The sequence below is a fragment of the Benincasa hispida genome, chromosome 8 (genome assembly GCF_027475165.1).
Source record: "Benincasa hispida cultivar pf3 chromosome 8, pf3_genome.v1.1, whole genome shotgun sequence".
NCBI lineage: Eukaryota > Viridiplantae > Streptophyta > Magnoliopsida > Cucurbitales > Cucurbitaceae > Benincasa > Benincasa hispida.
This window is the reverse complement of record NC_143485.1, coordinates 43855564-43927652: the sequence shown is the minus strand read 5'-3', so window position 1 is coordinate 43927652 and position 72089 is coordinate 43855564. Positions and strand designations below refer to the sequence as shown.

The 72089-nt window shown below is 34.0% G+C and overlaps 3 protein-coding genes across 7 annotated transcripts; 2 read left to right on the top strand and 1 right to left on the bottom strand.

The window, feature by feature from the left end:
- The first annotated feature begins 18968 nt into the window (after nucleotides 1-18968).
- On the top strand, nucleotides 18969-22915 carry LOC120083827 (argininosuccinate synthase, chloroplastic-like). The gene is made up of 10 exons (XM_039039713.2): nucleotides 18969-19288; nucleotides 19551-19609; nucleotides 19717-19798; nucleotides 19986-20127; nucleotides 20415-20463; nucleotides 20614-20796; nucleotides 21003-21077; nucleotides 21167-21352; nucleotides 21613-21701; nucleotides 22027-22915. Exons 1-10 carry the CDS (start codon nucleotides 19222-19224, stop codon nucleotides 22577-22579), a joined length of 1485 nt encoding a protein of 494 aa, XP_038895641.1. The 5' UTR covers nucleotides 18969-19221; the 3' UTR covers nucleotides 22580-22915.
- A 1539-nt stretch (nucleotides 22916-24454) lies between these two features.
- LOC120082827 (protein ROOT INITIATION DEFECTIVE 3-like) lies at nucleotides 24455-27865 on the top strand. 4 transcript variants are annotated; one of them, XM_090316191.1, is made up of 8 exons: nucleotides 24455-24915; nucleotides 25253-25366; nucleotides 25561-25694; nucleotides 25797-25941; nucleotides 26030-26229; nucleotides 26540-26661; nucleotides 26973-27181; nucleotides 27328-27865. In XM_090316191.1, the coding sequence occupies exons 1-8, from the start codon at nucleotides 24685-24687 to the stop codon at nucleotides 27568-27570; spliced, it is 1398 nt and encodes a 465-aa protein (XP_090172317.1). In that variant the 5' UTR covers nucleotides 24455-24684; the 3' UTR covers nucleotides 27571-27865. The 4 variants fall into 4 exon arrangements, with proteins under 4 accessions (XP_090172317.1, XP_038894087.1, XP_038894086.1 ...); XM_039038159.2 differs by having other exon boundaries at nucleotides 26949-27181; nucleotides 27332-27505; XM_039038157.2 differs by having other exon boundaries at nucleotides 24456-24915; nucleotides 26949-27181.
- A 25122-nt stretch (nucleotides 27866-52987) lies between these two features.
- LOC120083150 (Leucine-rich repeat protein kinase family protein) lies at nucleotides 52988-57641 on the bottom strand. Of its 2 annotated transcripts, XM_039038750.2 has the most exons (8): nucleotides 57306-57641; nucleotides 55660-57071; nucleotides 55395-55528; nucleotides 54499-54739; nucleotides 54206-54405; nucleotides 54106-54131; nucleotides 53917-54028; nucleotides 52988-53445 (listed from the first exon to the last, which is right to left on the bottom strand). In XM_039038750.2, the coding sequence occupies exons 2-8, from the start codon at nucleotides 57020-57022 to the stop codon at nucleotides 53218-53220; spliced, it is 2304 nt and encodes a 767-aa protein (XP_038894678.1). In that variant the 5' UTR covers nucleotides 57023-57071; nucleotides 57306-57641; the 3' UTR covers nucleotides 52988-53217. The 2 variants fall into 2 exon arrangements, 1 of the variants encoding a protein (XP_038894678.1); XR_005483373.2 differs by lacking the exon at nucleotides 54106-54131.
- Nucleotides 57642-72089: the final 14448 nt, after the last annotated feature.

The following is a 72089-nucleotide window of genomic DNA, read 5'->3' as shown; positions in this document are numbered from 1 at the left end:
TCATAGTACTCTATAGTCGTTCTTTGTAGTAATTTAACATTAAAATCACTTTTATTATAGGGTTGTTATCAAATATAGACAAATGAATCAAAATTTTACAAAATGTCTATCAGTGTCTATCAATGTCTATCATTGATAGTTCTAAAATTTTGTTATATCTTGTAAATATTTTCAACAGTTTACCATTTGAAATAGTTTCCCTTTATTATATCATGTAAGAAATCAAACAAACTTGTATGTAAAAACATTTTTGTAAAAAGATTGTCAAACACATCAATGTTTTTTTTTAAAAAAAGTTTTTATCAAAAGTGTAAAAGTAAAAATGACTTAACTAGAAACCTTACATGATCAAATTTGTAGAACAATTGTTTAAATTAAAAATAAAATAAAATAAAATACATGATCCAAGAGTAAACCCTAAACCTGATTTCTCATAACTTCAACAATACATGTGTGCTTAAGAAACAATAAAGTAAAGTACAATTCATGCTTTATTAAAAAATATATGTAGGATTGTTGAATAAAAAAGCTTCTAAACAAAAATAATTATCATAAAAGTAAATTATTTAGGTAAAAAAATACACCAAATACTCATAACATATGAACTTAACACCCCAAACATCCAAAATACAGACATATCAACTCCACATACATATAAACTCCACAGACCTATGAAATCCAAACATACTAACTCAATTCAGCGCGCAAAATAACCCCTTAGTTTTTTTTTAATTTTGTTATCCATACGCGTACAAATACTAGTCCATGACACCTGTGGTATACATGAAATTATAGTTTATTTTAGTACATAGAGAAAAAAGGTTTTAAAAGATTGTAACTGATTTATCAAATAGTTTTTACATTGTTTGAACATAAATAGTTGTAACTATTTGTAGACAAACGACAAAATAGGAATTTATGAAATTTCAAAAGAAAAAAAAAATTGTTTGTTTAAACATATACCCACCACTAGATATTGATGTCTCATATCTATTATCTAAAACTCACTCATACATGAGATATACTACTTTGACCTTATTGAATGAGAAATTTTGACGAATCACAAATTGCCAAATCATCAACGAAAGCCCGAGCCTAATTGAAAAATTATAGGTTGGATCGGACTGAGTAATTAAAGTCGCTCGGGTCCAACCCAATTCAAGTCCAGGGTGAAATTTTGAGCCAAATTAAAGATTAAGCTCAAGCCCCATACTTTGGTCCAACAACAAATGGGCTTAAGTCCGTTTTGGGCCCAATAAAGCAATTGGGTCCAAGCCCATGTAAGGCCCATGAGAAACCTCTATAAATAGAGGCCTTACCTCTTCATTTGAGGGGTTGGAGGAGGTTGGAATAATTGAAGGCAAAAGCTCTCTGAAGATCTAAAGTCTCAAGCTTCAAGGATCTAAAGAACATAACTCCTCCAAAGCTTTGAAGATCAGAAATCACTAAAGCTCTGAAGATCAGAAGACATATCAAAGCTCTGAATGTCAGAAGATACAAGTATTCTGAAGGCTGAAGTCCTTTGAAGATACAAGCATTCTGAACACGCTTGAAGACTGAAGTCCTTTGAAGATAAAAACATTCTTCCAAGACTCAAAGCTCAAGAAATCCATACATCCCCCTTCTATACATCAAGCATATGCATTCAATCGAGAGAGAATCAGAGGATCAAGCACTAGAGATCGAACCACATCGCATCAAATAACATCAACATCAACACCAACTCAAGTTCAACTCCACGAAACAAGTTTCTCCAGAAGCCTCTGCGAACACTAATCCTTTAAGAAGATCAACGAGCCTGAAGGTTGATCATCTAAGAAGATCAACAAGTCCAAAGGTCGATCGTCCAAGAAGATCAACAAGCCCAAAGGCCAACCATCCAAGAAGATCAAAAGTCAATTATCCAAGAGATCAATAAGCCCAAAGATCGATCATCCAAGAAGATCAACAAGTCCAAAGGTCGATCGTTCAAGAAGATCAACCAGCTTAAAGATTATAGTTTATTTTGAAAGTATCAAAATACTAAGTATTAGATATTGTATTCACTTTCCACAAAATTAATATAAATACAAAGTTCAAGTTCCACGAAATAAATTTCTATTGAAATCTCGTGCGAACAGACCTAAATAGTTGTAACGTAACAAAAGACATGACTATTTGTTCAAACATTTCTCCATCGCTAGATATACTACTTTGATTCAAATAGTTGTAACAGGAAATGATTGACTGTCCATACAAATATGTCTCTTCCATTAGATCGTAATGTTTTATGATCTAGTTCATACCTACACATAAAAGAATACAACATTGTGTGCATAACCACCTCTACCTGAATAGTTGAGATAAGGACAAAATAGGAATTATAAAAGTTGTAAGGGCAAAATGGGGAATGTAAAAGTTCTCTCCTTATGGCCCATTTTTATATTTATAGTAGATTATAATCTAGTTTTTGTTGGAAAAAAATTGAATGTTCATAAATATTATCAAATAAGTTATCTACGATTTCCCTATTCTAAAAAAAAAAGTTTATCTACGATTTTTTTTTTAGAAAAACTAAAATAGTTTTTCAAAATATATTTATTTGTGTTTTCAAATAAGTAATTAGTAGGGGTGTAAAGAGGTCGGATTGGGTCGAATTTCTTTAAAACTAACCCAACCCGAGTTCAGTTGTGTACGGACAAGACCCAATCCGACTCAATTAGAATCGGGTCGGGTCGGGTTAAACCCAAAATGTGTGGTATATAATATTTTAAAAAAAAAGAATAACGCATCAACTGAGAGGAAGAGTTTCTTCTGCAGGGAGGGATGTTAAAAGAAGAGGATTTTTCAACTTCTTCAAACTGGTAAATAATGTTATTCAATATCAATCAACTTCTTTCTCCTTCTTCAACTTCTTCTTCTTCTCCTTCCTCTTCTTCTTCTTGGCACTTCTTCTTTTTGCTAAACTTCTCTTCTTCTTTGTGTAAAAAAGAGAGAGGATGTGAAAGAAAGAGAGAAATTGAGAGGGGGAATGAAAGAAAGAAAGAAACGGGGGGGAGGTGAGAGAAAGAGAAATAGAGAGATGTAAGAGAGATAGAAAGAGAGAAGGGGTTTGTGAGCACATTCAGCAGCAAGAATGAAGAATTAATGAAACCCTAATTTCTAATTTCTTTGGTTCGATTCTAAATTTTTTAAAAAAAAATGGTCTAAACCGAACTAAACCAGTCAGTTCAGTTTCTTACACCCCTAGTAATTAGTAAATAATTATATCTTCTAAAAATTAAAAGTCAAGATAAAAAGGAATTAGTTATATACATAATCTTAGTTGTCTGGAAAACATTTTGAACATCCATAAAACTAACATTTTGTATGATTGAAATTATTATTATATGAGAAAAACAATTAGTAATAAACTATCTACTAACCTCTGACTTGGGAGGAAAAACTTTAAGAGGGTGTTTGACAATCCAAGAAGAGTTTAGTTGAGTTGGTATTTTTTATCAACTCAATGTTTGACAACCAACTTTCAATATTGGTAGGGTTAAGTTGGTTATTTTACTAACCCACCCCAAACTCACCCTAACTCTCCCCAATTCTCCCTTCTTCTAATGTTTTTAATGGTTTCACCCATCGTCTCCATTGGTGATTACCATTGCCACACTTCGGTGACATACTCCGATGGCCAACTCCGAGCTCTAACAACTACCTCCAACGACACTCCGACAACCATCTTAGTACAAAACAACTCTGACTTTCACATTCACAAGACCAACTTTGACGAAGAACTCTGGGCTCCACCAACCACCTCCAATGACAACTCTAGCAACTACCTTTGATCAAGCTACTTCGGTGACATAATCCGATTACCACCTTCGTGTGCCCAACTTCGACGATCACTGTTAAAAATAAAACGGTGGGTTTAATTAACCACCATTTTATTACACTCATTCTCACTCGTTTTCCCACGCGTTTTTACTCTCCCAACTCCCTCAATTACTTTGTCATTTCTCGCTCTAATGCGTCTCTTCACATTTACTCCCCTTCTCTCATCTTCTCTCTTCTTTCACCTTATGGTTCATCTTTTTCATTTTCTCTCTTCTTTTTCTGTCTAACTTGTATGAGTTTTATTTTCCCTTTTCTTTCTCAACTCCTCCTTTCTCTGTTTTTTATTTTCTTTCTATGGTTGTTCATTTAGATCTAATTATTCTTCTTCGATTTATTTTTTTTATTAGATCTAAAAATTATTACATACGACGTCCTATTATTGTTTCACTAAATGAAAGATGAACAATATGTTTTAAACAACCTATCCCTTAATGTTTTCAATTATAACAAAATTCTAATGAAATAGTGGTATTTAAAATTATGGCTCAAGTTTTTTTTTTTTTACACTGATGCAACATAATAGTAGAAAAAATAGACATCAATATTTCTAAAATCGTTTCACCGATTTTAGAAAAAGGTAAATCCATATTTCACAAATTGGTGAAAAAAGTCTATCTAATAGTTTTCATTTAAATTGTAAAGATTTTGGTTTTCTTAAGATTAACATTTAAGTGTCACCCCTTCTATCTAAAACAATGTCAATAATTTCATTGGATGACACTAATCCTTTCAGTTCTTTTTAACTTTTAAGATAATTAATGATTACGTCGGGTTTTTTAATGGAATAATTATTGAATGAGAAATTTTAGACCAATCAAAGTTGCCACATCATTTACTAAATTAATGACGAAATTCCAAATCATTAAATTTGGGCTCAATCATGACCGTTGAATCAGATAAGATTAATTTGGCCCAATATGATATTATTATTTGGGTCAAAGTCTAACTAAGCCCAAAAATAGGTTGAATTTAACCCAAACGTCAAATTAGACCTAAATCCGATTAATTGGGCCCAAAGGCCAGACCCATGGACCAATTAAGCCAAAGTCCATTTAATTGGGCCCAAAGGCCAGGCCCATGGATAAACTAAGCCCAAGCTCATATGTGAACTCTATAAATAGAGAAGCTCTCCTCATTTGGAAAGGTCAGCAATTCTACACTCTAGAGAGCTCAAAGGGAATTCTCTACAATCAGAAAACTCCTTGACTCCTGAAGATGACCACGCTTGAAGACTGAAATCCTTTGAAGACACAAGCATTCTGAAAGCTGAAAAAAATACAAGCATTCTGAAACGCTTGAAGACTGAAGTCCTTTGAAGATACAAGCATTCTAACTACGCTTGAAGACTGAAGTCCTTTGAAGATACAAACATTCTTCCAAGACTCAAAGCTTAAGAACATCCACACGCCCCGCTTCTAGACATCAAGCATACACATTCAATCGAGAGAGAATCAAAGGATCAAGTACTAGAGATCGAACCACATCGCATCAAATCAACCTCAACATCAACACCAACTCAAGTTCAACTCCACAAAACAAGTTTCTTCTGAAGCCTCGTGCGAACACTAGTCCTCCAAGAAGATCAACAGGTTCAAAGGCTGATCATTCAAGAAGATCAACAAGTCCAAAGGTCAATCGTTTAAGAAGATCAACAAGCCCAAAGGCCGATCATCCAAGAAGATCAACAAGCTCAAAGGCCGATCCTCTAAGAAGATCAACAAGTCCAAGAACGTTCATCCAAGAAGATCATCAAGCCCAAAGGCCGATCGTTCAAGAAGATCAACCGACTTAAAGATTATAGTTTATTTTAAAAGCATTAAAATACTATGTATTAGAGATTGTACTCACTTTTCACAAAATTAATACAAATACAAAGTTCAAGTTCCACGAAATAAATTTCTCTTGAAATCTCGTGCAAAAAAATTGGCACGCCCAGTGGAACCTCTCTACCTCTCATCTCTCTCGTCATCCAAGTCAACAAATCTACAAATGGCACCAAAGAAAGTTGCATCCAAAGCTACTGTCACAAGCAATACTTACATAAGCTCTGTCATCACGGAAGAAATTTGGGACCAGCTGATGGAACTTTCTAAAGGTGGGATCGTCATCAGAGAAAATCCCTTGTTTGAAAACTATGTTTCTACTACTGATCTATCAGAGAAAGAATCACATTTTGATATAGTGTCTATCATGATGACTGACATAACGACTGAGTCGACCATGGTAGAGATAGAGGTAAAGATAAATCTCCTAATAAAGGTTGTAGAGGAACGAGATCATGAAATCGCTGCTTTAAGAGATCAGATACAGGCTCGAGATAATGTTAAGTCAAGTCAATCTCCAGCTACAAAAGTCAATGACAAAGGAAAGACTGTCTTGCAGGAAAGTTAGCCACCATAATCCACTTTTGTTGCCTCCCTGTCAGTTTAACAGCTCCAGGATATGATCAAAAACTCTATAAGAGCTCAGTACGGAGGACCGTTGCAAACTTCCTTTATGTACTCTAAGCCATATACCAAGAGAATCGACAACTTGAGAATGCTAGATGGGTATCAACCTTCAAAGTTCCAGCAATTCGATGGAAAGGGCAATCCAAAACAACATGTTGCACACTTCATTGAAACCTGTGAAAATGCAGGAACCAGAGGAGACTAGTTAGCCAAACAGTTCGTCCGTACCTTGAAAGGAAATGTTTTCGATTGGTATACTGATTTGGAGCCAGAAATGATTGACAGTTGGGAACAACTAGAAAAGGAGTTCCTAAACCGCTTCTATAGTACAAGGTGCACTGTTAGCATGATGGAGCTGACAAACACCAAACAGTGGAAGGGAGAGACAGTCATCGATTACATCAATCGATGGAGAGCTTTAAGTCTGAGTTGCAAAGATAGACTCACTGAATTATCAGCAGTGGAGGTGTGCACTCAAGGCATGCACTAGAACCTTCTCTACATCCTACAAGGGTTAAAACCTCGTACGTTTAAGGAGTTGGCAACACGCGCTCATGATATGGAACTGAGCATCGCCAACAAGGGAACTAAAGATTTCCTAGTCCCTTAAGGGAGAAAATACAAGAATGAAGCCAAGGGCGCTGAAAAAATCGTGGATAGTGCCACAAAAGAATCTATGGTCGTTCATGTGACCCCGCTGCAATTTTCCTCCAAAGGTAAACAAACAAAATTTGAAAGAAGGCACAATAAGGGCGAGAAGCGTCATTCAACTCTTAAAGAAAGACAATAGAAGGTTTATCCATTCCCTGACTCTGATGTGGCAGATATATTGGAGCAACTACTAGAGAAGTAACTTATTCAGCTTTCGGTATGCAAGCGACTGGAACAAGAAGGAAAAATAGATGATCCTAATTACTACAAGTATCATTGGGTCATTAGTCACCTAGTTGAAAGGTGCTTCGTGTTGAAGGAACGAATTCTGAATTTGGCTCATGAAAAGAAGATTGAGCTAGATTTGGATGAAGTAGCTCAAACAAATCATGCTACAGTAGTGGCGACTTCAAGTATTCCAACACTGTCTATGTCCCATGCTTAAAGACAAAGCCTGATCCATTTCGGAGCCTTCGAGCCTATAGTTGTTTGGTTCCAGCAAGAGATTCAAACACCAAATTCCAAAAATAAAGATAAGCTCGTTGAAGATGACAACGAAGGGTGGATAGTTGTGACTCGTCGAAAAAGAAGACAACCAAACTCCACCCAAAAAGAGTCGCATTCCTATCGAAGCTATAGAAGAAGAAACAATACTTGTAAAAAGAAAGGCAAAAAGATGACATGGAAGCCTAAGCCTTCTTAGAAAGAAGATAAGGACTTCCCTCAATTCCAACGGCCGGCAACTTCGGCAGAATTTCTCCCAAGAAGCTTTCTCAATAATCATCTAGAGAAAGTATCAGAAGTTATTGCATGTCACACTGTCGGCATAGTGGAAGTCGACAACAATCATATGACTACTGAAGAAGTCAACGACTCAAAAGAAATGAAGCAAAGAACTTCTATCTTCGATCGTATTAAGCCTTCAAGTACTCGATCTTCAGTCTTTCAAAGATTAAGAATGGCCACGATAGGAGAAGAAGACCAATGTCCAACAACTACTTCTGCCCGAACTTCAGCCTTTAAAAGGCTAAGTATATCCACATCAAAGAAAGATCAACCTTCAGCATCTACTTTTGATCGTCTCAAGACAACAAGCGATCAACGTACAGGAAGGATGAAAATTTTGAAGCCAACGTCATTTCATGAAGAAAACAACGACGAAAAGATTCACAGTCGTGTCCCTTCACGCATGAAGAGGAAATTTTCTGTTGACATAAGTACAAAAGGTTCCTTGATAGTGAAGCCAAAACTCATCATATTGACGAATCCTACAAATGAAGAGGATGATCAAAACCATGATGAAATAAGAGCTTCTGAAGTTTAAATGAAGGAGCTCCTCATCGCAAGAGCCTAAACTGCATAATGCTCCTGGCCGGCATGAGCTTAAAATGTGAACGGCCCCCTCCAAAAAAAATATTTGTATGAACTACGTTACGACTTGATCCCTGTCATTATAAAGGGTACGTAGGCAACTTAAAGAAATTTAAGTTCAGTCGCGCATAAAAAAAAAATATTTTTGAAACTACATTATGACTTGATCCCTATCATTATGAAGGGTATGTAGGCAGCTTGAAAGAAACTTCACATTCAGTCCAGTTAAAAAAAATTGAACTACATCATAATTTGATCCCTTTCTTTAAAAATACGAAGGAAACTTAAAGAAATTTAAGTTTAGTCCGTCAGAAAAGGGTACCACAATCGCCTAATTATGATACTACAAGATTGATATTGATCATCCCCGTTAAAGAATGACACTCCAGATTGAAGATGTTCATCCCTATTGGGGGCAACACAATGGATTGAAGATGTTCGTCCCTCGTAAAGAGCTAACACAGTAAATTAAAAGCACACACTTGAAATGGCACTTCACTTCCTCTTTGAGTTCAAGTTCGGAGGCTTCCCCACTTCATCTTTGAAGTTAAATTTGGATCTTTCGTTTCTTCCTCTTCAAAGTTCAAGTTTGGTGCGACTTCCCTACTTCCCTTAAAAATTATTATTCCCTGCTGCTTCGCTCCTTCTCTAAAGTTGTTGCAGTTCTGCCTCTTCTATAAAGATGTTGGCGCTGCAGTTTCTTCATCTTCAAGTTCGAGGATCAAAATTCTGCTTTGATGGTTACACCGTTGCTTCTCCATCTCTGAATTTGATGGTCACGCTGTTGCTTCCCTGTCTCCAAGTTCGAGGGTTGCACCATTGCTTCTACAACTCTAACTTCGGTGGTTGCATTAATGCCTCTCCATCTCCAAATTCGATGGTTGCACTGTTGCTTCTCCGTCTCCAAGTCCAAGGGTTAGATTGCATGCCCCTCCATCTTCAAGTTCAGAGGTTTCATCGATATTCCTCCATTTTTAAGTTTAGAAACTTCGTCGATTTCCCTCCATCTTCAAGTTTAGAGGCTTCACCAATGCCCATCTATAAATTTGAAGGCTTCGTTGATGCTCTTCCATCTTCAAGTTCAGAGACTTCATTGATGCTTCTCCATCTTCGAGTTCAGAGGTTTCATCGATGCTTCATCTTCATGCTCAAGTTTGGAGGCTTTGCAATGCCATCTTCATACTCAAAGTCACAAAGTCAAGCCTACTGCCAAAGATTCATCGAATTCAAATGTGGAGCATTCACCGATGTTTCGTCAAACTCAAATGCGGAGAATTAGTCGATGCTTTGTCAAATTCAAGCGTGAAGGTCTCGTCGATGCTTCTCCATATTCAAGTTTAGAGGCTTTGTCGATGCTCCTCCATCTTCAAGTTCAAGATCGGTGTATAGGGCCCGCTTCCATCTCCAAGTTCAAGATCAGGGTACAGAGCCCGCTTCCATCTTCAAGTTCAAGATCGGTGTGCATGGATTTGCTTCCATCTTCAAGTTTAAGATCGGTGTGTATGGCTCCACTTCCATCTTCAAGTTCAAGGTTAATGTGTCTGGCTCCGCTCTATCTTCAAGTTTAAGGGTGATGTGTGTGGCTCCACTCCATCTTCAAGTTCAAGGTCGGTGTGCATGGTTTGACTCCATCTTCAAGTTCATGGTCGATGTGCATGGATCGACTCCATCTTCAAGTTCATGATCAATGTGCATGGATCGACTCCATCTTCAAGTTCATGGTCGGTGTGCATGGCTCGATTCCATCTTCAAGTGCATGGCTTGACTCCATCTTCAAATGTCTCCATCTCAAAAGTCTGGCATGGCTCGCTTCATCTCCAAAGTCTGACGTGGCTCACTTCATCTCCAAAGTCTGACGTGGCTCGCTTCATCTCCAAAGGTTGTCGTGGCTCGCTTCATCTCCAAAGACTGTCGTGGCTCGCTTCATCTCCAAAGACTGTCGTGGCTCGCTTCATCTCCAAAGACTGTCGTGGCTCGCTTCATCTCCAAAGACTGTCGTGGTTCTTCATCTCCATAGTCTGGCGTGGCTCGTTTCATCTCCATAGTATGGCGCGGCTTCGCTTCACCTTCACAAGTCAAGGCACGGCTTCGCTTCACCTTCATAAGTCAAGGTGTGGCTTTACTTCACCTTCACAAGTCAAAGCGCGGCTTCACTTCACCTTCACAAGTCGTTTCACCAGCTTTACAAGTCAAGGCGCGGCTTCATTTCACCTTCACAAGTCAAGGCGTGGCTTCACTTCAACATCACAAGTCAAGGCGCGACTTCGCTTCAACATCACAAATCAAGGCCCGACTTCGCTTATCTCCACAAGTCTGGCGTGGCTTCGCTTCATCCCCACAAGTCAAGTGCGACTTTGCTTATTTCCAAAAGTCAAGTGCGGCTTCACTTCATCTTCAAAAGTCAAGTGCGGCTTTGCTTCATCTCCAAAATTCAAATGCAGCTTCGTGCTTCATCTCCAAAATTTAAATAAGGCTTCACTTGAAAGAAAAAAAAAAAAAAGAAGTTTAAAAAAAACGAAACAGAAAAGATTAAAAGAAAGAAAGAAAAGGAAAAAAAAAATGAAGAAAAAAAAGAAAAAAAAAAGGTGAAAAAAAAAAGAAAGAAAAAAAGAGATTAAAAAAATAAGAAAGAAAACGTTGGAAGAGAAAAATGAGAGAAAGGAAAGTGTAGAAGAAGAAGAGAGGATGAGGATAATAGAGGGGTTTGGAGTCCTATTTATGGAGGTTCCCTAGGTTACATAACAAATTAGGAAGTCTAAATCAAATAAAGATTTGATTCAAAATATTATATTTTTTATTAGATTTCCTAATTTGATTCTATCCTAATTTTAAATTAAAATAAAAAATATTAAATTAAACAAATTCCCTATTTAATTTGATTTTGTTAGATTTTGTTCTCAGATTTATCTTCAACTAAGATTTGGACATATTCCAAATTTTATTCAAAATCAAATTTAAATCGTAGATAAAATCACAAATTAAAATCTAGTCATATTCCAAATTTTATTCAAAATCAAATTGTTGAGATTAAATTGTAAATAAAATCTCAAATTAAAATTTGGACATATTCCAAATTTTATTCCAAATCTAAATCACCAACTTTTTATCCTCAAGTCAAATTATTAAGGATAAAATCTCAAATTAAAATTTGGTCATCTTTCAAATTTTATATGATATTCATCTAAATTTAGGTTCTTTATCTCTATTTTCAAATCAAGTTGTGGGAAAGATAAATTCATCTCAAATTAAAATTTGGCCATATTCTAAATTTAAGTATTTTTTATCTTCAATCAAAATAAATTGCAGATAAGAAAAAAATCTCAATTGATCTTTTATTAAAATTTGGGCATATCCCAAATTTTTATCTTAAATCTAAATCAAATTAGGTAAAATCTCACATTAAAATTTGCCCATATTTCAAATTTTATTCCAAATTCAAGTTGTCTAGCCTTGAGTTTTTTTATCTTCAATCGAAATAAATTGTGGATAAGAAAAAAAATCTCAATTGATCTTTTATTAAAATCTGGGCATATTTCAAATTGTATCTTAAATCCAAATCAAATTAAATTGGGACAAAGTTCAAATATTTTTTTTTGTAAAATTTGGCGATATTCCAAATTTTATCCCAAATTCAAGTTAAATTTATGTACTAAATTCATAGTTTGACTGACACATCAGTTGAGGTTAAATTCAAGAACAAATATATTAGGATTTTGATTCCAACTTTATATTTTACGAGATTTATCCACCCATATATGTGCATAAATCTCGAAAGGGGTCATTTGTTGAATGAGAAATTTTGGACCACACATCATTTACTAAATTAATGACGAAATTCTAAATCATTAAATTTGGACTCAATTAGGAGTTGACATATGTCCTGAATTGAAGTTGAAGACAAATTTCAATGACGCCACGTGGTTTTATCATGACCATTGAATTAGATAAGATTAATTTGCCATTATTATTTGGGTCAAAGTCGAACTAAGCCCAAAAATAGGTTGAATTTGACCCAAACGTCCATTGGGCCCAAAGGCCAGAACTATGGATCAACTAAGCCCAAGTCCAACTAATTGAGTCCAAAAGCTAGACCCATGGATCAACCAAGCTCAAGCCCACATTAGAACTTTATAAATAGAAAAGCTCTCCTCATTTGGAGAGGTCAGCAATTCTACACTCAACAGAGCTCAAAGGGAATTCTCTATAATCAGAAAACTCCTTGACCCCTGAAGCTGACCACGCTTGAAGACTAAAGTCCTTTGAAACCTGAAGCTGACCACGCTTGAAGACTGAAGTCCTTTGAAACATAAGCATTCTAATGAAAAAAATACAAACATTCTAAACACGCTTGAAGTCTAAAGTCCTTTGAAGATACAAACATTCTTCCAAGACTCGAAGCTTAAGAACATCCACACACCCCGCTTCTAGACATCAAGCGTAGGCATTCAACCGAGAGAATTAGAGGATCAATTACTAGAGATCGAACCACATCGCATCAAATCAACCTCAACATCAACACCAACTCAAATTCAACTCCACAAAACAAGTTTCTCTGGAAGCCTCGTGCGAACACTAGTCCTCCAAGAAGATCAACAAGCTCAAAGGCCGATCCAACAAGCCCAAAGTTCGATTGTTCAAGAAGATCAACAAACCCAAAGGCCAAACCGACTTAAAGATTATAGTTTATTTTGAAAACATCAAAATACTTGAAATCTCGTGCGAACAATAATCACTTCTATTTGAGTGTTTAAAAAATTGGATTCAAAATTTTGTATTCTATATATGAATACTTTGTATAGAATTTGTTACGTTTTGATAATGGAAAATAATTTGAAGTTTTTATTTATTTATTTATTTTTATTATTATTATTATTTGTCTTTAGAAAAGTTAGGAAAATATGTGTGCAGTTGAAAATTAAAATCAATAATAGGAAAAAAAAAAGACAAAATCAAGTTCATTTACAAAAATAGCACTAGATATCTCAACTCAACTCAACTTTGTCCTCAAATACAGACAATAAATACTAACTTAACTCAACTTTGCACACCAAAATAGACATGGTAACTTTCCAGATAATAATTATTAACAATTATTAACGATAGTAATTATTAACTCAACTCAACTTTCTGGTTTTATCGCGCACCAAACACCCCTTAAATAGTTTTTTAAGTTATATTTATATATTTATTTAAATAAGTTATCATTAAATAGTTATATCTTGTTTATGTTGTGGGCGTAGTGAACTGTATCTTCATCTAACAAAATAAATTTATAAATTATCTTCCTTCGAGTACATTTCAATATTTTCAATATGGAAAACACAATATTATTATTTTCACTTAAAATACTTTGGGCTCTTTAATAAAGTCAAGTTTGGAGAGAAAAAAACAAAAAATATATATTTATTATGCGAAAATATGTAAGAAAGAGAATTGTATAGATATTATGTGAACAAATTTGTATATTGTTAAAGGATGTGTATAACTGGTCATAAATTATAATTTACTAATTCTTTATTTATAAAAATAAAAAAAGGGGAAAAAAGGGGTTCCATAAAGAGAGAAAAAAAAACTAGAGATACAAATAAGTATAAAAGGACATGAGGACAAAATAGAAATGGTTGAAAAATCTTATGACACAAGGAGCATGTAAAATTAAAGGAATAAAGGGCATGAAAGGTATGTACAAGCCCATAGAGGGACGTGAGTGAAAAGAGCAAAATAGTTATTATTGAAAAAGTTAAGGAAAAATGTTAAGTTAAAAATTCTCCCTAGTATTGATATAGATATAAATTAAAAAAAAAAAAAATTAACCAAGTTATGAAAATTGAAAAGAGTATGAATAAAAATTAAAAAAAGAAAAAAAGAAAAAAGCTCAAATTTTTAAAAAAATTAAAAAAATGAAAAACAAAATTATTATCGAACAAAGCCTTAGATATTAGATACTTAAGAAAAGATAGAACTTAGAAGTAATTAAAACCAACTTGAAAGCTTATGAATTATACTTACGATTTGACGTTTTTCTTTTATTTTGAAGAAAAGATATCGAGAATTACAATCTTAAATATTTTCAAAACATGTTTAATTCATTATAAATAAAATTTAAAAATACATAATTCAATTATTAAGATAACTTATTAGGTTGGTGTAAACAACTCAATTTCAATATTAAAGTACACATTTAGGGGTTGTTTGGCAACTTTGGGAGAGTTGAGCTTGGTGGGAAACTCTTAACACCCTCTAAACCATTGCATTTTCTCTAACTTTCCTCTTTACTCTCTCATTACTCTCGTTTGTTGTTTCTTTCTCTCTCTCACTTGTCTCCTCACATTACTCCCATTTTTATATCTTTCAACTTCTCTCTTCTTCATCCTTTTGGTTCGTCATCTTTGTCTCTTCTATTTCTCTTCCTCAAATTTTCTCTTCTTACTCGATTGTATGGGTCTTTTCTAGTCGAATCACTCTTTGCTCTTCTCTGTATATTTTTCTAGGGTTGTTTTCATGATTTTTTTTCTAAGATCAACTACGTATGTGGTTATTTGTCGACTGTTTTTCTTCTTTCTCGTTTGTTTTTTTGTTCAAATCTACATTTTTTTGGAGTTTCTGTTACGAGTTTTGGATATATCTTCTCCTCATGTTTTATTGTTTCTCGCATGTTTTTGAGTTTTTGTTATCAGTTTTGGATATATCTTTTCCTTATGTTTTATTGTTTCTTGTATGTGTGTTTTGTTCACGATTTTCTGAGACAGGTTTATTTACATGTGCAACGTTTAGCCCTCAGTCGGATTTACCTATATGTTAGTTAGATCTGTAAGATTTTTTTTCAATGGATTTTTGGATTTCGATTTTTCGAGTATGTTAGATCTGTATATATTTTCATTGGTTTTTTTTTTTTGTTTCGATTTTTTGAGAATATGTTAGATATGTAGGTTTTTTCATTTGATTTTTTGGGTTTCGATCTCCTAAATATGTTGGGTTTATAGGGTTTTTGTCATTGGTTTTTTGGATTTTGATTTCCTAAATATGTTAGATCTATATGTTTTTTATGGGATTTTTTGTTCCGATTTCCTTATTGATGTTCCTTATTACTTTTATGTTATTTTTTCCTAGGGCAGACGCATATTTGTAGGATAGACTTGTATCGTGGAAAAAAGAGAAGTTTTGGACGTCAGAATGAGGTAGTTGACGTCATATTTGCTATGGACGGCCTGACTAATGATGATAGATGCGATCTTATTGACATCATTGACACAAACATACAACAGATGGACTGTTTCCTCGTTGTACGGGAAGAAACACGAAAAGGGTTTTGCATCTACCAACTTTGTAGGACCCTTTAGATTGACCACCTAATATTTCAACCCAATCCATCTTTTTTTGTAAACTCATTTTTTGAACTTGGCACATGTTTGGCCATCTTATATTATTATGTGATGTGAAAAACAATGTAACTTTGCTATAATAGCACCTAGTGAACATATTTATGATATGAAAGGTAAATATTCAACGTACACTTTCATTTTGACATAAACGATGAATATTATGTAAACATAAACTGTTAAGTCATTGAATGCTTCAACATTTACGTGTAAAACATGTTTTTTTTTTTTAATAATAATGTTAAGAAAGTAAGATTATATATATATACATTATCAATTTATAAATAATTGAGAGTTAAAAAGTGATTGTCAAATAGAAGAAAAAATGTTTATTTTATTGGAATATGATATGTTTTTGGGTGGAAAAATATAATTGTTTTGTAATTGAGTGTTCAAATTGTATTATTATACGTTACGTTCTTCAAAAAGAGAACAAAAATGTTGTCTAATTTTTTTTAAATATGATTTGGTGTTCAAATTTGAGTACTAAGTACTTGTGTTTAGTTATAACTATTTGGAATATGTTTGGTGTTTAGAAATGGAGAAAAAGTATGTTATGTAATTGAGTGTTCAAGAATCGAATTCAAAATTTTTTGTTTAATATATGTATACTTTGTGGATATTTGTTATGTTTTAAGAATGAAAAAAATGGAAGTTTTTTTTTTTTGTTTTGTCTTAAAAAAGTTAGAAAAATATGTGTATAGTTGAAAATTAAAATCAACAATAGAAAAAAAAAAAGAAGACAAAATCAATTTCATTTAGAAAAACTGTATTCGATATCCCAATTCACCTCTGCATCCCAAACACAAACAATTTAACTCACCAAAAAATAATTACCAATTCAACTCAATTTAACTTTACACGTCAAATGTCTCCTTATAGATAAACTTATCTTCTCCTATTGTTCTACATTTTATATTTATCTAAAAACTCAATCTTCTCATCTATCTCAATTTTTTACACTTATCGAGTTACTCCACATTTTTCGCTTTCTTTCCTTCTTCACATTTATTAAAAAATTAAAAAAAGAAAAGAAAACTTCATTTTACCACTCTAAAGTCTAAACACAAATGGACTAATTTCAGATTTATTAAGTCTCTCTCTATTAATGGATAATTACGGCTTACTATTCTTTTTATATATGTTTTCCTCCAACAATTTACAATGTCCAAAATTTGGGCCGGGCTGGGCTTAATCTAGCTTTTGATTATCTTTTCTAAGAAATTAGTCAAATCATAAATTAAATCAAAATAAAAGTTATTATTATAAGATAATAACATTTTCCCCTCACCTTACATTTTATTATAATAGGTTATTTTTTAGATATAACAATCGGGGAATTTTGTCTTTGGGAATCTTATCAATTGGACTTGGATGGGGCTTGTTGGTGGGAGATGTTGTGCAGACTCTAGCAAAATTTCGATAAAGTTGCAGCAGCATAGCATATTCTAATTTAAGATAAATTCTAGAGTAGTGGATTATGTTGTTTGTTTGATATTTTCTTTCCTTAAAAATTTTAAAAAGTATAATTTTTATAGGTTCAAAATGTCAAACTCAATATTGTTTTCCCCCTATTTTTAATATAATAAATAGGTATTCACATATTTAAATCTCCGATTTAAAAAATATACTACGTATCAATTGCAACTATGATTATACCAATATAAACTATTATCTTATTATCGATTATAAATATTAGTAGCTTGGTTGAAGGATCTAATGTAAATTATAATATTATGTATTTAAAAAACCTATAATATTATGAAAATAGATAAACCAATTTGAAGTTATATATAAAGGCAAGTTGAAATGCTTTTTAATCTGAGCATTTTTTTTTAAAAAAATAAGTATAAAGTAATTTTCAATTAAAATATCTCTATCTTACTTTTATTTAAAGTATATTAAATAACATTTGTTGGTTATATATTATAAAAATATTCCTAAATTTTATCATTTATTTCAACACACCTTCAAAAGTTATAATATTACCATTGAACTTTCATAAACATTTGATTAAAACTTATTTAGAATTTCAAACGAAAATTCAAACATGAAATGATGTGGCAATGACCAAGAACAAAAATTTGGATTGTCACACCATTTTAGATCAATCATACCATTTCAAATTCAAATATTCATTCAAACTTCTAAAATATTTATACCCCAATAATAGTTTTGAAACATCTGTGAAGATTCTAGGATAAATGAAGATTTATAGTCTAAAAGTAGTTTTGAAATTGTTGAGGGTCGTCCCAAACAAAGTCCAAAATTCACGGGTGGACCCAAGCCTAAGGGAACAAAATGCTACATAAGGGTCTACACGTCTCAAAAAAGAGAAAGTCAGCCCCTCGAGTTTCGGGTGGACCAGTCGAGCTGATAAAATTTTACCAAAGAAAATATTTGAGTCAAGCTTGACATTGTCACTTTGCAATCTCGAAGACCACTCCTACCCTGACATCACTAATGTTATATTTAACCTAGAATGTGAGTTAGAGGAAGGATCTCATAAATAGACCCATTTTGAGGTAAGTAACTCCAAGTGAGAAACCCTAAATCTTTTATGTGTGCAGCTGAGCTAAATATTTTATATATTAATTTAGGCATCGGAGTGTACTAGGCTTCGGATCACACGAGTATTTTTACGTAGGTCAATTCCAGCGACATGTCCAAACTAGAGGAATAAGCTGAAATTGTGTGAGTATTCTGAGCCAACAAAAAAAACTTTACTTGTTATATTAGAAGGAAGGTTTATATTCCAAATGTTGTTTTGAAACTTTTAGGAAAAATTTTGGATGACATTACAAGACTAAAAAGTATGGATATATTTTTGAGAAAATATATTATTTTCTTAGGAGTTATCTTGACCATGACATTACATTACACATGTCAACCTCACGCCATATCATCTAGAGAAATTTGAGAATTTTAAAATACTTTAAAATGACATAAGTGAATTATATGTTATATAAAAATTATAACTACCTGACAAACAAAAAGAGAAAATCCAAGCACAAAAGCCATCAAGTGAAAAGGGCATCTAACTGGCAAAATGTAAAGTTGATGGAGACATTTCTAAAATTTGGTTTAGTGATTCTTACAAGATATTAATTAACTATTTTTGTGGTAATTATAAAATCTAGAAAAAAAAATTAAAATAGTGCCAATATTAATTAAGAAATTAACAGGGAAATTAGAAGGAAAAGAAATGTGGAGAATTATTTATTTATATATAATATTGTGGTACAGGGAGAATCTCCAGCGTCGTTGGAGAGCCGATTAACCGTCCGATGAAAAATGTATTACGTATGGAAAGAGACGCTTAGCCATAGGATTAATAGCCAAATTCAATGTTCATTAGGTCGTCTCTATTACGCGACAATATAAGGATGGCCGACGGCCGTCGCTTATTTTAAACCCTAGCGTCTTAGCCATTTTCTAAAAGCTGATTGGCAGAAGTTTGTTCATCTCAGAAAATTTTTGAAGGTTACGACAATCACCGCCACGCCATGGCTCAGTTAATGGGAGGCTCTCTGTTCTCATATGCTCCCGTTGGGTTTCACCCATCCAAAACAGGTATTTTGTTTGAAATCTTATTATTATTATGCATTTCTGTTATTCAAAGATTGGAAATGGAAATGGGAATGGGAATGGGAATGGATTTGTTCATGGTAACATTTTTCATTTTGTCGATTTGAGTTTCTGGCTCCTCTGTGATTTTTCTTTCGGGGAGATGAATGGATTACTGTAATGTCGACGGTGGAGAATGTGGTTCGATTGAGTTTTTGTGGCTTTTAAAATGCATTATCTGAGGTTGTAGTTTTGTTTTTATTTGCAGAGGCGGTGGCGAGTTATTGCCGAGTTTCTGGCCTGACGAAGTTGCATTCATTCCAAGAGGCATTTTCATAAATAATCCTCTCCCTCCTAATCTTAAATGATTTTTATCCATATCGATCTGTTCTTATCTGATTCTTGGACTTATTGAATTGTATTCGTGGCTGCAGCTGGGTGCTAAAACGTGTGAAATCCATGGCAATAGCATAGCTAGTAACAGGGCTGGTGTTCTGCAGTTGAATAAGAAAAGCGGTGAGGTTCCCCTTGTTTTATATTTACTCTAAAAGAGCAGCCGAGTGATATTAAGTGTATTATTAATACTAATTTTGTTCTACTATTTTAGCCCTGTGATCTATATGCTTTAAAAGATGTGTTTTGGGGGTTTTCCCTTCATATCGAGTTGTTAAAAATTTTATCCTTTCTTTTTGAATGGATTCAGTTATTCAGGCAATACTGCAGAGTGAGAGAGAGATAGAAACTACCAATGGTATAGGGACTAGAGGTTTGCGTGGGCAGTTGAATAAGGTTGTTCTTGCTTACAGTGGTGGCTTAGACACATCAGTCATCGTCCCCTGGCTGAGGTATGTCTTCTTCTTTAATCTTGTTTATTGATCTAGCCCGGGACTTCTAAATTATCAAATAATCATTCAGTAAGTAGTAGTAGTTGCATGATTTGTGGGCGTTGAAGAATTCAGAGATAGCTGATACTGGCTCTTCGGTACATCGACTTTTTATGATTTATGACCTTTCAATTTAATTGAACTGCATGGATTTTGCTTTGAGCTTTCAGTTGTTCTTTCTATGTCATCTCCTTCTGAATTATTTTCTTCCTATGCGCATTGACATTGCATGTATTGGCGTATTGCAGGGAGAATTATGGTTGCGAAGTTGTATGTTTCACGGCTGATGTTGGTCAAGTATGTAATTAGCATTGGTGAATTAGTTTTTCTGTTTTGTTTTTTGTTTTTAAATAAAATTTCTATTTATATATATGTAGGATAGCCACTTGACTGGAAACCCTGTGAAATTTATCTTTTTGCATCTCTTTGTGGGTCTTTAACCTGTAGGGCGCGAAGGAATTGGAAGGTTTGGAAAAGAAGGCTAGAGCAAGTGGGGCTTGTCAACTGGTGGTGAAGGACTTGAAGGAAGAATTTGTAAGCGACTTCATATTTCCTTGCTTACGCGCTGGTGCAATTTATGAAAGAAAATACCTGCTTGGGACGTCAATGGCCCGTCCAGTTATTGCAAAGGTAAGTTCTAACTTGTAGTATTGCTGCACGGAGTCCTTACTTCTAAGTTATATTAGCAATGTGGATTTCGTAAACAATAAATAAATTTATTTAAGATTCTAGGTGACCTGTAAGTTCCATTCATATTTATCGTGTTCATGATTTTTACTTGTTTAGTTTGGTATTTTTTTAATTCCGTTGCATTTCTTTTTATATTGAAAAAATAGGCCATGGTGGATGTTGCCAAAGAAGTTGGAGCTGATGCTGTTTCTCATGGATGCACTGGGAAAGGAAATGATCAGGTATGTATGCCCTTACACTGTGATCTGGATATGAGTATACTCTTTTCCCTGGTGAGTACAATAGGTATCTTATGGTAAATCTAATTAAGGTACGCTTTGAGTTGGCCTTCTTTGCTCTAAATCCCAATTTAAATGTGGTGGCACCGTGGAGGGAATGGGATATTACTGGAAGAGAAGATGCTATTGAGTATGCCAAGAAGCATAATATACCTGTTCCAGTGACAAAGAAATCAATTTACAGTCGAGACAGGAACTTGTGGCATCTTAGTCATGAGGTAATGGCGATTAGTTTTTATTGATTCATCATTCGTCTAAGTTGGATTGTTATTGTTTCTATTCTTGTTTTTTTCTTTTTTGGAAGAGTAATGAGGAAACCACCTTTCATAAATGATGTCTGTAGTTTTTTTTAGTTTCTTTCTTTCTTTTTTTCTTTTTTTCTTTTTTTTTTAATCAAGTTTAAATCAATCTAAGTGACGATTTTATTCTTGATGAATTTTAGCTCTTTCTGATATTCTCTTGTGCATTACTACTGAAGGGAGATGTTTTGGAGGATCCAGCAAACGAACCTAAAAAGGATATGTACATGATGTCTACGGATCCAGAAGATGCACCAAATGAACCAGAGTAAACTTCCTTTTCAACTTCAAATCTTTACAAATGATGATTTTATTATTGAATCTATCATCAACTATTCAAAATTTTATCAACCACAGTTGGTTATGTAAAAGGGAGTAATATGGTCAATCTAGAATCAAGTTCATTCTTTTTGCTACACACAGCTGGAAAATCAAGAGTTTGAATTCAATATTCGAGTGTGACATTCATAAGTGAATACTTTCTTAACTCATTTTCTTTGCTTAATTTGTGGGGCTGGGGCCATACCTTTGTCTCTTTGGTGGGTGTTTGCCATTTCTGTTCAACCAGCTCAACATGCCATCGTCTTTTGCAGATACGTGGAAATAGGGATTGTGAGAGGTCTCCCAGTTTCTGTCAATGGCGAGGTACTTTCACCAGCCTCTCTTCTAGCTAAAGTAAACGAAATTGGTGGAAAGCATGGAATTGGGAGAATCGACATGGTTGAAAATCGTCTGGTGGGCATGAAAAGTAGAGGTGTCTATGAAACCCCAGGAGGAACCATCCTTTTCGCGGCCACCCGTGAGCTTGAGTCTCTAACACTTGACCGAGAGACAATTCAAGTGAAAGACTCATTGGCACTCAAATATGCAGAGTTGGTTTATGCAGGGAGATGGTTCGACCCACTTCGTGAATCCATGGATGCTTTCATGGAGAAGATCACAGAGACCACCACTGGCTCTGCCACTCTCAAGCTCTATAAGGGTTCCGTCCATGTGGCCAGCCGCCGAAGTTTGTACAGTCTTTACCGGGAAGACATCTCCTCCTTTGAAAATGGGCAGATTTACAATCAGGCTGATGCCGATGGTTTCATTCGCCTTTATGGCCTTCCCACCAGAGTCCGGGCAATGCTCCATAAGGACTTATGATCCCTCACTTTGATAATGGATGCGCCTTTGGCACAAGAATCAATAAGGTAATTTAATTAGTCGATATGTCTGTCTTTGTCTGATGGGCTGTTTCAATTTGTACATGTATTGTTTTGTAATGTAACTAAGGTTTTTTTTTGTTTTTTTCCCATTGACGGAATTAGGGGTTTGCGTTTAGTAGGGTTTTCTGTTTGTTAGCTTAAAGTTGATTTTTTGTTTAGTTAATTTTAGGGTTAGTAAAGGGTCGAAGTTTAAACCATATTTAAGTACTTGTTGGGTTTGATTATTTCTCCACTTATCTCTGTTTTTTCTAATAATATATTATATTTCTAGAAAGAATTATTTTCCGCTAAAGCAAAGTGACTAGATATGATGGTCTTCTACTAAAAAAATTGATCAGATGTGGACAATCAGATATTTTTGTTACGATAACTCGATTTGATGGATGTTTTGGTGAACAATATGTGTGTCTATAATTGATTTTTATTGAAATTTAGTGTATCTTTAAAAGTGATTTTGAAATGGTTGGAATCACTGTTCTTACGGTTATTTAAAAACACACCACCTTTAATTGTTCAAAATTAATTCAATGTTTATTTTTACTTTTAAATGTATTTTTTCATGCTAATAAAATTGATTTTGAATTTTTTTTTTATATATATATATATATATATATATATATATATATATATCCATGAGATACCTTGTCTAATCTTATGGGACAATCTATTTGACCTTACAATGGTTGACACTTCATTTGATCTTACAATAGTTGGGTGTTAAAGGAAACTCATCGGATATTAAATTATCGGTAGGTGGATCATAAATTGAATGTATTTCCTCTTAATATTTTATCAAATTGATTTTGAATGATTAGAAATACTTGAATGACTTTGAAAATTAGTGAGGGGTAGGATTTTATATTTTTCTTAGAATGCAGTATTCATCATGGGAATCTAAAATTTGAACTTTTAGGTCATTAAATTCTTTTGGAATTCATGTATTTTCTTTTTAACTTCAAATTACGTGGGGAGGAAAATATGTGATTTGAGCACATTTGATAGTAATTTTGAAATGGTAAATTTTTTTTTTTATATTTTCAAAATCACATTGAAATAGGGTGAAAATTACATCTAGAAGTTTAAAATGAAATATTAAACTAACTTTATAAGATTGATTTTGAATATGATATAATTTTAAAATTACTCTCAAACACTTAAAACAAATTCATAATATTTTTTTAGCTATATTAATCAATAACATTTTTTCCCTTGAAATAATATTTCTCTAATATTATAGATTAAAATATGATATTGATCAAAGGATTTTGAAGTAAATATCCTAAATTTGTCCCTTGATTTTAATTTTTAACAAAGTTGATTAAATAATACCAAATTGTATACCAACTATATTGAATAATAAATAATACTGACAAAAATAAAATAAAAGGAATAGATTTTCTTCAAATAGGGTGGCTTTGTTCCATAACTTTTCTTGGGTTAAATATCAATTCATATTCTAAATTTTGGGATTGTATTAATTTAAAACTAAAAATTACAATTTAAAACTAAAAATTGTAAATTCTAAAGTTTGAGATTGTATTAATTCCTGAATTTTAAACTTCAAATTAAGAATGGTATCTATTTACATTTAAATAAAATATAATAAAGGATTTAAGTTGATATAATTAAGAAATTTTAGGATTTAAATTGATAAACCTATAAAAGTTATTTAAATTGATACCATTTCTAAAATTCACGATTTAAATCAATCCAATTATTAATTTTAGTTTTAAGGATATAAATTATTATTTTTTATTAAAAAATATATCAAAACGTTCAAGCGGGGGGCGGGCATGTTAATTGACTGCATGGAGTTCACTATCTCCAAGAAGATTTTCTCTCGTCGATCCCTAAAATTAAGAAGCCAAATTTGGAAGGTGAACCGAAAGTTTAAAGTTATGTTCAACTGATTTTGTCTCTTTCAATTGACAAATCGTCATTCAATTCAATGCACAACCATAAGCAATCAATCCTTCGCATGCAGACCTCCATAGCCTCCATTAATGGGAGGGTTTTTGCTTCCCTCTCTTTGAACGTCAGAAAATGGGTTATGACGGCGAAAAAATGGTGTTGGCTATGTGTAGCGACAGGAACATGGGATCGGGGATTACTATTTGGGATGTCAAAACAGGCCAAACTCTCCTTCACATTCCCACTTGCGCTTCGCCTCCCTACGGTTTGATTTGCTTGAGAAACGAGTTCCTTGTTGCTTCTCAGACTCGCAAGGAAGGGTCTGTTGGTGGTGGATCTATCTTCATTTGGTCACTCAACAAGGTATTGGACTATTGATTAATTTGCTGGAAGCCAGAATCTTTGAGATTCTAACGTTATTTGAATAATCATGGACGATTTTTATTCTAAACACTTATACGCGTTAATGATTCTTGAGATATTGTAATTCTGATTGCAAGCTCAGTGAAATCCCCCTAATCAACATCGATACTTCTCGGAGTGGTGATATGACCATAATCCATCAGCATTAGTTGAGCTTCTATGCTCAGACCTATTAAAATTGATTTCTACTTATTGGACATTCCATATTTTTTCAAGTTCACAAGTGAGATTTGAGGGTGATTTAACAGTATCTGGCCTGAATAATTGTGCCTTTCAGCCTCAGCCGCCCATTATGAGCTATACATTAGAGCCCATTGGACCACTTGCCTCAACAAAGGACAGTGTATATCTTGCAGGCGGAACTCACTCAGGAAATATTCATCTTTGGGAGGTCTGTAATTAGCTGCCCTTCTCATATTTTCTATCCAGCAGGCAATTTTCTATTTACTTGAGTTTCTGTCTGCGTATAAGTATAGATCTGTATGTACATATGAAGTGCGCTATGTACATACATTTGCTGAAGAACTTGAAGTTCCCTTCCCCAATTTTTACCTCAAAATCTCATTTAGTTCAAGCAATTTGTAGGTTGGTAGTGGTAAATTGCTCAAGATTTGGAGTGGTCAACGTAAACCTATAAAATGCGTTCTATTTTCTTGGGACGATTCGTTTCTCATTACTGGTTCAGCTGACGGAATGATTTGTGTCTGGTCCATGATTGGGTAAGTGTATTTTCTTCCCATTGCCCTTATACAACCTCTTTGATGAAACCATTTCAGATAGCTTTTCGTTGTCATGATTTTTCATATCGAACTTGATGTAAGTTTGCTGGATGTGGAACTTGTGGGAAATTCACAACCAATATTGTATTGTCTCATGGAACATAACTCATCTTTAACTGGTCTACTCACCATGTCTGGCTGCTCGATGTCAATAATCATTTCAAGCTCCCTCAATGGCAGTTTAAAGGTTGCTAAACAGTAACACTGTTCATTGTATCTATTATTCTGTTGAGCTCTAATAAATTAATAACTTGATTAACCCTTTTGGGTTGCAGTTTTGGGATTTAATGTCTGGAATGATTAGGGGAACTCAAGCTCATACAGAGGGGATCACTGCAATTGTTCTTCATCCAACTGAGCAACTTCTGTTCTCTGGGACCGCTGACGGGCGAATTTTTGCTAGCAGGCTTGCATTTGGATTGGATAACTGCATTACCATTAAAGAAAACCAATTACTTGCACCAAAAGGACACAAGTAATGTATGGTACTTAAAATTTCTTTTATTGATTGCAGAATGACTTTCCCTTTCTGTTATCTATGGAGTTCTCATTAGTATTGTTCTATATTCTTTTATGACTTTCCGAGCACGGAAAATGCATTTTCCATTGAAATCAACTCCCTCTTGGCTTCATCAGCAGATTAACATTACTAGTTCTGACTATTTTGCTACTTGTTTTTTCTTTACTCTAACCGACAAGTACAATGTATGTTGCAAGCCCATTCTTTGGCCTTTCCTTTATACTTTTATAGTAAATTCATGTTTATGTTTCCACCATTAATGCAGAGGAGCTATTACTGCTCTGGCCTTCAGTCAGATGGATCTAATTTCTGCATCCGAGGATTGTACTATCTGCAAATGGGACATCAGCGGTCAGAGAATCATACAGAAGCTCGACCATAAGAAAGGTAATAACTTGATGATTTTTTTGTTGTATGTGAACTTCCCGCCTTTTTCACTTCGCTATCAAATTACCATTCTTCTGCCTTTGAAGATTTAAAAACTATTCTGGCTTATAATTGTAGTTTTGGAAATTTGATCTAAGATAGAAATGGTTGTTTCAAGAGATATCAATTCATATTTTCATCATCATTGCCATACGAACGAGATGCATAAACAAACAATTCTCCTCTTCAAGAGTTCTATCTGAGATCTCTGAACATGCATCAGATTGTTGTTTTTTGTCCGGTAACAGGGAGAATAACCAATTTATTAGCAGTTCCACGGTCGTCCTTGATCTCCACATCAAATCGTAAGAGAGTCTTGAATCAATTCTCCATGTCCTCACTCGACAAGTATCCTCAGCCGGCTAACTTGTTGAAGAGCACAATACCTCTCTTTCCCTCCCTCCAACCCCTCCGGGAGAATCTGAATTCCATCGGATTCACAAGTACTGGCTCATTGAATCAGCAAATACTTGATACGAAGGTCAATCTCTTCTTGAATCTTTCTACATTGTAGCATTAATAATATAGCTAGTAATAGTAATGCTACTAGTAATAGTAATGCTAGTGAAGTCAATGGGACAAAACGCAGCCCATATTATCAATATATTCACCCTCCTTTTCATTCAGACAGAAGGGACATCGGCAGCAATACAGATGAAAGTAGAAACAAGCTTAGAAAGGCGAGTATGGGCTTCCAAAATGACGAAGCAAGTGATGGACATGAACAACCATCTTCAATCACGGTTACTAGACATGATGCGGATTCGATTGTTCGGGCCTACAAAAATTAGCTCGTCCTCGAAGAAACGAAAAGATGAAAGAGATCGAGTTGCAAGGACGAGGGAGAAGCGTCCATTGTCATTCCATTAATCTGTGGAAGATTTGGTGGACCAACTGAAAGTGATATATTATCTATAGATCTTTAAAATGTTTGCAAACTTGAACATGGTTCATCCGATTAAGATAAATATTTCAACTTAATTTTAAGGAAGGCTACATCATTAGTACTGGACATGTCAAGTAAGGACTTTTTTTTTTTTCTTTTTACCTTCTTTCTGGATTAATTTGAAGAGCCATTTTTTTCCATGGGATGTAGACTTGGATGCCTGAAATTGGAAACATTGAGAGAGCTATATGTTCATCTTAGAATTACATATTGTTTCAATATCGGTCCTATCAACCTAATCCTAGTTTAATATTCTATTTTTATATTAATTTTATACGTTAATTTGTATAATAAATTAAATGTTAATTGTAGAAAATATTCTTAAACTTTAAATTTTATTTGTGCTCGTGAGACTTTAAAAAGCTTAATTTTTATCTTCAACTTTGATATTTGTTTTAGAAAAATGCTCTTGGATATGGGTAGATTCACGTGGGAACAGATTGCCTCTTAAAATTTAAAGGCAAGTTATAAATCATTTGGTTTTTGGCTTTTTATTTTATATTACTTCCACCTCTTCTTTTGTTATCTACTTTTTTACTAATGGTTTAGAAAACGAAGCTAAAATTTGAAAATTAAAAAAAGTACTTTTAATTTTTTTTTTTATTTTTAGAATTTGGTTGAGAATTCGATTATTGAAGTTGAAAAAAAAATGTAAATCATAGTAAAAAATAGGGAGGAAATATGTTTAATTTTCAAAAATAAAAAATAAAAAATAAAATAATTTCCAAAGAGAGCCTAACTTATCCGTTTTTAATATCAGTATGAAGTTCCATTTAGTCGGTGGTTTTCAATTTTATTTTATATATACATAACACATAAATAATGATGCTAACATAGATTGTAATAACAATCTTAATCTACTATATAGAAATAATTAATATTAGTTTTTTCAGTTGATGTATAAAAACTGAATATATACACACATTTTTAATGTAAATTAGATTTTTCTTTTGAAAGAAACGAAATATAGAGTTTTTTGGAACCACTTTCAAAGTTTGAAGGGCATTTTATATCTTTTTAAAACGGCATTTTATATAATTGAGCCTAAACTAATTTGAGATTTATGTAAAAAGAAATATTTAATATTATATTCAATCTTAACTTGATTTTTTCAAAAGGACATATATTTAAATGAAGGTATAATTGGTGGATTTTCTTTTATCACATAATCAAGTTAAAGAAAATTCTAATATCACTTGGTTGAAAATTATATATTCATATGGCTAAACAACATTAAGAAGAACATCCCATTAATTAAAAAAAAAAAAACTAAGAATATGGAATGAATAATAATCGTACATGCATTGAGTACCAACTAAAGGAGAACGCTTTATCCCAAATAATATATATAATAATAATTTAACCACTAGTTAAATACTAGAAAAATTGTAATAGGTGGTTAAATAAATTAGGTATTTTACAAACATGTCTTTGACGTATTGTTTTGCAAATATAGCAAAATATTTAAGTTCTAACATTCACTTTTTGGGCATTCCAATTTTAACCATTTTTTTTTACGTTGGCATTCCTATTTCTTCTCAAGCTCGAATCATAGGTAGTCTTTCTTCATCACCAACCTTACCATACTATATTATTATGTAATTTTTTGGGTAAATTGTAAAAACTACTTCTATAGTACAGTGATAATTGTAATTACACTCTTAAACTTTTACAAATAGTATACTTTATACAATTATGTAAGTTTGAAGGTCTAATTTGACCCATATTTAATACTTATATATTTGTGTATAATTTTTTAAATATTAAAAAAACATCTAATATTTTTTTGTAACTTTTAATTTATGTTTTAATATATAAGTGGGAGAATCAAATCTAAAATAGGACTTTTAAAAGTATCTAATAAATTTCTTAAATTTCTATTTTATGTCCAATAAATTATTAAATTTTCAATTTCTTTGATTTTGAAGGTCTTTGATCATCTTTGGTAATTTTGTTGATTGTGTTTAGTTTCCTAAGTTTTAGATTGTGGTAGATGAAATTGTGGTGATTTTGTTCGAATTTGAAGAGATTGACAAGTATAGATTGTTGGTTTGGATTTTCTTTGGTTTATATTTTGGCGGGAGATTGAGGAGTCAACTTACTTTGTGATTGCTATACTAAGTGTTGAATGAGAAATTTTGGACCAATCACAAGTCACCACGTTGTTTGCTAAATTAACGACGAATTTCTAAATCATTGACTTTGGGTCCAATTAGAAGTTGACACATGTCCCGAATTGAATTGAAGACAAATTTCGATGACGTCATACGGATGAATCAGATGAGATTAAATTGGTCCAATTTGATATTACTATTTAGGCTTAAAGTCCAAACTACAAAAAAAATTGAATTGGACCCAAATTCCAAATCAGGCCCAAAACCAACTAATTGGGCCTAAGAGTCAGACCCATGGACCAATCAAGCCCACGAAGCCCACCTGAGAACTCTATAAATAGAGAAGTTCTCTTCCTTTGTAATGGCAGCATTTTCTACACTCAGAAGACCCAGAGAGAATTCACTAACAAGCAGAGGACTCCCAAGACTAGAACTCCTGAAGCTACACTAGGCAGAAGACCTTTGACTTCTACTTCAAGCTTCTAAGACTCCTAAAGCTGCACTCAAGGCAGAAGACCTTTGAAGACACAAATACTCTTTCAATACTTATACTTCAAGCTTCCAAGACTCCTGAAGCTGCACTCCTATAAGGCAGAAGACCTTTGAAGATACAAATACTCTTCCAAGACTTCTACTTCAAGCTTCCAAGACTCCTGAAGCTACACTCCTATAAGGCAGAAGACCTTTGAAGATACAAATACTCTTCCAAGACTTCTACTTCAAGCTTCCAAGACTCAAGCTGCACTCCTATAAGGGAGAAGACCTTTGAAGACACAAATAATCTTCCAAGACTTCTACTTCAAGCTTCCAAGACTCAAGCTGCACTCCTATAAGGGAGAAAACCTTTGAAGACACAAATACTCTTCCAAGACTTCTACTTCAAGCTTCCAAGACTCCTGAAGCTGCACTCCTAAAAGGCAGAAGACCTTTGAAGACACAAATACTCTTCCAAGACTTCTACTTCAAGCTTCCAAGACTCCTGAAGCTGCACTCTATAAGGCAGAAGACTTTTGAAGACACAAAAACTCTTCCAAGACTTCTACTTCAAGCTTCCAAGACTCTTGAAGCTGCACTCCTATAAGGCAGAAGACCTTTGAAGACACAAATACTCTTCCAAGGCTTCTACTTCAAGAATGTTCGATGCTTTCCTTCTCCAAGTCAAGCATATTCACCCAACTAAGAGAGAATTAGAGGATCAAGTATTAGAGATCGAACCACATCGCATCAAATCAACTCCAACATCAACACCAACTCAAGTTCAACTCCACGAAATACGTTTCTCCGGAAATTTCGTGCGAACACTAATCCTCCAAGAAGATCAACAAGCTCTAAGGCTGATCATCCAAGAAGATCAACAAGCCTAAAGGTCGATCATCCAAGAAGATCATCAAGCTTAAAAGCCGATCATCCAAGAAGATCAACAACCCCAAAGGCCGATCACCAAGAAGATCAACAAGCCCAAAGGCCGATCACCCAAAAAGATCAACAAGCCCAAAGGCCGATCGTTCAAAAAGATCAACTAGAAAGTTTATAGTTTATTTTGAAAGCATCAAAATACTGTGTATTAGAGATTGTACTCACTTTCTACAAAATTAATACAAATACAAAGTTCAAGTTCCACGAAATAAATTTCTCTTGAAATCTCGTGCGAACACTAAGTAGTTTGTGATTTCTATCCACTATCATCTAATTGCTTAAAGTAGTACCATTGTTACCAACTTTAAATTATTGTGTCATGAGCTTAATTTTCATTTTATATTTTGTTATTTGTGCAATTGGCCTTAAATACCAAAAATAAATTTTGCAAAAGGATGAATATGCTTAGAATTTATAATAATCAACGTCCTGAATAACATATTGGATAAAATTTTAAAATGAAACTAAATTAAGGAATACACACTTTTATTGAAAAACACCGTAGGATAAAAGAAAAATGAAGAAGATAAACAAGACATTTGTGTGAAGTGGGAGGCTTTTACTTAAATGAAATTAATTGTTTTCTTTATTTTTTCACCTTTTTATGGGTTTGCAATTGCATCTCTCTGGGACATTACTTGCCTTCATCAATTCAATGAAAAGGCCTACCGCAATGCTTGATGGATTTTCTCGCAAACTGAGTCCTACACTTTTGTTGGACTCCGGATTCGAAAGCAATGTCTGAGACTAGGCGTGAATGTAAGCTGCCGCACGATTGAAGTTTCAGAGTTAGCTGCTGTCAGGAACATCAAGGTTAAGAAGCTGACGAAACTGGGTAAGAAAGTCCTGAAGATTGGATTTCATGATCCATACGAGCTGAATAATTGCCGTTGGAAGAGAGGAAAGCTTATGGAATTTCAAATCAGGTATGCATCCGTCCACGTATACTTGGTTTTTCAACTATGGAAGAACCTCTGACTTCTGATGATAGTGGATGTGGACATTTTCTGCAACTGTTGATGTTGATTTTGGAACTATTTTTTTTTACTAATACGGCTGCGGATAGTAGTTTGATTTCGAATTTTTGTGTTCTGGAAGTCTTTTTCGTTAAATGATTTGATAGTGTTTCTTTGTTTTAGATTGTGGAACGAAAAATTTTAGAAACTGTCGGGTCATTCACTACATTAATGATAAAATTTCAAAACATCAAATTTGGAACAACTAAGAAGTGACATGTGTCCCAAATTAAAGTTGAAGAATGATACCATGTGATTTCATCATGACCATTGAATTGAATAAAATTAACTTGGTCAAATTTAATACTATTATTATTCGAGTTAAAGTCTTTAATCCAAATGTCAAATCAAGCCCTAACTAACTAATTGAACCTAAAAGCCAGGTCTATAGATCAACTAAGCCTAAGTCTAACTAATTGGGCTTCTGGCTTAACCAAGCCCAAGTCCACGAAGAATTTTATAAATAAATAGAGAAGTCCTCTTCATTTATAAATAAATAGAGAAGTCCGAAGATAATACATCAACAAAAGCAGAAGACTCCCAAGACTCCTGAAACAGACTCTTCCTACTTCCGGAAGTTAGTTTCTTGACTCTCTCTTAAGTTAGTTTCGTGACTCTCTTTTTCTTCTTCTTCGAGATGCATGTTTATTTGTTTTAGATCATTACTTGAAATCCTAGTTTTACTTCTATTAAATAAATAAATCAGTTTCGTGACTCTCTGTTTATTCATATTTTTCTTCGAGTTGATTTGCATCGCAATCTCATATATAAAGGATTTTACTTTTATTATTTCTTCTTTTAGGTGCATCTCAATCTCAAATAGAGGAATAAGATACGATGAATGGAAAAAAAGCTATTAAGAATTTGATTTGTTTTTTCTAATTAACAATCTCACAATCATGAATGCCTATAATGTCATATGACTTTCATTCTTCCTGTAATTTTTATTCGCATTTACGATCCTTAGTTTTAAATAAAGAGTGAACGACAACAACATGTGGCATGACATAATTTAAGTTAAATACTCGTACCTATATTTGTTCTAATAAAAGTAGATATATATAACAAATTTAGAGGCCTCCTTAAACAAGTTTATGAGGATCACTCAAAGGAGTATTGATGCAACATGATTATCAAAAATGAGAAATCAAATGAGGACCATTTTTTTGAAATGAGAGATCAAATGAGAACCATTTTTTCATTCTGTGCACAAGATTTGCCCGCTGGAAAGATAATGAATATTGGATAAATCCTCCATCTACTCCCCTTGCTCTACGTGGCCTTGTATATATATATATATATAGTCTATATTCCCATTTGAAAATTGAAAAGCTAAAGTTGGTGTAAAGTTTGTAAGCAGAGGCTGAGGTGATGGATATGGATGTATATTAAATATGAATATTGGGAATAAAATGTAAATAACTTGAATGATAAATACATAACATAGTATTGGCTATTTTTTGAAAGTAATAAAGAAATTGGAAATCAAGCTGCGAAAATGTGGAGAGAATCAAAATGGAATGACTTGATTCCTTGATGGTGATCGAGTTTGTCGACTTTAATAATGTATCACAAGACTTTGAATTGTTTTAAATAAACACATTGTAAAAAGCTATAAACAAAGTGTTTGAAATAAGTAAAAAGTTTTTTAACAGAGGCTTGTCAGATTTAAGTTTAGAAAAGATCTCTTTGAAGAAGTAGTCAAAGTTGATAAGAGCATGGCTGCCAAGATTAGAGGTATTAGTGAATTATATTTTGAAAAGCTGGTCATCGCAAAAGGGAGAGCTAGAGGATGAATTTTGAATTTTCTAAGTATAAGGCATGCTTGAGGACAAGCATGATTCTAAGTTTGGGGGTGGGATAACTGGTAGAAATGAAAGTTATTGTAGCCTTTTGTTTAGAATTATGAGGACTAACAAGTAAAATATGCAGTGACTATAATAAGAATTCATGTGAAAAGTGAACTTGTGTCAATCAGCATTGAAAATCTCGGCTAACCCAATATTATGCGTTATTCTGCGACAAAATGTCTATTTTTGTAGCTATCGCAGGAACCGATCGCATGCGGTGAATCCTAGACCATCGCAAGAGTGATCACGTACGTTCACCACATGGATGTTGCGGCTATTAATCGCATGCATCCACCGCATGGAGGTTGCAACTACAGAGTAATAACCATGATAGAAGGGTAATCGCAAGGGTAGTGAGGTACATTGGAAACCAAGCATGAACGTACCTTGGGAGTATAAAAAAGATGATGTTGACATTTCACCTACCACGCCGTTAGTAGCAGAGATTCAAAGCAGGTCCATCGCGCCGTTAGTGGCTGAGACTCAGAGTGGGACCATCAATGTTGTCGGCGATTGAGCTCTATAAATAGAGCCTTAGAGCCCAAATTCAAGGTATCTGAGCTTCTGCCTGAAGGCAGATCCTTGTGATCACAGATGAGAGCGTGAGAAGACATTCTTTGAGAGTTCTTCATTCCTTCACCCATTCCGAGTGACGATCGGAGCTTTGTCGAAGATAGATCTCGAGAAAGACTATTCCACCGCACATCCATGGCACCACCGACAGCCTTGACACACATCTGATGGAAGCAAGAGATTGCCTACATCTAATCCTCCATCCCACTTCTATCTCTGTATTGTATTACATTTTGGCTTAAGACATTAATACATTTTGTAATTAGTACATCTCTTTGTTTCCTTCGACTTCATCTTCATTAACTTCTTCGTTATCATCCCTTACTTTCATTGCAATGAACTAAGTAAGATTGCAAGAGTATCGCATATTTAATCATGCGGCATAGACATATGAATCATGTAGCAAACCACTGAGAGGTGTGCGTTGCGCGAGTACAATGAGTAAATCCTCTTTGCTTAGTGTGAGGCTGAAGCAACGCTTGTCAATGAGCTGATCAGCAGGGACTAACTGCCCAAGAGGGTAAGAAGTAATGGAATGCATTAAGCAAAGTAAGCAGTTAATAACTGGCAGAAATGCCAGTTATTATAAACCTTTTATTTAGAATTATGAGAGCCAACAAGTAGAAAATGCGGTGATAATACTTAGAATTTGTGAAAAATTGAGTTTTGCGTCGATCAACACCTAAATCCTCACTAACCCCAATATTATGCGTTATTCTATGTCAAAGTATGTATTTTTGTAGCTATCGCAGGAATCAAACACATGCACTGGAAACAAGCAATCACAAAATCAAACGCATGCGCTAAAGCCAGCGACCACAAAGATAGTCACATTCGGTGAAGCCGAGCTATCGCATAGACGAACGCATGCAGTGATCGCATACATTCATCACAGGGATGTTGCAGGTATCCATTGCATAGATGTTGAGGCTATCGATCGAATGCGTTCATCACTTGGAGTTGTAGCCACGGAGTGATAACCATAATAGAAGGGCGATCGGAAGATGGGTGGAATGTGTTGATACTTCAGTTGAATTAAGCTCGAACGTATACTTTGGGAGTATCAACAAGATAAGATGATGTGACATTGCCCATACCGCGACAAAGGCAGCAATAAAACAGAACACAATCATGATTGTTGTCGGCGTTTAAACTCTATAAATAGCCCCTTGGACCTTCATTTCAAGGCATCCGAGCTTTTGCCTTAAGGCATATGCCTGCGGTCACAGATGAGAGCATGAATGAGATTTTCTTTGAGGATTCTTCACCTCTATAACTCATTCCGAATGAAGACCGGAGATAAAGCTCGAGAGAGACGTCTCCACCATTCATCCATGGCACCACCAGCAGCCTTGGCGTATAGCCTTACATTCCACTTCTGATCTCCGTATTGTATTACATCTTGGGCTTAAGATACTTACATTTTATAATCAATGCATCTATAAATTCCTTCAATGCCATATTCTTCATCTTCTTTATCTTTATCATCGTTTACCTTCATCGTTTATTTATCAAAGGCGATCGCATACTCAATCGTATAGCCTAGAGATAGGACGCATGTAGCAACCCATCGAAAGATGTGCGTTGTGCGAGTATAGTGAGTTAATCTTCTTTGCTTGATGAGAGGCTGTAGCAACGCTTGTCGATGGGCTGTTGCAATGCTTATCTATAAATTAATTAGCCGCATCTAACTGCCTGAGAAGGTAAGAGGTGGAACGCACTAAAGCAAAGTATGCATTGTTCCTAAAGATAGGCACGGTCTTATGCTCGACGCAACCATGCACTATAGAGATATAGTCATGCAGCTGACCACCGAGAGGTGTGCGATGCATTAGTGTGACGAGTTGGGATTACTCAAGCGATTTAAGATAATAAACATTAATATGCGTTAACAGTTGTTGTATATCTACCAATTCTCATCGCAAGTTTTCCATTGCTCAATCTGTTTAGTTAGGAGTAAGAGTAGTGTGTAATCCATTAACTTCTTCCTTTTACTTTTATTCATCGCCTTAAATGCATTGCTTCGTGATGGCGGGAAATTAGGACGTCAATTTTACTGGACAACCAAAGTCACGTGGACGCGGTATGTGATGCATGTTCCTAAGATATGCGTTGATAGTCATACGTCGATGGTCATGCGTTGGAATGATAATGTGTTAATGAATGTATGCGATGACCATGCGTCTTGCCACAAGTTTTCTTGCACTGGAACCAAGTATAATTCCAACGCAAGTTTCTCAGGTAATCCGAGGTCGAACATAGGGACTTGTAACTATATGTTTGCGGTGATGTGCATGAGGTGGTATAAATAAAAGAATGGATGGGATGTTGCTAAGTTAATCCTACTCCTACTCCTATCTAACAAATAACGCAATGAGAATATGCATAAAAGGTAGAGATACGACAAACTTTGACATGAAATAAATGTATGGGAAAATAGATAAAATGCGGAGATGTTCTCATTGCAACCCTTAAGAGTGATTGCGAGGGCAACCCTAGTCAACGCAAGCCAATGCGATCATGCTACACTCTGCACAAAAAATCACTTTCCAATACAAATACGGTGCTCCTAAGTCTAGGACGCATGTGTTGAATGCAAAAGTGTCCATAGAGCTTATTCCTAAGTCTCTACTCTTTTCTTATACGATGATGAAAAATGCACACAACGCTGCGGTGACCGCACTCTATCTCTAGGATGCATGCGATGGGTTAATAGCAAACAGTGCTTATTCCTAAGCTCCTATCTCTTGTGTTATACGTTCTAATTTGACTCTCTCGAGCCGAGATTCTGACCTCACCTTCCCAAGCCTATATCCTGCCCTTAGACTACCCTCTCGAGTATCCCTAATAGGCGAATGAAGCATACATACTACAAGACAATCACATGAACTTGGTTGACGCAAGATTGTCACTATCCCTAGTGAACAATGTATACATTACTTAATGCGTCCAACCACTTACCCTCCCGGGCAGTTGATTGTTGCTGACTTTACTCAAAGACAAGCATTCCGTTAGCCTATAGACATGCATTGAAGCAGCTTCACACTAAGCAAATAAGGTTACTCACACACTCGTGCAACGCACACCTCTCGGTGGGTTGCTACATACTTCATATTCCTAATCCACATGACTAAGTATGCAATACCCAAGCACTCCTACTAAGTGTTGCAATGAAAGTAAAGATGCTAAGCAAAGAAGATGGAGATGGAGTCGAAGGAACAGAGAAATACATTGAAAAACAAATTGTATTAATTCCTTAATTCCAAAATGTCATACAATACAATATGAGAAAAGAAAGGAAAAGGAAATGACCAGCTGGAAGCAAAGATTTGCTCCCAGCGGATGTGCGTCAAGGCTGCCGGTGGTGCCATAGATGGGTGGAGGAGCTGACTCTCTCGAGATCTAGCTCTAGTCGAAGGCTTCGGTCGTCACTCGGAATGGAGGAAGGAGATGAAGAACTCTCAGCCATCTTCTCACGCAGTTTGTCTGGATCACGAGGAAAATCCTTGTATGGAGGGATAATCTCTGGATGATTTGAATTTTGGCTCATCGGCCTCTATTTATAGAGCTTGGGTCGTCGACAGCATTAATTGGACTACTCTGAATCTGACGTTCGACGCATTCGTCCTTTCTGAACCTCTTCCATTAACGGCGTGGTAAGTGAAATGTCAACATCATCTTTTGGATTTTCTCGAGGTAGATGCATTGATGCGTTCATTCCACCTACCTTGCGTTGATCCTATTAGTTTGCGTTGTCGCGCAACTGCAATCATTCAATGGCCGCATTTGCTTAATACCGCAACTCTACACGATGAATGCATGTGGCTGATCACTGCAACACCCATGCGTTGATCTAATGCGTTTGCCTTGCAGTGGAGAGTTTCTACGCATGCGGTCGTCTATGCGGTGGTCCGGTTTATGCGTTTGCATTCATTTCCTGCATTAGCTATAAAAATAGAACATTGAACGCACAATAACGCAAAATAACGAGTTAGCTGAGATTCAACATGTTGATCGATGCAAGCTCATATTCTCGTGAATTCCTATCATGATCGACGCATATTCTGCCTAACAACCTTCATAATTCTAAGTAAAAGGCCTAAGATGACATGCATTTCTGCATGTCATCACTTCACAAGCATTATTGAGTTACAAGTCCCTGTATTCGACCTCGGATCACCTGAGAAACTTGCATTCCCGTTATACTTGGCGAGAAGGCAAGAAAACTTGTGATAGAAACGCATGGTCATTGTATCACACCCCCTCCCAAATTACCCTTTTAATCTGGATGAGGATATGACCGTGGTAGTTACTAACCCTACTTCCAGTACTCACCACTAAAGCCTTCTGATCTAAATACCAACCTGTTTAACACATTAGTAGTATACGCATACAACAAGCCTCCCTTAAGGTTCTACAAAGATACATAAACACAAGCATACAACCATGACATAATATCTACGGAAAAATATTCACAAATGACCCAAACATTCCTAACAAAGCCCTAGTCCCTCTCTAAACATGTGTACATAAACAAGCCATCAACCTAAGTTCTTCTGAACAAGTCGGCCTTTTCAGTGGCAAGCAGCAACAGGATTAACCTTAAGGAATCTGACCGCTACCTAAAAAAGGAAAACACAGAAAATCTGTGAGCTAATAGCCCAGTGAGTGACTAAATAAAAACATAAATCTCATACTTAAACTGAAAACTTGAAAACATAACACTGGAACTAAAATATACAAAGCAAACGTGTACATAAAACCTTTAAAATCACTGTATCAGAAACTTGAATCTTAGTTGAGAATGAACATTCTTTGCTCTAATTCCCAATGCCAAACCATAGCCAGATGAGACCTCTACTTTGACCTATTCATACTGAACTATGGCTAGGGGAGATCCCTATGTCGATCTCTTTAAATATACCGATGGGCATTTCAAGCAACTTCCTTTAAACATAAACATTGATAACAACTCTTAAACATCATTAAACATCATTATTCCCTAGTTGAGAACGAGCATACATCGCTCTAGCTCCCAACGTCTGTTATCGGCCACAAGACCCATGCTTCAGCCTCTCCTTGCTGGTTTATGGCCTAGGAGACCCATACTTCGGCCTCTCCTTCAAAAATACCTATGTGCACGTGGAGGTTTCTATGTACCGTCAACACCTTAGGTATATTTATTCAGATACATTTCTTACCTTCAGTACTCCTCTTCATTGTTAGAAATACCAATGCATGTACTTTGGCAATCTTAGGTATATAAAGATAGTGCATCAAGCTTCACTCAACCTTAGTTTTAATACTAACGCATGCTTCATACTTTGGAAAATAAGTTGGCTTAAATCGTTTTGAACTAGCTTGTAAAAACTATTAGCATGCGTTAGATATGTAAAACATACTTGGAAAACTCATACATTAGTAACATCATGCGTTGATAAACATTCATAAGCATTAGCAATTCCAAACTATCCTTCTAGCCTAGGAGAAGATATGACTGTCTTTATCCTTAGTTGAGAGTGAACTACTAGATCTAACCCTCAACGTCAACCTTAGTCGGGGAGAACCCTTTTGCTCAATCCCTCAACGTCGTATTACCTACGTGCACGTGGTTATAACTGGGTACCGTCATACCTTAGGTACTTAACTAGGATACTTTCTCATTGTCCTTCAGTATCCTTAGGATACCTTCTCATTGTCTTTTAGTATCCGTCATATAACTAGTCACAAACATTTAGTTGAACACTAAGGCTTAGTGCTCAAATCATCATACTAGTTCATCATGAAAACGGAGTTACTAAAGCATGCTGAAAGTATTTGGACAAGATAACATATTTAAATCATGTCCATTTTCATTTACTTAGCATGAGAAATAGCTTCAAACATATGTTGCTTGGCACCTCGTTTAAACACTTAGCATGAGAAATAACTTCAAAGAAATCATAGTTTCTAAATCATTAAAACATTAAATCAACACATAGTCACTCACAGCTCGTCGGGGCTCTTAACGGTTTATACACCTTTCCTAGCTCTTCTTGGCCGGAAAGGACATAATTCCCTGTTAAACTACTTAAAATTCTTAGCAAAATACCTCAAATAGTTCATTTACTAATGGGACTTTCATCAACAAATACAGCATTGCTAGTGAGATAATCATCATGAGTGAATTGAATCCTCATGAGCGAGATCCTTCTCATGAGCGAGATCAAGCTTTTCCTAGCAAACTTTCATTCTAGCGATACTCACCTTACCGGCGAGATTCAGCCCAAATTTCAACGAGATTTCCTTCTTGAGCGAGATCTTTAGCACAAAATTAGTGAGATTTCCCTCATAAGTGAGATCTCATTCTCCTTATCTCGCTATAGCTCTCCACGGTGAGCTGTGTGCTTGTTCTTCCAAAGCAGCTGTCTGCTTATGCACAGATTCTCTGTTACAACTTCAAAAATTGATAACTCAAAATCCAGACCTCTTTTGAAGGAACTTCCTTCTACAAACTTGTTTAGAATTAAGTTAAATTTCTTACCTTAAAAGTTCAGCCAAACATTCCTTATAGTTTGGCCTGGAGCTCTCAATCTTCACCTCAAGCCCTAATTAATTCGAGATTCTACCTCCTCTACAAGTTCCTCACTTTTGTTCTTTTTCTCTTGCAATCTTTCTTCGACAAGACAACCTCGAAAACTAGATTCTCCCAGCTTTCAAATGGCACATATTTCACTAAATTTACATATGTAGATTGCCGAAACCAAGCTTTTGAAATTTCTTTTCCTTTTAATCTTCCTGCCGCCTCCCGAGTTCAAGGATTAACCGCCACGTCACCTCATATTTAGTGCCTCCAGCCAAACCAATAAATGGGCTTTCCTATTTAATATGTTTTTCTTTTCCTTTCTCAACAACTCCTATAAATAACATAGATTTTCACTTATTAGATATTTAATATATCATTCCTTTGGCTAAACATACTAGTCTAGGAAATTTAGAATCTGTGGTTTACACATTGCATACTAAACTAACACATATTTTCCATTCCAACGCATGACCTCCAATGCATGAGAACCAACGCATAACCGATGACATGCATCACACACATAAACTGCGTTACCGAATTTTCATCAACAAGTTTTTGGCGCCGTTGCCGAGGACTTGGCAGCTAATAGTTTGTTGAGTTTTGTGTTTTCGCAGGCACCCTTTTAGTCTTGGGCGTATTGTAGCTTGTGCGACCAAGTTGCAAACAATATTTGAAGTGTAGGCGATGTGCCGAAAGTCAATGTTGACTCCGAGATAGAAAGGCTATCTGTCGCATGAATTGGAAGCAGTCTTAAGCGCATGTCAGCCAACATGCACCCAACAATTGCTGGAAGCTCCAATGGTCAGGACAACGAGTTCCTTGACCTAAGCAGTTGAGATCAATTTTCTGCATGGAAGACTCCTTGCGGTGGTTTCACTCCAATTTCTCCAGGGACATCTTCTACTCTATCTTTACTTTACTTTCCTAGTTAACTTTATTTTATTTTTTTTAATATTGTCATTTTGCATTTACGGCTGCTTTCTTAGATGAATATGCGTTAGCTCTTCGTAGGTGCATTAATAATTTCACTCGGTGCGATGGTTCGGAAGAAGAATATTCTCCATCATTCAACGCATGGCTATTTCCCCGCATGAATCCTAAGTATTGACGAAATTGATATTCTGCTCATAGGTCCTTTCTTGTTATCTTTTATGCGTTATCCCTCTGAAATTCTTCTTTGCCCGCTTGCTTTCTTGTGCGTTGATAAACCTGCATCCATGATACTTATAATTATAACTCACTACATCCTCTAACTAAAAGTTGCATAGCTCACCCCCACTTTAGTGGCCCCTTCAAAATTTGACAGTCTAAGTTTTATTATGTGTAAACCTCTGCTCAAACATTTGTTACCGCATTCCTGTTGAGTTTGTCTTTAGCTTTGCTGCGAGAGTGCTACCAATCTCTAAGTTTGGGGGTGGCAGCGGTCCCGAGGAAATGCGTTCACTACATTGCGGTTCTTCAATGCAAAAAAAAAAAAAAAATGGGAATAAAAACTCCACTACCGGCACAATGGGGAAACCCATGCTGATAAGAGTTAAGTTGTGAAAGGCACTTACCCATAGTTGGATGTCCACATGATACCCGTGGGAGCAAGCCAAAACGAAAGTAGGACGCTAAGATCAACGCATAAGCTAAACTCCTCTCTCTGGCGCAAGCCAAATTAAGCCAAGACAAGAGCTGAGTTGAATATGGCATGCAACCGAAGTTGGCTGTCCACATGACACACGTGGGGGCAAGCCAAAATGAAGAGCGTAACCAAGGTCAACGTCGCATTCTAATAAAAATCGCAAAGCTTTGAATTGTTTCAACGAACACATTCTTAAAAGCTAAATGCAAAGTTGCAGGGAATGAGTAGAAAGTTTTTTAGCAAAGGCTTTCCGGATTTAAACTTAGAAAATCTCTCTTTGAAGAAGTAGCCAAAGTTGTGGAGAGCGTTGCTGCCAAGGTTAGAGGTATGGGTGAATTATATTGTGAAAAGATGGTCATCGCAAAGGAAAGTTAGAGGATAAATTTTGAATTTCCCAAGTATAAGGCATGCTTGAGGACAAGCATGATTCTAAGTCTGAGGGTGTGATAACTGGCAGAAATGCCAGTTATTATAAGCTTTTTATTTAGAATTATGAGAGCCAACAAGTAGAAAATGCGGTGATAATACTTAGAATTTGTGAAAATTCGAGTTTTATGTCGATCAGCACCTAAATCCTCCCTAACCCTAATATTATGTGTTATTTCGTGTCAAAGTGTCTATTTTTGTAGCTATCGTAGGAATCAAACGCATGGGCTGGAAGTAGGCAATCGCAAAATCAAACACATGCGCTGAAGCCAGGCGACCGCAAAGATAGTCGCATTCGGTGAAGCCGAGCTATCGCATAGACAAACACATGTGGTGATCGCATACATTCATCACAGGGATGTTGTAGGTATCCATCGCATAGATGTTGAAGCTATCGATCGAATACGTTCATCACTTGGAGATTGCGGCCACAGAGTGATAACCATAATAGAAGAACGATCGCAAGATGAGTGAAATGCGTTGATACTTCAGTTGAATTAAGCTCGAACGCATACTTTGGGAGTATCAACAAGATAAGATGATGTGACATTACCCATACCGCGACAAAGGCAGCAATAAAACAGAATGCAATCATGATTGCTGTCGGCGTTTAAACTCTATAAATAGCCTCTTGAACCTTCATTTCAAGGCATCCGAGCTTCTGCCTTAAGGTAGATTCTTGCGGTCACAGATGCGAGCATGAGCGAGATTTTCTTTGAGGATTCTTCACCTCCACAACCCATTCCGAGTGATGACCGGAGCTTTCGTCGGATATAGAGCTCGAGAGAGACGTCTCCACCATTCATCCATGGCACCACCAGCAGCCTTGGCGCATAGCCTTACATTTCCCTTCTGATCTCCGTATTGTATTACATCTTGGGCTTAAGATACTTACATTTTGTAATCAATGCATCTATAAATTCCTTCAATGTCATCTTCTTTATCTTTATCATTGTTTATTTATCAAAGGCGATCGCATACTCAAACGTGTAGCCTAGAGATAGAACGCATGTAGTAACCCACCGAGAGGTGTGCGTTGTGCGAGTATAGTGAGTTAATCTTCTTTGCTTAATGAGAGGCTGTAGCAATACTTGTCGATGGGCTATTGCAATGCGTGTCTATAAGTTAATTAGCCGCATCTAACTGCCTGAGAAGGTAAGAGGTGGAACGCACTAAAGCAAAGTATGCATTGTTCCTAGAGATAGGCACGGTCTTATGCTCGACACAACCATGCACTATAGAGATATAGTCATACAGCTGACCACCGAGAGGTGTGCGATGCATTAGTGTGACGATCTAGGATTACTCAAGCGATTTAAGATAATAAACATTAATATGCGTTAACTAAGCAGTATCCCTAGAGATAGGAATAATCTTATGTTAACCATGTATTATGTGATCATCTTGTCTTATGTATGCATCACTCACCCTTTGGACATACTTGAGAGAGTAGTGTAAAGATAGAATCTAGGCTTGAGAGAGTTCGGATTAGAATCACATAAGCAAGAAGTAGAAACTTAGACATAAGTTCTATTGCTATTTACACATCGCATGTGCCCTAGAAATAGGATATGATGGTATGCGATCACCTTGTTTATGTATGCATCAATCATCGCATAGGCAAGAGTAGAGACTTAGAAATAAGTTCTATCGACATTTTCGCATATGCATCGCATGTGTATATTTGTGTACAGCATGATCGCATAACTTGTGCTGGCTGGGATTACCCTTGCGGTCAAGCTTAATGATTCGGTGAAGTCATCCCCTCCACCATTTTATCTATTTTTCCATGCATCTTATCATGCGTTAACAGTTGTCGCGTCTCTACCAACTCTCATGGTCATACTTCCATTACTTAATCTGTTTAGTTAGGAGTAGGAGTAGCGCATAGTCCTTTAACTTCATTATTCTTTTATTCATTGTCTCGGACACATTACTTCGCAACATTTAGTTACAAGTCCCTGAGTTCGACCTTGGATCACCCCGGGAAACTTGTGTTCTTGATATACTTGGCGAGAAAGCAAGAAAACTTGTGGCAGGAATGCATGGTCATTGCATACACTCTTAAATGCATCTTGCATATTTCTTAGTCCAATGCATGACCATCGATGCATAGAGATCAACGCACATCATAAGACGCACGCATATTTACTCTCCATTTTCCGCACATCAAGTATCCAAACAAGGCAAATGGCACGTAAGAAGATGGCATCCAAGGCTTCCTCTACAAATGGTTCGTAGATGGGACCTACACCTGCAGTCGCTCAAGAGAAGTCACGCAGGAGTAAGAGAAGAGCTCTCTCATTATCCACAAAATCTTGAGGAAAATGATGGAATCCCCATAAAGCGGGGTGGTCATCAAGGAAAACCCCTTGTTTGACAAATCTACTTCTACCTCCAGTAAGCCAAAAAGAGATTCACCGCCAGATGTGACTTCTGTCATGATGGCAGACGTAACGGCGGAAGCGGCCATGGCAGAAATAAAAAGGAAGATTAAATTTCTGATGAAAGCCTCGAGGAGTGAGACCATGAGATCGCTGCCCTGAGAGAACAAATGCAATCTCGAGAGGCTGCTGAATCAACCCAAGTACCCACAGTCAAAACAACTAACAAGGGGAAGACCGTGTTGCAAGAAAACCAACTACAACAATCAGCCTCGGTGGCCTCTCTGTTGGTCCAACAACTGCAAGACATGATCATGACCTCCATAAGAGTTCAATATGGAGGGCCAGCTCAAATTTCCTTCATGTATTCCAAGCCATACACCCAGAGGATCGACAATCTGAGAATGACTGCTGGGTATCAACCCCCAAAGCTCCAACAATTCGACGGAAAGGGAAACCCAAAGCAACATATCACCCACTTCGTAGAAACATGTAAAAATATGGGAACAAGGGGAGATCTACCAGTCAAGCAGTTCGTCAGAACCCTCAAAGGAAACACTTTTGACTGGTACACAGACTTAGAGCCTGAGGTGATTGACAGTTGGGAGCAACTTGAAAGAGAATTCTTGAATCGCTTCTACAGCACTAGACGCACCGTCGACATGATGGAGCTGAAAATGCCAAACAATAGAAAGGAGAGCCGGTCATCGACTATATCAACCGATGGAGAGCTCTAAGTCTAGACTGCAAAGATCGACTCAACGAATTATCCACTGTAGAAATGTGCACGCAGTGTATGCACTGAGAGCTCCTCTATATCCTGCAGGGAATAAAGCCCCGTACTTTTAAAGAATTGGCGATTCGTGCCCACGATATGGAGCTAAGTATCGCCAATAAGGGAACGAGGGACTTCCTGAGCCACGAACCAAAGAAATACAAGAAGAAGGTGAAGGGCACTGAGAAAATTGTGAAAGGTGCCACAAAGGAATCAATGTCGTTAATACGACCGCGTTAAAGTTCTCCTCGAAAGGGAAAGAAAAAAAGATAGAAAAGAAAGAAGAAGGAGGCGAAAGATGTCGCCTAACCCTGAAGAAGCGATAGGAAAAGTTCTACCCATTCCCCAACTCCGACGTTGTAGATATGCTTGAGCAACTACTAAAGAACCACCTTATCCAGCTATCAGAATGTAAACGACCGGAATAGGCCGGCATAGTGGATGATCCCAACTACTGCAATTATCACAGGGTCATTAGCCACCCAGTCGAAAAATGTTTTGTACTAAAGGAATTGATCCTCAAATTGGCCAGTGAGAGGAAAATAAAGCCAGATCTAGACGAGGTGGTTCAAATGAATCATGCTGCGGTGACGGTAACTCCAAGCGTGGCGGCACCAATCATATATTATAAAGAAAGGGAGAGCTCGGTCCAGTTTGGGACCTTCAAACCTGTGGTAGTGCGGTTTTAGCAGGAGGTCCATCCTACAGATCCTCAAAACGGAGGAGAGTGCGTTGACGATGACAATAATAAAGGCTGGATCCTTGTGGCGCACCGTAAGAAGGAAAGACTGAACTCTACCTCAAAAAGAGTTACGCTTTCATAGAAGCTACAAGAGAGGGAGAAAGACACAAAAAAGGAAGGGTGGAAAGAAGGCTTGGAGGCCCAAGGCTGTTGACGAGAGAGACGAGGATGTTCCTCGTCCCAGACGACAGATGACGTTAGCAGATTTCCTCCCGAAGAACTTCTACAATTGGGGTTCAGAGGAGATGCCAGAGGTTGTTGCATGTCATGCTGTCAGTACCATGGAAGAAGAAGATACCATTCCAAGCCCATTAAAGCCGACAGGAGAACCAAAGGGTTCGTCACCATTCAACATAAAAGACCTGCTCTCACTTTCGCGAGAAGTAAGACGACCCTCATTGAGGCACTATTAGAATCCAATGCTTCTGGTGCATCGACCTCCGCAACACCTTATGCCTTATGTTGCACATCCATAGGCTTCTCAGACGAAGATCTGCTACTGGGATCAAAATTACATAATAGATCTTTACACGTCTCTGAATACATTCAAGAGTAGAGAGTGGGTCAAATCCTCATGGAACAGTTGTGCTGGTTGACCCACAAGGTGGACGTTGTCGATTTCGAGCTGGTTGTCGTCGTCGACTTCGAACTTGAGGTTGCTCGAGTTCTTCTTGATGTTGCTCTGGTACCTCTGCAGGCACTTCATAATATAAATATTCATTATGCTCTCCACGACCCCGACCATGTCCATGCCCGTATGAAGACGAAAGACCAGCCTCTGAGTCATAATGTCATGAACCAAATGCTTGCATCATCATCATCGGACTAACATCATTCGCAACCTCACGGAGTCTACTGTTGTTCGATCTCTATGAATCATAAAACAATTAGACAATATTTAAAATAAATTTAAATTAAAAAAAATAGATAATATTCATTCATTTACCAGATAACTCACAGCTACTCCCGAACGAGTGACGTAGCACTTTGTGATATTATTATACTAATGAATATATTCTGGAGTGACATCTGTGTCAAACTGTTCAATAGAAACCCCACTGCAATAAACCTTGCACGATAGTGCCATCGCACTACCAAATGTGCAACTTTTTCGGACCAATCTCCAGTCCTTATGTCAATATCATGCAGTACGGGTTCAATATTACAAGGAAATGAGATATCCTATTGAAAACCGAATTGTCTCATCACCCTGTCAGAAAGATGCCACTCACCAATGTGAAAACATATGAGAGGACTCATCGTCCGTCATATGTTTTAACCATTCGTACAAAAATTAGGCAAAGTATGCACAATAATTTTGTACGGCTCCCAAATAACCTGAAACACAAAATATTATATTAGAGAATATTAAAGACAAATACAATAAAAATGTGAATAAAATAATCAATTAGGTTTAGTGTAATGTACCTGTTCAGGTTGAAGCAGATCAAACATGTATCTATACTGGTTGACTACATGTGTGGCTGTCCTAGTCACACAAAATTTGTCTCTCCACCTAAATTTTTAAATTGATAATTTAGAATTTAAATTAACTAGATCAATGAGATAAAAATTAAATTGAATTAAAACAACATATCGAGAACCGTAGGCTCGTCCAACTAACTGAGCGTCATTAACATGATGTAGCTGTGGAGCCATTGTTGGAAATTGCTCTCAAGCCCATAGTTGTAAAAGTATGAGAGGCTCAGCTATCTCTCGAACCTCAGGTCTTGTTGCTTTGCATAGTTGTCTATATAACCATGCCAAGCATGCTCCACCCCACGAATATCGCCCCGCATCATGGAGGTTAGCTAACAGTGGCAGGAACATCAAGTGAAAAAAATGACTTGATTTATCTGAAAACAGACTTCCACCCATCATTTGTAGTATATATGCTCGCGCATATCTTATGACGGTTTCCTCGTCTGCATCATCTGTGAGCTCACGAAATTGTGTTCCTAACCATATTAAACTTAACCTCGATCCTTTAATCTTGTCGGTAGGTGAGGTTGCATCGAGGTATAATTGACAAACTTCTAACCAGTCATCGTACATCACTCCGGTGACCGACTCACCGTCAACAGGAAACCCCAACAACACTTCTATGTCTTGTAGAGTGATAATGCACTCTCCAACAGACATATGGAATGTTTGCATCTCGGGCCTCCATCTCTCAACCAAGGCTATGATCAAATGATTGAGGAGAGTAACATTCAACATACGTTGACAATTTGTAGAGTGATAGTGTACACATCTATGTCTTGTAAAGTGATAGTGTATTGTTCATGTAACAAGTGGCAAGCATTCGACATTCCATGCTCGCATTTTATGGCCGTTTGCTCACATTTTGACATGAACTACGAAGATTTTATTGAGGACTACTACAAATTGTCAACGTATGCTGAATGTTACTCTCCTCAATTTCAACCTGTACCGCATGAAGATTACTGGATCACGCACCCTAATATGCCCGTCTTACATCCTGATCCATCGTTGTTGAGAAGACCTGGTAGACCGAAAAGTTCACGTTATCACAACGAGATGGATTGGACAGAACCAGCCACTCGACAACGATGTGGATTTTGTAACCAGTTAGGACATAATCGAAGGAAGTGTCCTTCGTTACTAAGACGGGCTCCAGATAGTTAGGGATTGAATAATAAATAATTTTTTTTATTATATATTCATTTTATTGTATATTCAATTTTTTTATTATAATTTATTGTATATTCAATTTTTTTATAATAATCTACTGTATATTCAATTTTTTTTTTGTAATCAATAAAGTTTTACATTATAATAATCTAATATATTCAATTTATAGTATAATAATCTAATATATTCAATTTATTCAATTTATTGTCTAATGATTATTCAATTATAGTATAATAATCTAATATATTCAATTTGTTGTCTAATGATTATTCAATTATAGTATAATAATCTAATATATTCAATTATAGTCTAATGATTATTTAATTATAGTATGATTATTAGCTCTTTTTTCTCTTTTTTTATATATATTTCTATGGAAAGTTCAAATAAAGTGAAGACTCTCGCTCTCTCCTAAGATCTCACTCTCTTAGTCTCGCTCTCTCCTAAGATCTCGTTCTCTCAGTCTCACTCTCTCCTAAGATCTTGCTCTCTCATCTCGCTCTCTCCTAAGATCTTGCTCTCTAGTCTCACTCTCTCCTAAGATCTTGCTCTCTCTCGCTCTCTCCTAAGATCTCGCTCTCTCCTAATATCTCGCTCTCGCTCTCTCCTAAGATCTCACTCTCTCTTAATATCTCGCTCTCTGTTATTGTTGTTATTTTTCCATTAATGATTACTAGCTTTCATTTCTTTTGGAACAATCACAAACACTTTTTTTATTATGGATCTACTACCAGAAACTCAATGCGTAATCTTAGCATTCAATGTGTATTCCTGAATAATCTCATTTTTCAATTATTCAACCATTTCATTTTACCAAGTTCAATGTTAGTCAGATTAGTCAATATAAACTAAATCTCGCTCTCTCCAACATTCTCGCTTTGAATCTCGCTCTCTCCTAAAATCTCGCTTCAACATCTCGCTCTCTCCTACTATCTCGCTTTGAATCTCGCTCTCTCCTTAATCTGCTTCAGCCCACTTATCTCCTTAATCGCTTTGAAGTTTCGACATGTGTGTAACCTTCAACAACCTAATATACAAAATTTTGTTCGTAGACAAAGCTAATTCGGAATTGTCTTTCATTCCAAGGCATAACTTGTATCCATGCGCTTCATATTCGCCTGGAGTTCGCTCCCAGAAATATAGCCATCCCCACCCCCTCACGTCAATCCCACAAGCCTCCGTCTAATTCGAAATGATAACAAAATGCATAGGTTGTTAGAAGCAGCTCGAGTACACAGATACATATAGTATACCATCTCATTACTTTATTTCCTCTATGAGGGAAAAAGAAAAGTAATAAACCTGCAATCTCGAGGGTGGATGTGTGTCGAAACTTCAACCTTCGACAACCTAAGCGAGATTCGCGAGATTTCCCTTGTCGAGGGTTGAAGTTTCGGCCTATGTATTGTTTCCAAGTTTTTCTTTGTTCGTCGAGTTCTCAACGTTCGACCTCCACATTAGTCGAGTTCTCAACGTTCGACCTCTAGCCTCGAACTCCCAAAACAACAATATTTCTCTAATAAGTTTTGAAAACAACAATATTAATATTAAAGGTCCTAATAACATTCATAATAATATAATATAAATAATAGACATATTTACTTGTTTGAAAATTATAATATGTTTATTTATTAATTTAAATTTAGTTTTCAAATATTTGGTTTTATATTTTTTTCGAAAATATCCATCAAAATCTATAATATAATACTGATTTTATTAAATTATATATTGTACTATCTATAGATTTTTTTTTTTTTTTTATAGTTTAACGTGGGTGGAGAGATTCAAACCTTATGGTATGATCAATTTGACAATTCTCTATAGTATGTTATTATATATATTGTATTCTATCTAATATATTCATATGATAATACACTATATTATACCATATGGAAGTTTTTTAGTACAATGTTGTAGTTAATATAGGACACATGAACATATCGATACTATGCTAAGGTTTCAAAAATAGAAAAATTAAGGAAATTATTTACACAAAATAGTAAAATTTTAATCTTCTTTAATAAAAACGGGTAGAAGTCTATCACTCATAGACACTGATGATGCTAATATTTTTTTTTATATTTCTATAAATAGTTTAATATTTTGTCTATTTGTGAAATATATATACATATATTAACGGTGTATTATGTGTGAAAAGCTCAAAAAATAGCAGTAAATGAAAATGAAAGGAGAATCACCCATGAAAATCACCCTAATAAACAATAATTCTATTTTAACAAACTCATTCTACTTAAAAATAAAAAATAAAAAAAATCTAATTTGACGTGATGTGGATATAATTACATTAGCAATGATTAAGTATCGACACCTAGTCTCTCATACTCTCAGTCCTCATCTTTACACACAAAGAAAAATGTTATAAAAAATGTCATGTAACACATTTCTATTGGTTAGTGGAGTTTTCCATAAAATTGGTACAACAATTCTTTTTCTAATTGAGCAATGCTTAGATGCAACTTCATACTCCCCTCCCATTTACATACAAAGTAAATAATAATAATAATAAAATTATTTTAAAATATAAAAAATGTCACGTGACGCATTTTGATTTGACAGAAGTTGACGAATAATTAGATATAGCCTATGCTAATCTCATGCCCTTCCTTCCATTTACACACGAATAAAATCCGTGTAATGAAAAAGATGATACGCATAATGAGGTGGCACTTTTTGAATGATATGAATTCATTTATTATTTTAATATTAATTTTGTTTTATTTGTTTTTTTTTTCCGTTTCCCTTTTCGTCTCTTCCTCTTCCCTCCTCCTTGAGTCCTTTCTCTTTTCAATTTACCACTGTAGCCCCCATTGAAACTCCAGAATCATAGATTGATCAACCATTCTATCATGTCCAATGGAGAACGTGTAATAATCCTGCCGTCGACGTTAAAGTGTGAAAGTGCGGAATATTTTCCATCCCCATCGAGGGTGGTTGATGCTGATGCTGCCAGGCCATGTTGCGGTGGCGGTTGACTTTGTCGTCCGGCTGAGAATCTCCTCCGTCGTCCATCAAAATTGGAGTAGAGACAGGAATATAGGAGGAGGATGGACTGACAAATCAAAGAAATTTCCTTATTATGAAGGTAATGAAGACTGAAGTTTTGGTTGGACTTAAAAGACTCTGTTTCATGAAACAAGGCAACACAGAGACATAAACTGGAGTTGAATTTCCACGAAATTTCAAAAAAAGGGGCTCTTATACTTGGAGGGAATTTACAGTTTAACATCAATATGTCCAAAATATCAATTTGCATCTATTCTTATTGAACTTCTAAGAAACAAGAAACTGAAAAAAAAGGGCCTTTAGACAAAGTCCTTCAACGATGTGCCAATTCAGAGAATCTCTTGCTTTCAGAAGAAATTCTGATTTCATGAAGCAACTTCAGGAAGAAATGAAAAGGGAAAAATTCATTGTTGTGATGCAGAACTGTATCTTTGATCACCATCCCTGGCATCTTGGACTTGATTTGCATATTGTAGGTTCCAAAGAACATCCTCCATAGACGGGCGACTCATTTCAGGGGAAATACACTTGTTCATTAAGGAAATAATGGTCGATAGTGACTCTTGCGAGCAAGTAGCTAAAATCGTTGGATCAATGAGTCGCCTCCGCCCGTCCTGGCTGTTTAAACTCATCTGTAATTAGGGAAAACCATTTAGGACATATTGAATTCAATAGTTAAAAGAAATGGATGAGCTTGACAACTTTGTTTGCTTTTGTTGTTACTTAAGCATCATGCACTACCATGATCGATTAGTTTTGATTCTCCTGTAGGTTAAATTATAAAAAATACCCCTTAACTTTACCATTTGTTTTTTTAAAAAATACCACTTTAAAATTACAATACTACCCTTCGATCTTTTATAAAGATTTCAAAACTATCTTCGGTGTAGAAATCCATTATGGATTGCCACCTGTTCTAGTTCCAACTCTCAATTTCGATCTGAAATTTTAAAGGATTTCTAATTCAAAAGTAGTTTTGAAACGTTCATGAAAGGTCAAAGGTAATATTACAATTTTTGAAAGAAAGGGAAAAGTTTCAGATCATTTAGCCACCTACTATGTGTAATGCAAATAAAGCAATAATCAGAAACTTGGTAGCCTACCATTTCCTTCATTATAGAGGGTCCTTTTCTGGCAGAAACAGAAGGTGCCACAAGTGCCTCTAGTAATATAAACCCAAAGCTATACACATCATCCTTCAAGTTCATCATTTGCCTGAGAAAGGATAAACCAAGTGAGAAACAGTTAATTTTCATGGGAAAAACCAAGTGAGAAACAGTTAATTTTCTTACCAAGCTTGAGGACCTTCTGCTTTTGCCTACACAAACAGAAAACATGAGTAATCAGCATTTACCAATGGTCCAATAACTGTAATAATCAAGTCCTACCTACCACAGATTTTGCTGGTTCTTCTGAGATAATGGACAATCCATAATCACTCAACTTTGCCACATTGTACTCATCAATCAATATATTGTTGATCTTCAGTCGGTTGTCAAAGAAACCGGGAATAACTCCAGTATGCAGGAAGTGCACGGCCTTGGCAACACTGATTAGAATTGCTAATCTTTCAGACCAGTTCAAAACCTTCTCTACAAGTTCAATAATTTGTAAGACAAAAGAGAAACATTTCTCTCGAGTACGGAAAGGTTAAGAATCTCAGTCTGAAAAGGTTTCTAAATTACCAGAGAGATGTGTACGGAAACTCCCATTTGGAACGTATTCGGATACAAGGAAGACCTTGATGTCATGATAATCTTGTCCATCTCCATCAATGCAGTGTCCCAAAAGGCAGACCAAATTTGGGTGCCTGAGCTTTCCAAGCATATCTAACCTAAGCTTAAGATTTCTAATTGAAAATTTCTTTGATATAAGCAAGGACCTTATGGCAACTTGAGTCCCATTCTCCAGCCTCCCTTTGTAAAGCTACAAAACGTATTAAGAAGGCTGAATTACATGGTGGGAAAAGATTCAAAATAACAAAGGATGGTTTCAAATTAATATAATTATGGTTTTTAATCATTATTAATTAGCTTCATTTCCTGTCGGGTGAAATTCATCTTTTTAAATTCAATGTTTTCTTTAGACTTCTCTGACCAAAGCCCTTCTGCAATTATATTCTTAAGTCTTTTTTAACTTGACTGGAGCCCTTTTGTGTAGCCTGCTGCAGCCCCTTTTTTCTTTTTTTTTTCTTTTAACAGGCCTGTGTAATCTTTCATTTCCAAATGAAATTGTGGTTAAAATAAAATCACTTTTTAACTTTCAAATAGAACAAATTTTCTATTTGAACATTGACAGCATATACTGATATATAAATTCTTGCATAGAGCTAGTTTCACCTCTCAATGTATGGCTTTGCTTTTGAATATTATATTCAAAGGCCCATTTTATTTTCACTTCCTCAGCTTATCGATCAAATTTTCATTGAGAAAAATGAAAGAAAACACGAGAATATGAAAAAGGAGAAACCCACAAAAAGGGAAGTCAACTACAAGCCATTTGCAGAAAGTTGAACTTGATCCATATTCATTAAAGTTAAACCATCATGAAACAAAACTAAACATAAAGGTTAGTTTGTTACCTTCCCATATGAACCATCACCAATAATGGTTGAGTCATGAAAATTGCTTGTAGCTTCTTTTATCTCCTCCAATGAGAAAGCCCTACACAATGGAAGGCCTTGAATTCCTAACTTTGCAGCTTGAGAAACAAACCCTGCAAAAAGGAAACTTTGAAATGGTAAAGCTCAAAATCTTTTAGTCATGGAAATCTACTAATTTCCCAAACCTCCATTATCCTTAGTAGACAAAACAAATAACTACAAATGAAATTTTTGCTGAACTTACTTGCACTTGTTAGAAGTTCTGATGAGAACCCTGCTGCTGAACTATCTTGAACTGATTTCTGCAATAAATGTTGTTCTGATATTCCTCTAGGCCAACATCTTCTACATAAAACAACCCCAATTGAAAGTAGAAGCACTGACAACAAGATACCAAGAAGTAATCCCATTACAACTCCTGCATTTTTGGCTCTAGCCTGCTCCTGGTGTTGATGCTGTTGCATATGATCTGTATCACAATATGATTCTGTATGCTGTTTCCCTACATTAGCAGATAAGCAATTCCCATCTGCCTTGAGAGTTCTTTTATCAGATTCAATGCCCAAGCAGGAAGGCAATGCTCCTGTAAGCATATTGTTAGATATGTCAACAAACTCAAGCATGTTGCCACATCTCAGATGGATCGGTAACGATCCGGATAACTTATTCGCAGAAATATTCAAGTGGCTGATGTTGGGCAAGGAGAAGATGCTAACAGGAGGGATGCCAGTCAATGCATTGAATGATAAGTCAAGCTGTTGGAGCTCACTAAGTTGGCCATATTGTTGTGGAATCTCGCCCGAAAACGAGTTTTTTCCAAGTGAAACCATGATCAATGCTTTTGGTAGCGGAGGCAGTGGTGAATCTATTTTGTTCCAGCTTAAGTCCAGCACAGTTAGGCCATGTAAAGGACTTAGATCTGGTAATTCACCAGAAATGTCATTGCCAGACATGACAAGCTCAGTAAGGGTACTTATGCTGAGGATTGAAGATGGAAATGAATTCTTGATCTTGTTGTTTTTCAAGCTCAGCACTGTCAAACTAGACAATGAATCAAACCAGTCAGGCACAGTATCGTTGAAGAAGTTGTCATCTAGTTTGAGAGTTTGAAGATTCACCATGGAGGAAATCTTTGGTGGGATTGAACCAAAAAGATAATTTGAGCTCAAATCTAGATACTCAAGTGAAGATAATCTATGGATTTTGTCAGGAAGTGGACCCCAGATGCCCAAAGACACAAGACTAAGAACTCTCAAGCTGTTAAGTCTAGTCAAAGTGGTGATGAAAGAATCAAGAGAGAAACCCTCTGATAAAGTTTGATTTGGTATTGCAAAACCAATGAATTCATCAACTTTGCCTTTGGTATCACCAGCAATTCTAAGCTCAGTAACCACACTGTCTTGGCAAGTGACATTAACAAGAGGAAGAAAAGACAGTGTGCAAAAATCTACTCTATGATCAGTCCATGACTCCAATTGCTTTGGGTACTCCAAGTGCTTCCTTAGCTGGAGAAGTACTTGGGCTTGAGAGGCTTGCAATTGGTAAGCTTCAGCAAATAAGAAAGTCCAAGCAAAGCTGAGAAGGAACAACAAAACATACTTTCCCATGAAAGATTCTTCACACAATGATCTTCCCTGCTTCTTCTTCAAGCAGCCTCTGTTTCATAAACATCAAAATGGTGAACCCAATGTTTTTTTATTAAACAGAAGAAGAAGAAGAAGAAGAAAGTTAAAGCACTTTTTCAAAGTTTCACACTGAAAAGCAAAGCTCTTCCCTCCAAGCTACAACAACCAATAAATGAAACAGAAACAAAGTGTATAAACAAATCATCAAAGAAGATTGAAAATGGGAAAAGGGTTTCTTCAAGGAAAGAAAAGAAGCAGAACCCACCAAGTAAAATGTTAGAAAAACAGGAGAGGACGATCAAATTGAGTCATTATTGAAGCAAAACCCAGCCAAGAATGAGAGTATAAGCTCACTGTTCCTCTTCTCAGAACTTTCATTCGAAAAGAAAATCACAGAGGCAGTGAGGGATGATGATGAGAAAGTGGGGTACCCCTGAAATGGACACATTTAGTTTGAGCACATGCTTCTTTCTCTCTCTTGAAAACAAATGGAAAATGGGGTATGGCAATTTGAAGGAATGGGTATCGTGTTGGGTTGGAAAGTCTCAGTCTTTCTGAGCTGGGAGGCTTTGTTTGTGCAAAAGGGAGTGGCATTGGCTGTGAATGGATTCCAACAAGCCACCATTATTATACTTTACAAGTTTAGGATCTAATCTTGCTTTCTTCTTCATATTTTAGTTTGAAAATTTTGAAGCTTGTGTATGATTGTTGGTGTTTCTAATCCATAAAGTCAAATTTGTTCAATTAAAAAAGTGCTTTTAAGTTCTATATTCTGATTCCTTTCCTTCTCTTGTTATTGTTTTTTCTTTTTTCTAAAAAAGAGAGGTTATTGAGAAGAGGATGAGGGATGAAATTACTATAGGACATTCAAGTTTATTTTTTTTCTTGGAAATGAGACCGAAGTTCTATATTAGTTAGGAAATGGGAAGATTATGGTGTACATAAAAGTGAATAGTATAAAATATTTCAGGTGAAACTAAAAACAAAGCAAATATGCTTATAGTTTTGACTCCATTTGATCATCAATTAAATTTTGAAAAATAATCTTATAAAACAATACTATCACTAATGAGCTTCTTTGTTTTATTATTTATTTTTTATTATTTTCAAATTCAAAGAGATAATTGTAAAGTTGATCTAAATTTTGGATCCAAAATAAAATATGTTTCACTTTTTAAAATTTGAGTTTTTCAACTTTTGTTTGCGTCATTATTAGCAGAATTATCAAAACGACTTTATTATGCACATGTATTGGACTCTCTATTCTCGTTGTCAGTACTATAGAGTAAAGAGTAAGAGCGAGACAAGATAGATAGAGTGAGAGCAAAATAACCCAAACCCAAAGGTGTGACAAAAATGAGAGCCAGAGAAAATAGAGAGAGCGGAGAGAGAAAAAAAAAACAAAAGATCTTGATAATTTCATGTTGATATGACATAAGTAAAATGTTAAAATAATAATAATAAATGGGGCAAATTCCATTTTAGTCTTAAAAAAATTAATTTAAAATTCTAAAAAATGAAGGTTGTTATCGTAAATTTTAGCTAATGAACAGAAAATATCTTATAAAGAAATTATAAAAGAACAGACACGATTTTGTAAAAGAATAGAAAAATGAAAGGACTTTGTAATAGATCCTTAACTCCACCAAATTTTTCTTTTTAAAAGAAAAAAATTACTCCACACTATATTAGAAAACAAAAGGATTCATTGTCATAGGTTTAGGAAGCATTTGAAGTACAAAGTTGGTTATTATAATCCTAAATTATTATAATTGAGTTATAATAGTTTATATTTAGAGTGTAGATTATTTTAGTTTGACTTATAATAATATGTGTTTGAGTTGTAAACTACTTTAGTTTGAAAAAAAAATAGTAATTACATTAGCAAAAAAAATATATATATATATTAATGTAAAATAGTAAAAACCGTAATAAATAGTAAATAATGTAGTAAATATGGGTTTTGAAATAGTATTGACGGTGACTAATTAAGGAATACAAAATAATATTTACGGTAGAAAGAGGTGGTTACGTTATTATAATCTTAAAATAGTTTTTTCTTAAACACGCCCTTATTAGTTACATAATCAAGTTTGTTATTCATGTGCATTCTTCTAAATGCATAAATGACATAAAAATCAATGAAATATGACATCGCTCTTTCATAAATTTACGTCATTTAAATCTTTTTAAAAATAAATATAATTTTTCCATTTTTCTTCAATGGTTTTTAGTTTTTCATCTTCCCTATCATTTCTTTACTTGCTGAACCCACAAAACGTTTTAGATGTCTACATATATACATATAAATATATTGGTATTCTTTGTTTTCAGCAAAGCTCCACCATTTTAAATTAGCCAAAATGCCAAAATGAGATTAGGATAGGATGAGATTCCCTATTTCCGATCCTATTTTAATCAAAGATTTTACCAACCTAACCCCATGTAAATTATTGCCCTCCCTGAAACTAGCATAAATAATATTTCTCCTTTCTTTTAGAGGAGAGGACCAAGCAATTATTTTGTTGCAAATAATGCTGACAGCAAAGATTAAAATATCGATATCATATTAGGATTAAGATTTCAATTTTATAGATATATCGATATTGATAGATATTTATATAAGTCATAAAATTTATTTAAATTAATAATTGAGTTGTGGATATTGTTATTAGTATTCATATTTATATTAGATAACCTTTTTCATGTTTTACGACTATTTATAAATGATATTGGAAATATCCATAGATATTTAATATCAATATCGAACCTTTCAATTTACGGATATATAGACAGATATATCGATATATCTATAGATATTTTCATCTTTGGCTGGCAGTAAATCTCATGCTAGTAGAGACAAATCATCATATTAAGCCAAAATTAGTGCAACTCAACTAACGTTAAAGTTAGACGTTCAATTCCTCGTTCTCACATATTGTTAAAAAAAACGAATGAGAGAGACAAATTACCATATTAATTCTAAGGTAAAAATATCAATTTTGGCTCTTATATTTTGAGTTCCATTTTATTTTGGTTTTTATATTTTTAATTTGTTCGATTTTAGTCGATATATTTTCAATAAATCTCTATTTTAGTCCGTGTACTTTCTAAAACTCAAATTTCTTTGAAAGAATAAATCTTAAATTTAATCATAGAAAATTGACTCTTATTGAAATTGGTTAAATAATAGCAATAACCTTTTAGCAAAGAAAAAAAAACACCATGTAAATATGTTTTTCAAATTTATAAAAAATGTGCTGAAGTTTGATACATGCTTTCAAAACAAATTAATAGGGAGGGACTAAATTAGAGATTTATGAAAAATATATGGACTACCTTTGTACAATTGAAGATACATAATAAAATAAAATAGAACTCGAAGGACAAAAACTAAAGTAATATTTTAACCTAGTTGTAATAAAACGAATTAGTTTACAAATTTAGTGCATGTACTACGAGATTTGTGTTTCTTTGGTATCTATTCTTTTAAAATTTCTCTAAATTTGGATTCTTTTAGTAAAAAGTGTGAATGTACTAGACATAAAATTCAAAATTCAGGTTTTTAATAGACGTAAAATATAAATTTACATCTAAAATAGATTAATTTTTCATAAAATAACTAATTTATCAAAAATCTGTTAGGTACAAAATTAGAAATTAGAAATCTATTGATCATTGGATATAAAATTAGAAGTAGGAAAGCAAGAAACTCGAATATTTTTCGGTACAAGGAGAGTATGAAAAATTTTCCATAATCCATGAATATATTATGTGTCACATCAACATGTTTTAAAAGATAAAGTATGACTCATTGATATTAATATACAGTCTACTAATATTTAACAAGATAAATCTATTACATAAATGATGGGAGTATGATATTTCATTAGTACTAAAAAAAATTGATTAAAAAATGTTTTTAGTCCCTAAACTTTCATAAAATCAACAATTTAGCCCATAAACTTTGGTTTATAACAATTTAGTCCCTGAACTTTCAATTTTGTAAGATTTAGTCCCTGAACTTTTATATGTAATAATTTAGTCTTTGTACTTCTAAATTCATAATAATTTAGTCCCATATGTAAACAAATTTATCAAAATTAGATGTCAATTTTTACTATTCTACGATGTAGACTTTGTATTTTATAAAAAATATCGAGTCTCTACTTAATTTATCGATTTATTTAGACAAGAAATCTCATTAACTCTTAACAATAATTTATACAATATAGACTAAATTGTTACAAATCTTAAAATACAATGACTAAATTGTTACATAGTAAAGTTTAGAGACTAAATTGTTATAAAATTTAAAGTTCATGAGCTAAATCGTTACCAACTGAGATTTATGGACTAAATTATTACTTTTACGAAAGTTTAGAAACTAAAAGTGATTTTTAACCAAAATTTTGTGAAACTAGAGATACTTAGGAAGCACAGATACTTTTAATTGTGCATAGAACTGGTATCATACACAGACACGTCCAGATATGTGACAGATATGTGTTTAATACATGATTTGAAATATCTAATTTTTTTCAATTTTTTTAAAATATTTAGATATGTGTATCTGCTTCCAGATATGTTGGGTTTTTTTTTTTTTTTTTTTTTTTTAATTTAAGCCTTACCATCTAAGAAGCCCAACCCACAACCCATTTTATTTAAGTGTGTGTTTCGAAATAATTTTTCAATCGTCAAAATCATTTTTTTTTTCATTTTTAAAATCACTCAAAAACACACTTTTAATTAGTCAAAATTAATTTAGCTTTCAATTTTACACTTTTAAATGCAATTTTCATATCATCAAAATTAGTTTGGAAGGATTAAACATGTTTCACGATGATTTTGAAAATGACAAAGTGATTTTAACCATTTTAAAATCACTCTCAAACATAAAAATCCACTTAAACCGAACAATCCAAAACAAAATAAATTAAAAATGATAAAAACATAAAAAGTAAAAAGTAAAAACCCGAAACGTAATTAAATCTTCATTCTTTTCTTCTCTCTTACTATCTAAATCATGATTCACACTTCCTTCATCCTCAATTTCATTCTTAAATCTTCATCCTGTTCTCATCCCTCAACCACCACTCAATGTTATTGAATTTTTTTCAAGTTTTTACTCTCTTCTTAAATCTATTTTAATCTATCTTGATTTTTTAGAAATTGACCTATCATTATATCGTATCGTATTCGTATATTATATTCATATATGTATCTGTGTTTGTGTGAAGCTTGAGAGGGAAACAACATTCTTTTTCACATTACAAACCATCTAAAGAAATCGCAAGTAATAATTAAGCAAGTTGTTTGAATACTTCCAAATTCCAATCCAACATTAAAGTATATTAAAATCTAAATATAATAAATATAAGTTGTAAGGTTGGGATTGCTCTTCTTGGAACCAACAATTGCTCCTTTCAAAATTGACAGCCTGTCTTCCATATGAATTTAACAATATCCCATACTCTTCTTTGGCTGCCTGGCTATTTTGGACAACAAGGTCATATCATAATTTAGCTTTTTTTTCTGTAAAGAAAAATAAAATTATTTAAATACGTCATTGCAAAAAATAATAAATAATAGCTAAATTACACAACAAAAAATATTGTGGCATATCCAAAAATTAATATAAGAGACATAAATTTATATAAATATAATTTTTTGTGATACAGATAAAATAATTGAATTATGTAATATCATCAAACCCAACATAGCTAATTACTGAGAGTATGTTTGGTATGTGATAAAAGTAGAGAGTTGAATTGAGTTGGTAATTATTATCTGGAGAGTTAAATTATCTGGGGAGTTAAATTATCTGGGGAGTTAAATTGTCTGTATTTGTTTGCAAAGTTGAGTTGAGTTGGTAATTATTGTTTGTGTTTGTTGTGCAGAGTTGAGTTGGGGATCTGATGCAGTTTTTTATGAATGAGATTAGTTATATTTTTTTCTGTTTGTTTTTTATTTTATTCTTTTATTTTTTAGTTTTATGTTTTGCTATTGTTGATTAATTTTCAAATATATACGTATTTTCTCAAATCATTTATGACATAAACTGGACAATCTCAATTTTTTTCTCAATTTGTAGAACATAATAGATTATTTTTCATATATTCTTTTCAAAAACTGTAATAATTCTAATTCTCTTCAATCGGTAAAACATACCAACAAAATATATTTCATATTGCTGCTCAATTAATTGGTATATTGTATATATATATATATTGAATATTGCTAACTTAACTTTATTATTTCACATATCATACAGTTTATTTTTATATAATATGGATAGTATGTTTGGAATTGAAATTGTACATAGAATAATTACCTTTCATTTGATTATGATGGTGAGAATGTGATGTAGTACAGTAACATTTTTCATAAAATCACAAAAATAATATGAACCGACCGAACATGTGGCCATTTCCAAAAAAAATTCACAAAATATATGTTCTTTTCGATATTTATAATATCTGTGTCATAATACAAACACAAAAATTACATATCATGATGTATGCAAAAGTTATCATTCTTTTCGACATGACAGTCCATTGCCCATTTGCTATTATCTGAAAGAACTATAAACAAAATATAGGGGTGTGGTCAATCTACATGTTTCTTCCTAGTAGACGGAGGTAGTACGTGTTCTGGTACTACAAGGAAGCAATCTGTCTTCTGAATGTATGTGACAAGGAGGTCAATAAGGGTGACCGGATCATCCTCATTCAGACCATCATTGTTGTATATGACATTTACTACTTCATTCCGACGCTCGAACTCCAGCTCATACTTCTCCTTTTGCCACGATGCAAGTCTACCCATGTGTGTGCTCTACATTTCAACAATTGATCTCATGATGTCGATCATTTCAGCTTGGAATGATGGCCTCTTCCTCTTACTGCCTCGAGATGACTCGGTAGGTACACTCGCTTAGATTGCTCTACTGGCTCTTCATCTATCTCATCTTGATTTAATGGTGATTTTGTCTGGCGAACCTCAGGTGTGTGACAGTCTTGTGATTTAAGTCGAATCTCATCTTCAAACTCTCTGAATGCATTCGTCGCCATCATGTATGGGTTCTCACTTGATTGCCCTACTACTCTGTCTTTCCCAAATACGGTGGAGAGGTCATCATAATGTGAGAATGGCTTGTTCCACATCCCCTTTGCATTGGGATGACTCTGCATTGATACACGTACACATTATAAAAAAAATACATAACAGTACTATTTCACCCATAATTCATCAAAAATTTGAGAAGTATCAGATTAAAAAATATAATGTCGCCAACCATTAATTAAAAAATTTGTGAACTAGTATTCCCAAAAAAAAAATGTGACCAACAATTAACAAATAACATATTTCCATAAAAAAAAACAAATAAATAAATAAGTCCTAACAAAAGATACTCTAAACCTCAAAATAACAAACCTCCTCAAACTAATTAGGAATGATTTGTGCAATTAGTTTGGACCCTACAAGAAACACAAAATAATGATAGTTAGATTAGAAATAAAATAAAATAAATTAAACTAAGGAGTAACCAACAAAAAAAAAATAAATTGAACTAAAGAGTAACCAACAAAAGCATATTTTTTTAAGGTTTAACACCCATAGTGGAGAAAAACAGTGGAAATATAAAAGGTATGAGTGGGAAGTCATCTATAAATAGAAGAGGGAGAAAGAAGTGGTTGTTGGATAGAGTTGGGTGCATTTATTATTAAGGAGTGAAATTAATTTAATCTCGTTAATTAAAGAGTGAAATTAATTTGAATGTTAGTTGAAAGTAAGTAGCAGCCACGTTGGTAGTAAAGTCAAGTAAATACAAATAGTAAAGTCAAGTAAATAGAAATACTAAAAAAACAATGAGGATCTCGCTCATGAAGATCTTCATGAGCGAGATCCTCCTCATGAGCGAGATCAAGCATTTCTTTCCTAGCGATGCTCACCTTATCAGCGAGATTCAACCCACATTTCTAGCGAGATTCCCTTCTAGAGCGAGATCCTCATCACAAAATTAGCGAGATTTTCTTCTAGAGCGAGATCCTTATCACAAAATTAGCGAGATTTCACTTATCAAGGGTTGAAGTTTCGACTTATGTATGTCGAAACTTCAACCTTCGACAACCCTTTATACATATTGTTTCCAAGTTTTTCTTTGTTTGTCGAGTTCTCAACGTTCGATTAATGTTCGACCTATGTATGTCGAAACTTCAACCTTCGACAACCCTAATATACATATTGTTTCCAAGTTTTTCTTTGTTTGTCGAGTTCTCAACGTTCGACCTCTGCATTAATTGAATCCTCAACCCTCGACTTCTAGCCTTGATCTCCCAAAACATTAATATTTCTCTAATAAGTTTGAAAACAATCTTATTTCCCTAATAAGTTTTGAAAACAACCATATTAATATAAAAGATCATAGTTTTGAGGGATAAAAAAGGAGAGTTTTGAGTGGGTAAAAAATGAGTTTTAATAACCCATAGATTTTCTTTTTGGGCTTAACAAACATGGGTAATAAATACCCACCCAACTCAATAACTCATACCCATTTATCAAACACCCCTATAGATTCAAAATTTAATATTAGAGTGGAGGCACATATTTATATAAAATTAAAATATTGACCCATTAACTTTTAAATTTGTATCATATATATAGCTCTTGAATATTGAAAAATATATATTAAATCACTGATATCTTGATTTGTATGTCTAATACATAGTACTAAAATTTGTTTTTCAAAAGAATAATATAACTATTGACTACGAAATTGAAAATTTGAGGTTCAATTAAGAAAAAAAACATTTTTTTAATACAATTGTTATCAAATGGACCTAAATAGTTATAAGTGAATCTAAAATTTTAAAAATATTTCTATATAAACATGTGTACATATGTGAGGAAAAATAAAAAGGGAATCAAGTTTTTCTAATCCATTATAAGTGTATTAAAAGTATATATATGTAAATTTGAAATTTTAAGCAATAAAAATAGATTAATTTAAAAAGAAAAAAAATTACATCTCTACAAATTAACCTTGGACATCTAACAATCTTGACCATCGTTCAACCATCGAATCACAGTAGCACACAATTAAACATATATTAATAAAAAACAATATATGCATATGTTTGTAAAATGACATGATATGAAAGGACACGCATTTTCTGACTGCTTCGTAGAGGTATACATAGGTTGGATTGGGTTAGATTGAAAGTATTTTTTTTTACCAACAAAAAAATTCGGATTGGTTTGAGTGGCAACTAAAATTACCCAAATAAAGTTTCCAACCCAACCCAATCCTTAAACTTCGGGTTGAGTTGGGTTGGGTTGTCGGATTAGATTTTTTTTAATGAAAAATATGCAAATTTATATACATGACTAATAACTAAAATCTCATAAAATTAAGATGCTAAATACCAAATATCTATGATATTTGTTATAAACTTTAAATAAAGGCAAATATCATAATACTTTTAAAAGAAAAATATTAAAAAATAAAAAAATAATCAATACAAATAAATCAAACTTTAAACAAAGAAGAATATATATATATATATATATATATAGGGTTGGGTTGGGTCAACCCATAATTTTTTGTAGCCAACCTACAACCTAACCCAATCCAATAAAAATAAAAATATTCAACTCAACTCAACCAAAAAATAAAACTAACTCAACCTAGATTATCCCTTACATTTTTAGTTGGGTAGTCTGGATTGTTCGGGTTGTCAGGTTATTTAAACACCCTTATTCCTTCGTAGATTCATTCCCTTCAAATACATGAAGATGCATGTAGTGCTTATTTATTTATTTATTTACTTTTCTATCAAGCGAAATACTACATAAATATCATACTTTCTCTATTCCCATCATTAAAATATTTGTACGCTATTAGATTCATATAATTTTAGAAAAATATTGATTGGTGGTAGTTAAAATTTTCCTCCAAAAATTGAAGGAAAAAAAGCCTCAAAGTAAAAAATCAACCATATCTTCCAACTTCCCATAGACAGTGAAACTAATGACACTGCCCTATGTTTTGGGACATAACAGATTTGTGGGCCTATTTTAGGTTTACTCAGAGGAAGAGTATTTAATGTGCCAATAAATACATATCAAAGGTGGTTGTGATATCAAAGTAATAGTTAAATACTTAAATTCATGTTACATATAATTGTATAATTTTAGATAATGATACCATTTTAGTCTTTTGGCTTTGAATTTAATTTTTGTTTTGTTTATAAATTTCTAATACTATCATTTTATTCTTGAATTTTGAGTTAATGTTCATTTTGTTCTTAGATTTCAAAATATATTACATTTTTACTCTTTAAGTTTATAACAAAAACTAGTTTAATTATTTTGAATTAATCAATAAACATCAAGCAACAAATAACAAATGATTGGATGAGTATTCAAACCTAGAAGCTAACTTCTAAAAAAAAAAAATCAAAAAAATCAAAATCAAAACTAAGAGTTGTATTTAAAAACTTAAAACTTAAAAAGTTTAAATTTGTTTAATCTATGTATAAAAAATAATAATTATAGCCTATGTATAAAAAATAATAATTATAGCTTAAATCATATATTTTTTAAAATGCCTCTAGTTTAAAGTTAGGTTTCACTTTCAACTCTGATTTTTTTTTTAGTACTTTTAGTCTATGATTTGTTCCAAAACAACCCTAAAAGCTTTTGTTGGTAAATTCATGAACATAATTTTTTTTATTACTAATGTTTTTTTTATGCAAACAAATTCAAAAACAAACTGGAGATAAAATTTGGAATTGAGATTAAAAAAATAATTTAAAACATAGAGTCGTTAGATTGAAAGGAGTAAGATGACAATATGTATAGTTCACAAATGTCATGTGTCTTTATTGTTTTCATATATATATTTAGATTTGTTCACATATGCAGCCACAACGGTCCTATCTATAAATTTAAATGTAAAAATATAAGAGAATTGTTTTGAAACAATCTTCAAACTTTAGTGAAATTAAAAATTTTCGAAGTTGAAAATTATATTTCATACCAATCTTATACTTTAGAAGTATTTTTTATAACTTAACCAAAATTATATAACAAGAGTGTGAATTTGCAGGACATTGTACTTAGACCACGTTTTTCAAATCGTAATAGAAATTGGTGTAATCGTAATAATCGATTGATCAATTGTAGTAAATCTAAATCACAAATGTAATTTGGATTAATTTTGATCACGTCTATTTAAAATTATGAATTTTGTCACATTTACTGTTATTGTTACCTTTGAGGGTCAAACGATAATGGTAACGATAACAGTAAACATGTCAAAAATCATATTTTCTTATATAGAACAATAACAATTATGGTAATGTCACGATAGGATGTAATTTACAGACACAATTAGATTGAGCACGCTCCGCTTATCAATCAATTTACATTTTTATTACATATTTAGAGGTGTGTCGTACCCTATGAGTCAATACGGATGCAAACATAAGTAAACAACATAAAAATAATTAAATAGGTTAACTTTTTATATTACTGTTGATTTATTACCTTTAGATCGGGCTAACCGTGACCTTATTTTTTAACTGTTATTATTTTTAAAGAATTAGCACAGTAAAAGAAGGCTAAGATGGTTATAAATTGATTTTTTTAAAGGAAAAAAATCTAACTACAAGACATAAATCGAATATTTGGATTTGTTTAAAAAAAAAATAGAATATTTGGACATCGATATACAAAAATAATAAAATATTATTGTTAGACATAGAACTGAGAAGTTTCTTGAGACGTCGTGTCAACATACTTTTGGTTTCCGTATTCCTTTAGATCGCCGCCGTGGCACGACGGAAGCTGCGAGTTTCCCTTTGACCAGGCAACGGTGAGCCCCACCGGCCCTGCCATTTATTATTGCTATTATCATTATTATTTTAAATAGGGTTTTGTCTTCAACAAATAATTCTGAGATATTTAACCATCATAAATTCGATTACCAACAACTGGATCTTTTTTCCTTTTTTACATGATTAATGCTTCAAAGTGCTCAATTATCCTTAATATTATTAAAATAAAAAATGTTCAATTATTCAGATCATTCGTTTCTTTATCGAAAAATATACTTTTATTTTTCTCCAGAAAAAATTTAAATTTAGTTTTAATTTGACCTTTAAATTTCAAAATATTACATCTTTAATTTTTAAAATTTTTAAATTGGTTTCAATTTAAATAGATTTCAAAATACTACCATTTTAATTTTTAATTTTTAAGTTTGAAATTTGTTTCAATTTAGTCAGTTTTAAGATTTATATTTTTAATATTAATTTTTCATTAAATACTCTATTTCATTATTTGATGTTAATATTTATCAACTAATTTAAAATAATTATGAAATGAAATTTTAGTAACGTTCAAAAATATAGGAACATAATTTATTATATTTTTTAAAAAATTAACTAATAGGCATTACCTCTAAACACATAAAATAAGTATTTAGTGAAAATCAAAATTAAAGTAGTAAATTTTGAAACATCTAGACTAAATTAAAACAAAATTTAATCTCAATGGTAAAAGGCATTTCTACATAGAAAGCCGAAAGCCTAAAACCTAAAGCCTAAAGACAACTCTATATTTCATAAATGTCTTAAAATTTGATTTTTTTTTTTTCAAAGATGACTTTTAGGGTTAATTTCTGACAATTATACCCCTTTTCATTTATTTATATATAAATTATATTTTTTTTTTCCTATTACTAAATCTACTTTAATGATAGGGAGAGAAATTACATTTATTATAGAGAGAAAAATATATTTTAATATAATTTTCCTCATTTATCAATTGTAGAGAGAAAATATATTTATTGTAATTCTTTCCATTTTTCAATTTTAAAAAAATGCATTTAACGAAATCTTATTTTCTATTTACGTTGGTTTTCACATATCAACTTATTGGTTTTTTTACGGATTAATGGTTGTTTTAAATATATCTTACAACATTTTGACGGATTCAGTGTTATTTTAAATATAGTTTAGAATATTTTGTTAGGTATTTGAAGATATTCTAACCAATATAAGAAATATACTATCGTTTATAAATTAGAGATTGACTACATAAATCACAGTATAAACCAATATATGAAAATAAATCTTCATAAATTTCATTTACTCTCTCTCTCTATATATATATCATAATACATGAAATCTAAATAAATTAAAAAAAAACACTCTCATTTATATCAAATAAACGAATACATATACCGCATATCAAATTTACCACAAAAGCTAAAAAAAAGTACATATATATCACAATATATATAAAAAAACAAGAAAAAAAAAACTAAAAGTTGAATGGGTCCACCATTCATATGCTCTGAGTCCGTCGTCATCGTTCATTTGCTCTGAATCCGCTGTCGCCATTTATTTGCTCTGAATCTGTCATTGTCGTTCGTCCACTTCGAGTCCGCCATTGTTGTTATTACCGTTTCGTGCTCGCCCTTCGCCAGATTGCCCCCACGTCATCCATCTCCCGCTTGTAATTCACACTCCCGAAAGGAGAAAAGAGAGGGAGGGAGAAGAAATTGCCTTGAAGCATGAGGGGAGAGAATATATGCATGGGGAGAGAGAATATGTATGGTGAAGAGAGAAAATGCATGAGGGGGAAAGAATAATATATATTGATAGAGTTGACATTCAACATGAGGAAGAGATTTAGATCTTAAGCACTCTAATTATATTAATTTTAGTAAAGAAACATGCAAGTTCAAGGAAAAAAAAATAGAAATAGGGTTTCAAGAACACAACCTTTGTAGATTCCTCCTAATTGCTTCAAATTTTCACGAATTTTTCCTTCATTCTTTGTAGTAGACCACCACAAGAATCTTCTCTACTATTCTTAAGCCTTAAATTGAATAGTAGAACTCAAATGAATGAGATTTTGGGATGAATTTAGAGGATATTTGAGAGTATTTTGACAACAGGTTTTTTTTCTTCTTCATTTTGAATGCATGAATCCGAAAATGATTTCAAATTAACCATTTTGTAGTTCTTCAGCATACATATCAAATTTAAATATAACTTCCCACTTAATCTTCCACTTAGATAAGTTGATAAGGTGTGTTAAAAAATGGAAAATGTGGGATTATTCCACTTTCCATCTAATCCATTTCTAATCCAAATTGGAACAATTTCCAAAATAAATTAAATAAGAAAAATAATTTTATAATTTTGAATTTCATCAGTTCAAAATTCAATCAAACTAATTTGAATAAATAATTAATTAAATCATTTAATCAATTAATTTGAAATTAATTTAATATCAAATATTAAATTCATATAATACCTGATTAAAAAATATTTAGATCATATTTAAATATTGTCAATTCTCTAAAATCGTAACATTTATTTTGATAATTAAAAATTAATTATATCAAATATAGTAATCCAAATCCTAATTGAAATTTGAACATTTCAAATTCACTCGATACGCTGTTCTAAGGTTTAATCATTTTACGAACTAGTAGAGTGACCTAATGGATCTACCGATCATGAGCTCCAATGGTTTGAGATTAATTGGCTAAACTCTTTAAATTGAATTAATCAATATTAATTAACTACTGAGACACTCCACTATAGCTCAGTAGTTGCACTCTCCTCACTGTAGATATATTTATGTTCACTTGATTTAACCATAATCAATAAGTCGATTTTACATAGGTTGTTCGTATTTACAGCTAGGTCAAAATTACCGTTTTATCCATGTAATACATCTTGCTCCTTAAGTCTCCACTGATCCTCTAATGAACAATTGGTTTATGATCCTACTAATAATCTGAGTCCCTTATAGCCATGAAGGGGGTGGAGCCCCTTTGCTCAAGACCAAGAGTTAGTACTTAAGGGAACAACTTATCTGCTAACCCTAAGATGGGTAAGAGTGAATTCCGTCTTGCAATACTATGTCTCCAGCTATCTATTCAGTCTTACCCCTTAATTAGAAGGCTTATTGAGCAACGATGTTGAGTCATTCTCACCCATACAAATTAAAGGATAATCCCAAA

Bases quoted from the DNA above. Each gene is read 5' to 3' on its own strand.
- LOC120083827 (XM_039039713.2), top strand. From the start codon at position 19,222: ATGGCTCAGTTAATGGGAGGCTCTCTGTTCTCATATGCTCCCGTTGGG. The intron at 19,799-19,985 runs GTGAGGTTCCCC...GAATGGATTCAG, and splicing joins GCAGTTGAATAAGAAAAGCG to TTATTCAGGCAATACTGCAG. The intron at 21,702-22,026 runs GTAAACTTCCTT...CGTCTTTTGCAG, and splicing joins GATGCACCAAATGAACCAGA to ATACGTGGAAATAGGGATTG.
- LOC120082827 (XM_039038157.2), top strand. From the start codon at position 24,685: ATGGGTTATGACGGCGAAAAAATGGTGTTGGCTATGTGTAGCGACAGG. The intron at 26,662-26,948 runs GTAATAACTTGA...GTCCGGTAACAG, and splicing joins GAAGCTCGACCATAAGAAAG to GGAGAATAACCAATTTATTA. The intron at 27,182-27,327 runs GTCAATCTCTTC...CTTTTCATTCAG, and splicing joins AGCAAATACTTGATACGAAG to ACAGAAGGGACATCGGCAGC.
- LOC120083150 (XM_039038750.2), bottom strand. From the start codon at position 57,022: ATGGGAAAGTATGTTTTGTTGTTCCTTCTCAGCTTTGCTTGGACTTTC. The intron at 55,529-55,659 runs GTAAGTTCAGCA...TCCTTTTTGCAG, and splicing joins AGAACTTCTAACAAGTGCAA to GGTTTGTTTCTCAAGCTGCA. The intron at 54,132-54,205 runs GTAGGTAGGACT...CTGTTTGTGTAG, and splicing joins AAGAACCAGCAAAATCTGTG to GCAAAAGCAGAAGGTCCTCA.